At 36.8% G+C, this 72,089-nt stretch overlaps 2 protein-coding genes and 2 long non-coding RNA genes across 5 annotated transcripts; 2 read left to right on the top strand and 2 right to left on the bottom strand.

Annotated features, from left to right (window-relative positions):
* The first annotated feature begins 17,107 nt into the window (after positions 1-17,107).
* LOC104109433 (uncharacterized) lies at positions 17,108-20,555 on the top strand. Of its 2 annotated transcripts, none has more exons than XR_004510319.2 (2): positions 17,108-17,706; positions 19,126-20,555. It is a non-coding gene; the product is annotated as an uncharacterized lncRNA (long non-coding RNA). The 2 variants fall into 2 exon arrangements; XR_004510318.2 differs by lacking the exon at positions 17,108-17,706 and adding an exon at positions 17,714-18,191.
* Positions 20,556-21,935: 1,380 nt separating this feature from the next.
* LOC138896695 (uncharacterized) lies at positions 21,936-30,599 on the bottom strand. The gene is made up of 2 exons (XR_011410089.1): positions 30,515-30,599; positions 21,936-22,444 (listed from the first exon to the last, which is right to left on the bottom strand). It is a non-coding gene; the product is annotated as an uncharacterized lncRNA (long non-coding RNA).
* A 638-nt stretch (positions 30,600-31,237) lies between these two features.
* Positions 31,238-33,317, top strand: LOC138896918 (probable WRKY transcription factor 50). The gene is made up of 3 exons (XM_070182560.1): positions 31,238-31,475; positions 31,650-31,788; positions 32,755-33,317. Exons 1-3 carry the CDS (start codon positions 31,238-31,240, stop codon positions 32,882-32,884), a joined length of 507 nt encoding a protein of 168 aa, XP_070038661.1. The 3' UTR covers positions 32,885-33,317.
* An 800-nt stretch (positions 33,318-34,117) lies between these two features.
* LOC104109257 (protein PLASTID MOVEMENT IMPAIRED 1-RELATED 2-like) lies at positions 34,118-38,887 on the bottom strand. The gene is made up of 3 exons (XM_070182559.1): positions 38,704-38,887; positions 35,643-37,890; positions 34,118-35,532 (listed from the first exon to the last, which is right to left on the bottom strand). Exons 2-3 carry the CDS (start codon positions 37,880-37,882, stop codon positions 34,419-34,421), a joined length of 3,354 nt encoding a protein of 1,117 aa, XP_070038660.1. The 5' UTR covers positions 37,883-37,890; positions 38,704-38,887; the 3' UTR covers positions 34,118-34,418.
* Between the last annotated feature and the right edge of the window lie 33,202 nt (positions 38,888-72,089).

The following is a 72,089-nucleotide window of genomic DNA, read 5'->3' as shown; positions in this document are numbered from 1 at the left end:
GATACATCTTTGCGGCACCCGGATGAATGGAGTGCCGCGAACTGTGAGCCTCCTGGAGAATTAACTCATGCAAACCATCTACACTGGGCACACATAGCCTGCCATGCATTATCAATGGACCATCACCTCCAATAGTGACCTCCTTAGCATCATTGTGCTGAACAGTGTCTATAAGGACAAGCAAGTGGGGGTCATCATACTGACGCTCCCTGATACGATCATAAAGAGAAGATTGAGATACCACATAAGCCAACACTCAACTCGGTTCGGAAATATCCAATCTAACAAACTGGTTGGCTAAGGCCTGAACATCCAGCGCCAATGGCCTATCTGCTGCTGGTAGATATGCTGAGCTCCCCAAACTCTCTGCATGGCGACTCAAAGCATCGGCCACCACATTGGCCTTTCCAGGATGGTATAAAATGGTGATATCATAATCCTTAAGCAACTTCAACCACCTCCGTTGATGCAAGTTAAGATCCTTCTATTTGAACAGATGCTGCAAACTTCAGTGATCGGTGTAGATCTCACAAGGGACACCGTACAAATAGTACCGCCAAATTTTCAAGGCATGAACAATAACTGCTAACTCAAGGTCATGGACATGATAGTTCTTTTCGTGCACCTTCAGCTATATGGACGCATAGGCAATCACCCTGCCGTCCTGCATCAACACCGCGTCGAGACCAATCCGCATCGCATCACAATATATAGTATAAGACCACGAACATGAAGGCAATACCAATATTGGGCTGTAGTCAAAGCTATCTTGAGCTTCTGAAAGCTCTCTTCACACTCCTCTGTCCACCTAACGGAGTACCCTTCTCGGTCAGCCTGGTCATAAGTGCTGCAATAGATGAGAAACCCCATACAAATCGATGGTAATACCCCACCAAACCCAGAAAACATCAGATCTCTGTAGCTGAGGACGGTCTGGGCCAACTCTGCACTGCTTCCACCTTCTTCGGATCCACCCTGATCCCATCACTCGATACTACACGACCCAATAATGTCACTGAGTCTATCCAAAACTCACACTTCACAAATTTTGCATATAGCTTTTTTCTCTCAATGTATGGAGCACAGTCCTCAGGTGTTGCTCATGGTCCTCTCGAGTCTGGGAGTAAACCAGAATGTCATCAATGAATACAATGATGAAAGAGTCAAGATAGGGCCGAAACACACTGTGCATCAAGTGCATAAATATTGTTGGGGCGTTGGTCAGCTCAAATGACATCATAAGGAACTCGTAGTGACCATACCGAGTCCTGAAAACAGTCTTCGGGATATTTGACTCCCAAATCTTCAACTGATGATGGCATGAACGTAAGTTAATCTTGGAAAACACTCTCGCACCCTGTAACTAATCAAACAAGTCATCAATACGAGGCAATGGATACCTGTTCTTTAAGGTAACTTTGTTCAACTGGCGATAATCAATACACATACGCATAGAACCATCCTTCTTCTTCACAAACAATACCAGAGCACCCCAAGGCGACACACTGGGTTGAATGAAGCCCTTATCAAGCAACTCCTGTAACTGCTCCTTCAACTCAGGAGAAACCATACGATATGGAGGAATAGAGATGTGCTGAGTGCACCCGGCAACAAATCAATGCCAAAGTCAATATCTCTATCTGGCGGCATGCCCGGAAGATCACCTGGAAATACATCCGAAAAGTCCCTCAAAACTGGAACTGACTCAACTGTAGGGGTATGAATACTGACATCTCTCACGTAAGCTAGATACGCATCACACCCCTTCTCAACTATTCATTGAGCTTTAAGAAAGGAAATAACTCTACTGGGAGACATTGTCTTAGCGTAACAATCAAGAATAGTATAATGGGGTGACAACCAGTCCATGCCCAGAATAATATCAAAGTTTACCATGCTGAACAAATAATAAATCGGCTCTGGTCTCAAAACCACTAAGAACAACCAAACACGACCGATACACATGATCCGCAACAATAGAATCTCCCATAAGTGTAGACACATAAACAGGAGAACTCAAGGAATCATGAGATACGCCCAAATACGGGGTAAAATAAGAGGACACATAGGAATAAATGGAGCCTATATCAAATAAGACTGACGCATCTCTATGACAGACCGGGACAATACCTGTAATGACAGAGTCAGAAGCAACTGCCTATGTACGAGATGGAAGAGCATAATATCTGGCCTGGCCTCCCCCTATGGGTGACCTCCACATCCACCTCGAGTTGGCTGAGCAGGTGGGGATGTAGTTGGTGCTGTAATCATAGCCTGAGGATCCGATGGAGCACGCGGTGGCCACGAAGTCTGTAGAGGTGCATTTGTCACGACCCAAATACCTAACCAGTCGTGATGGCGCCTATCGTGGAACTAGTCAAGCCGACATTCTCAATATGTTTTCAAAATATAACAAAAGTGAGCTAAAGCAATCAAACTAACTGAAGGTTTACATAATAATGGGGTAAAACCCAAAATACAAGTGCGGAATGATAGCCCGACATCGGGGTGTCACTAAGTCATGAGCATCTAACAACCAATCTAGAAACAGAGTCTACTACAGTCTGTGCCAAATGCCAATACAAGAGAGAAAAGGTAATAAGAAAGGAGAAACAAGGACTGCGGATGCCGGCAACTACCTCATAAGTCTCCGATAATCAGCTCGCCCACGAACTCAGTGACCGCCAGAACTGACACACATGGATCTGCACATGAAGTGCAGGGTGTAGCATGAGTACAACCAACTCAGTAAGTAACAGAATTAAATAAGGAACTGAGAAGTAGTGATGAGCTATAAAAAATACAAATTATTTCAGTAAAGAGTGAACATGCTTTCAAATCTGGTGGTATAAGTCAAATTAGTTCGAGATCAAGTAAAACAGATATGAATCTTCCAGAAATTTCACAACAACAACAGATAACAACTAAGTGCAACAGTAAATAAAAGCAAGTACAACCTCTCAAGGCAGCAATCACTCAACTCATCTCATCAGCTCATACTCTCGGCTCTCAGCCCTCAATACACACTCTCAATAGGTACCTGCGCTCACTGTGGGTGTGCAGACTCCGGAGGGGATCCTTTCAGCCCAAGCGCTATATCGCTGCGGCCGACAGCCCGACCCAATCATATAAGTAACCATAAGGCTCATTGTGGTGTGCAACCCGATCCACAGTTCATAAATAACTATAAGGCTCATTGTGGCGTGCAACCCGATCCATATACCCTCACATAGCTCATAGCTCGGCACTCAGGCCCTATCTCCGTCACTAACCTCTCCAGCCCCTCGAGCTCACAGAATATTATAATAATCATCCCAAACATAGAATACAACAAGTATCAATAAGAAATGAGAGAGAACAGAGATATAACACACAAGTAAGACTGTGACTGAGTGCAAGACAACAATTAGTAGTCAATTCCACAAGTATATGACCGTTGCGGGTCCCAACAGTGATATCATATGGCCTAATCATGGTTTCTAACATGAAAGGCAGTCAATTGCTCAAAGACAAGGGAAAAAAGGTAATAACAATGGCTATTCGACTTTACAGTCTTGCGGGATGGACCAAGTCACAATCCCTCACGGTGCACACTCACACGCCCGTCACTTAGCATGTGCGTCACCTCCAAACACTCATATCATATCAATTCTCGGGGTTTCATACCCTTAAACTAGATTTAAGACGGTTACTTACCTCAAACCGCGCAAACTCATACTCTGCAATGCCCTTGCCACTCAAATAAATCTCCAAACGCCTTAAATCTAGCCGCAAGCAGTACGATATAATTAATATAAGCTAAAAGAATCAAATCCACAAAAAACACACGACATTATAAGCCAAAATTCGAAATAGGCTCAAACCGGCCCCCGGGACCACGTCTCGAAATCCAACAAAAGTCAAAATATATGAACATCCATCCACTCATGAGTTCAACCATACAAAAATTACTCGAATCCAACCTCAAATCACCTTCCAAAACTCGAAATTGTAGCCTATGAAGTTTCTACCATTTTTCCCCAAATTTACAACTCAAATCCCTAATTAGATGATGAAAATAGCAATAGATTCATGAAATATAGTCCAATACGAGTTAGAATCACTTACCCCAACAATCTTCTTGAAGAAACCTCGCAAAATTGCCTCACACTGAGCTCTCAAAATCGCAAAATCTAAATGGGAATCAAACCCTCGAAATCCCATTTTTCTGCCTAGTTCTTCCGCATCTGCGGGCCCTCTGTCGCACCTCCAACGCCGAACCTGCTGAATTTCCCTCGCAGGTGCAGAAACGACTTAAGGGCTAGGTTCGCATCTGCTAGAAAGTGGTCGCACCTGCGTGTGCGAACCTTCAAACAAAAGTCCGCTTCTGCGTTCCTCCCTTCCATCTCATTTCCCGCATCTGCGGAGCTTCAGGCACATATGTGGGCTCGCAGATGCGGAAACCTCCTCGCACCTGCGACCCCTAGCCATCTCCTCAACTCCCGCTTATGCGCTCCTTCCTATGCACGTGCGAGTACGCACCTGCGGCCTCCCCACCGCATGCGCGAAACTACTAGATATCAGAAGGCTTCAACAATTTCATAAGTCCAAAACTCAATCCGTCAAGCATACGACACACACCCGAGGCTCCGGGACCTCAACCAAATATTCCAACAAGTCATATAACCCCATGCAAACTTAGTTGGACCTTCAAATCACTCAAAACAACATCAAAACACCAATTACACCAGATTCAAACCTAAAAAATTTCTAAACTTTCAAATTCCACAAACGAGGCCGAAACCTACCAAACCACATCTGTTTGACTACAAATTTTGTACACAAGTCATATTCAGAATTACGGACCTACTCCGACTTCCAGAATCGGAATCTAACCCCAATATCAAAAAGTCAACCCTCGGTCAAACTTCCCAAAAATTCGACTTCCGCCATTTCAACCCTAAATTAGCCACAGACCTCAAATTCACAGTCCGGACACGCTTCTATGTCCAAAATCACCCAACGGAGCTAACGGAACCGACAGAATTCCATTCCGAAGTCGTCTTCACATCGTTCCGACTACGGTCAAAATCCTAAAACTTAAGCTTTCGTTTTAGGGATTAAGTGTCCCAAAATACTCCGAAACCAAAAACCAGACCTCCCAGAGAGTCACATAAGCAGAAACAGCTACGGGTAAAATAGTAAATAGGGGATCAGGGATAATACACTCAAAATGACCGGTCGGGTCATTACAGCACCTTCCTAGGTCTAGGGCAATCCCTCACCATATGGCAAGTGTCTCCACACTCAAAACAAGCTCTCAGATAGCGTGGTTGCTGTGACTTTCTCGGTCCAGGTCTGCTGGACTGACCGCTAAAAGCACCTCGTGCAGGAGGTACACTAGATACTGACGGTGCATAATAAGGCTCTCGAGGCCTAGAAGTAGCCGGAGTACCACTAGTGGCTGGAAGCACCCCGTGCACTCGTCACATCACGTACACGGCGCTCACATATCACAACAATACCAAATCCTAAGGGGATTTCCTCCACACAAGGTTAGGCAAGCAACTTACCTCGAACCAAGCTCAAATCAATCCGTAAGAATGCCCTTTCTTCGATTATCCGACTTCGAATGCCCTAAATCTAGACAAACACAATTACATATCATAAATACAATTATAATAGACTAATCTAATTAATGAAATCAAGACTTTAACAAGAAATTCGAAAATCACCCTAAAAAGCCTCTCCGAGCCCACGTCTCGAAATGAGGTAAAAGTTACAAAATACCATTCACTAACAAGTCCAACCATATAAGAATTTCTCGAATCCGACCTCAAATCGCCACTCAAAAACGTAGTCTAGGAAGTTTCTACCATTTTTCCCCAAATTTCCAACTCAAATCCCTAATTAGATGATGAAAATAGTAATAGATTCATGAAATATAGTCCAAACCGAGTTAGAATCATTTACCCCAACAATTTCCTTGAAGAACCCTCGAAAAATTGCCTCATCCCGAGCTCTCAAAGTCCCAAAATTGAAAATGAGATAAAACCCTCGAACTTGGCCTTTTCTGCTCAGCGATTTCACATATGTGGGTCTCCAGTCGCACCTGCGATGACGCACCTGCGGAATTTCCTTCGCAGGTGTGGAAATGACTTAAGAGGTATGGGTCTGCATCTGCGATTAAAAGGTCGCACCTGCGGAACACTGTCCGCTTCTGCGGTCTTCTTCCATCACGCCTACGGTTCGTTAGGTGCATCTGCGGGCATCGCAGATGCGGAATTCTCCTCGTACCAGCGACCCCTGACCAAACATCCCAATCCGCTTCTGCGCTTGCCTCTACGCACATGCGATCCAGCACCTGCGGTCTCCCCACCGCAGGTGCGAAACACCAGAAACCAGAAAACTTCAACAATTTGCATAAGTCCAATTTCAATTCGTTAAGCATATGAAACACACTCGAGGCCCCCGAGACCTTAACCAAAAATACCAACAAGTCCTAAAACACCATACAAACTTAGTCGAGCCCTCAAATCACATCAAACAATGCTAAAAATACGAATCACCCTCCAATTCAAATTTAATGGACTTTAAAACTTCAAACTTCTACAACCGATACCGAAACCTATCAAACCACGTCTGATTGACCTCAAATTTTTCATACAAGTCATAATTGACATTACAGACCTACTCTAACTTCCGAAATCAAAATCCGACCCCGATATCAAAAAGTCCACTTCCGGTCAAAATCTCCAAAAATTTAACTTTTGTCATTTCAAGCCTAAATCAACTACCGACCTTAAAACACAAACCGGACGCACTCCTAAGTCCAAAATCACCTAACGGAACTAACAGAACCGACGAAACTCCATTCGGGAGTCGTGTTCACACAGTTCTAACTGCGGTCAAAATCTTAGAACTTAAGCTTCCGTCTTAGGGACTAAGTGTCCCAAAATACTCTGAGAACAACAACAGAACCTCCCGGCAAGTCACATAAGTAGAAAAAGATACGGGAAAAATAGTAAATAGGGGATCGGGGCTATAATTCCCAAAACGACCAGTCAGGTCGTTACAGTTTGACAATGTATTCTTAGTGTTTTCCGAGAGTGTTGTATATTTTAAGTGTATAAAAATATATATATTGTTTAACATTGTATTAAAAAGTGTCTATACACTCTATACTAATGTATAATATGTATAGTACGTGCACAATCTATACATCACCTTTTTCCTCTTCTTGTTATATCATGGGTATTTTTGCTTATGCAATATTATATTTTTCTAGATTGGATCACTAATTTTTATTTTTTTATTTTTATTAAAGATAAAAAAGGGATTGTAATTTGTATATAATAGGAAGAAGTTTGGTGGTTGTGGAGAAGACAATTGAGTTTCTCTTTTGTAATTTGGTGAAGTTTTTTGGCAATTTTTTTTAGTTTTTCTCTTTTGAAAAATATTTATTTTTTTTGAATTCACCAGCTTTTTAGATTTTTGACCGAATTGTTCTATTTGTGTAATTGTAAAAAACTTATTTGACTGAAATAGTTTTATACTTCACATTGCTTTGGATTGAAGATATATTTTTTATCAATGTAAATGAGATTTATAAGATAAAAAATTACTTGAAATACTTGATATGGGTTTAGAATGCGACTAGTGGGATTTTTATTTCACTGGATAGCTATTATAATTAGTTTTTGGCTTCAAATTGCATAACAAATTTGTGGGCTAGAAATTGTCAAAAATTTCAACCGAGCGGCTAAAAGTGAAATTGCCTCAATTTAGTTTGACAGTAGAAACCCAAAAACTTTGGCATTGTTTAGCCAAATTTAAAATAACCTACTTCCTATTGGTTCTCTTTATAACCCCCTCCCCCATTCTCTATAACCTACTTATCTTTTCTTTTCTCTCTCCTTTTATTTCTTCTTCTATCTCCCCTCTTCTTTCTCATGGTTTAGCGAAAATTATTATAAATTATACCAAAAAAAATCAATGGGATGAAAAGGTAAGGTTATTGACGATATAAATGTTTCTAGCATTTCCGGCACCGGTAATTTAGAGAGGAAAGCTGGAAGAGACAAGTTAGAGGAGGCCTAATTTCTACGGGACCTAACTATAGTTGTATGAACTTGACCAAGTATTTATGAGGGTTTTATTTTGAAGAGTCAAGATGAAGACACACGGGCTTAATCAAAAGGATACAACTGTGAACTTCTGAAAAGATGTATTGGGGATAATTTTGTAATAGAAATATGTAGATAATTTCTTTTCTATTTATTTATTTAGTGTTTGTTATAAGTTAGTTATAACAAATTGGGTCTGCCTCGCCAATGGCATCTTTGACTCTTGTATATAAGGATAGCTATACATTTTATAGAATACACAAAAAATCAATACAAGAAAAATTTCTCTGCAATGAATTTCTTAAATCTCTTTATGGTATCGAGAGCTTAGATCCATTTTTCATTTTGAAGTTTCCTGATATTTCTTCCTTGCTTCTTCTTCTTCTTCTTCTTCTTCTTCTTTTCTTTTCTTTTTCTACAGCTTTCTATATCTTCATATAATCCTCTCACTCTTTAGATCACTATGATTTTAACTAAGGGACAGCCTGCTAAAAGCATTGTTGAGCAGATTGATACATCATACTCTTATTTTCTTGCTTCTTCAGACTCCCCTGGTATGAACCTTATTACCACCAGTTTTGATGGCACAAGTTTTGGCAACGGAAAAAATAGGGTTTTAATTTCTTTGTCTGCCAATAACAAGCTTGGATTTATTAATGGTACATGCACCATGCATAAAAGGATTCAAATATGTTAGTGCATTGACAGAAGTGTAATGATATGGTGCTTGCATGGCTATTGAAATCTCTAAGCAAAGAGATAGCAGAAAGTGTTATACACTCACAAACATCAACAGAATTGTGAAATGATCTAGATGAAAGGTATGGACAAGTAGATGGTACAAAGCTTTCTAGCTGCAAAGGGAACTAAACAATATCGGCCTGGGCTCTTATGATGTGGCTGGATATTTCAATAAACTAAAAAAGATTTGGGATCAAATGAATGAGCTCAACACTTTTATGACTTGTAGTTGTGAATGCAAATGTGGCGCAGAGTCTCACAATTGTAAGGTCAATGAAGACCAAAAACTGGTCCAATTTCTCATGGGTTTAAATGATAGTTACAAAAGCACAAGAGAAAATATTTTGATGATGAAGCCACTACCTACTGCAGCACAAGCTTGTTCTATTGTATTGCATGAAGAATCACAAAGGCAGGTACACTCTAGCAATCAGATTTCTACCGATGCATCTGCTTTCCTTATAAATGGCCAGAAGTGGACAACTTAGAGGAAGATATTTGAACCTAAAGGGGGGGGGAGGGATCAAAATCATGCTGCAGAAGGAAATAAGAATGACTTATACTACAGATACAACAAGAAATCAGGACATGTGAAAGAGGACAACTACAAGCTAGTAGGATATCCACAATATTTTAAGTAAGCCAACAACAACAAACAGAGGAAGGGAAGTAATGCAACAAATCAATATGTCAATTCAACAATTTCAGAAGAGTCTCTTACTGTAGGAAATACAATTACTAACCTTGCTAGCAGCCAAAGTTTCACCAATGAGCAGTGTGAAAAGTTAGTTCAGTTGTTCCAGTCCATGTAGGATGTTTCTGGTGCCTCTAATTCTGAAGCTACTGCCAGTGCAAATCTGGCTGGTACAACAATTCCTTGTAACCTCTTTACTTCCTTTTTTCTCATTGTCAAACCAGAGATAATGGTAATATTTTTGCTTTCTTTTTTTCTAAACTAACCAACAGATTTTGGATAATTGACTCTGGTGCAACGCAACATATGATATTTGATAAAACTCTCCTGCACAATCTCAAAGCTCTTAGTACTCCAGTTTTAGTAATTTTTCCCAATTCATTCAAAGTTAAAGTTACCTTTACATACAACATTATTTGAGTCTAGTTCTTGAGTTGCATGATGTTCTTCTTGTTCCTACATTCAAGTATAATTTATTGTCAGTCTATAAGTTTTGTAATCAACTTGACTGCTTATAAAAAAATTTTCAAACTTGGTTGTGCAATTCAAGTCCCCTTAATGAACAAGGATCAAGCTTTTGGTGATGCAAATGCAGGGTTATATGTGCTGAGGAATAACACTTCAGAAATTGATCTTCCTTACCTCAAGCAGACTGTTCTAGCTCCTTTGAAAACAAGTCCAAAGTCTAGTTCTACTTCTATTGTTGAGTCTAGTTGTCCTTAGTCTTTATTTTTTTTTCCTCAGAGTCTGTTTCTTCAAGGCCTTTGTGCCAGAGTCAGTTGAGTCCTGTTTGTCATCAAGTTTCAAATATTAAAGAAAATATTTCAGTTCATAGTATCACATCTCTGCAAAAATTATGGCATTACAGATTGGGACACTTACCTTTTAATGCAATGAAACATATAAGACAGTTCCAAATTATTTATCAAACAAAGACTATTTTCCCTATGATGTTTGTCCTATGGCAAGACAATCAAATCTTCCATTTTCCATCAACTCAATTACTACTAAAAATTATTTTGATTTGATACATATTGATACATGGGGACCCTATAAGGTTCCACTTATAAAGATGAGAGGTATTTTCTTACTATAGTTGATGATTTTCTCTAGAATCACCTGGACTTTTCTACTTAGTTCCAAGTCTGATGCATTTTCCACCTTGAAAAGCTTTAAGGCACTAGTTGAGAGGCAATTTTCTGCCAAGGTTAAAATAGTAAAGTCTAATAATGCTTATGAGTTGGGGACTGGAGAGATGTCTAAAGATTTCTTTCTTTCACAAGGAATAATTCAGTAAACAACTTGTGTGGGGACTCCAAAGCAAAATGGAGTAGTAGAGCGTAAGCATAGACATTTATTGGAAACATGTAGAGCACATTTGTTTCAATCTCATGCACATAAGAAGTTTTGACGGAACAACCTTTTGGTAGCTACTCATTTGATAAACAGATTTCCGTCAAGAGTGCTTAAGAAATACCTTACCATGTTTTCTTTGGCAAAACACTTGATTATACCTACCTTAAACCTTTTGGAAACTTATATTTCATCTCTACTTTATCAGGAAATAGAGATAAGCTGGCACCTAGAGCAGTGCTGGGGTATTTCTGGGATATCCTTTTGGGAAGAAAGAGTACAAGATTTTAAACTTGAAACCTAATCAAATCTTTGTCTCTAGGGATGTTAAGTTTATTGAGAATATTTTTCCTTTTTCCTACTCTACACCATTAAGCAACTTGTTCCCTGCTTCTTTTACTGAGTCTACTGCCCATATACTTGATCCCATATTGCTTCCCCCTTTCTCTCCTCATCCTACCAAGTTTTTCCGGATGAATATTCCCGATACTCCCCCCAGCAAGACTGTGTCACCTATTTCTTCAACTCCTATGCCTTATTCTCTTACGAGCTCTTCTACTTCTTCTTCTTCTTCTTCTTCTTCTTCTTCTTCTTCTATCAACTACAACAATAATCTAGCAACTGAAGTATTTTCCTCAACACCTGGCGAGGTATTGCGTAGGTCATAACGAGAACATAATCCTCCTAAATTTTTATCTGATTACACTTGCTCTTCTTCCTTTTCTTTTGTTGCTTTAAGTTGTCATAATCAAACCCTTGTTACCTCAATTTTCCAAATACATGAACCAAAAGCTTACCAGCAAGCAGTTTTGCACCCCGAATGGAAGGATGCAATGGAAAAGGAATTTGAGTCATTGGACACCAACTGGGACTTGGGACATAGTTGAATTACCGCTAGGAAATACCCTGAAAATGGGTGTACAAGGTTAAATTAAAGTCAGATAAGACATTGGAATGATTAAAGGCAAGGCTAGTAATACGGGGTAATACTCAAAGAGAGAGATTAGACTATAACGAGACCTTTTCCAGTGGTTAAAATGACCACGATTAGATGCATTCTATCTATTGCAGTTAAAATGGATTGACATTTGTATCATTTGGATGTCATAATGCTTTTCTCCATGGCGACTTGGACGAGGAGGTATATATGCACTTTCCCCTGGTTTTTCCCAGCCTTTTTCATCACATGTTTGTCACCTCCGCAAATCATTGTATGGTCTCAAGCAGGCTTTACGACAGTGGTATACTCGCCTATTTGCTGCTTTGGGTGCTAGAGGTTTTCTATCCTCACTCAACGACTATTCTCTTTTCTTAAAGTGACTGGAATTTGATCACTATTCTTGCTGTTTATGTTGACGACATCTTGATCACTAGAAACAATAAGAAGAAAATTGATGAGATTAAGAAATTTTTGGAATGTGAATTCAAAATTAAGGATCTTGAGGAGGATCATTATTTTTTGGGTTTAGAACTTATCCGTGAAGATGGAGGATTACTCGTAACACAAAGAAAGTTTGCTTTAGATTTATTTACAGAATTTGATTGTTTGGAATCTCGGCCTGCTTCTACACCTTTGGAGCCTTCTTTGAAGCTTAGCTCTGCTTGTGGAAATCCTCTTCCTAATCCAATTACATACAAGAGACTTATCGGAAAATTAAACTTTTTGACCACTACAAGGCCAGACCTTTCTTTTGTCGTTCAATCACCCAGTCAATACATGCATGCCCCATGCTCTGGACACTATCGGGCTGCTATACATACACTCGATCTCTCTGTAAAGATCCTGGTATAGGATTGCTTATTTCACCTGAGAAACCATACCACCTTCTGGCTTTTTTGCGATTCTGACTGGGCTTCTTACTCCGACACCCGTCGTTCCGTGAGTGGATTCTTTATCAGCTTGGGTGGATCTCCCATCTCTTGGAAATCCAAGACACATCATGTTGTTGCCCTTTCATCGGCTGAGGCTGAATACAGATCTATGCGTCGGCTCGTCGGAGAAATTGCTTGTGTCATTAGATTGCTTCAAGATCTTAATGCTCCGCCATTGTTACCCGTTCCTCTTCACTGTGATAATCAATGCGGCAATTCACATAGCAAAAAATCCAGTCTTTCATGAATGAACGGAGCACATCGAGCTTGATTGCCACTTCATTCGTGAAAAATTACTGGATGCATTGATTTTTCTCTCATTTATACCTTCTTCCGCTCAACTTGATGATTTGTTCATGAAAGCTTTAGGTGGACCTCTTCATCATCCAACGTTGGGTAAGTTGGGAGTCTGTTATTTGGCCTCACACTTAGGGGAGGGGGAGGGGGAGGGGGAGGGATATTGACGATACAAATATTTCTAGCATTTCCAGCACCGGTAATTTACAGAGAAAAGTTGGAAGAGACAAGTTAGAGGAGACCTACATTCTACGAGACCTAACTATGGTTGTCTGCACTTGACCAAGTATTTATGAGGATTTTATTTTGAAGAGTCAAGATGAAGACATGCGGGCTTAATCAAAAGGATACAACTGTGAACTTCTGGAAAGATGTATTGGGGATAATTTTGTAATAGAACTATGCAGATAATTTTTTTTACATTTATTTATTTAGTGTTTGTTATAAGTTAGTTATAACAAAGTGGGTCTACCTCGTCAGTGGCATCTTTGGCTCTTGTATATAAGGATAACTATACACTATATAGAATACGCAAAATCAATACAAAGAAAATTTCTCTACAATAAATTTCTTAAATCTTTTTAAAGGTTGATCTCACATCAGAGAAAATCAGAAGTAAAACTAAGAGGAAAAATAGAGTTCAATACTCTTTTTCTTCTCTCTTTTTTGTTGTTGGATAGAACGAGTGAGTGCGATTGAAATTGGTTGAAAACACCTAGACGATGCTATATACAAAATTTGAGCAAGATTAGAATTGATTTAAACTGGTTTTAGGTATAAAAAAAAAAATCAGACCTAAAAATTCAACTGCGATATGTATATATCATACTGTATATTATGTATATCAGTGTATATTATATATAAGTTTTTATGGACGTGCATGTGTACACTTTTTACATCATGTATATAACAAAAATATTTGATGGACACCTGTATATATCATATCGTATATTGTGTATATAACACAGATACACATGATATACATGAGATATCACCGATGTACATGGAGATATACACGGGATACAATGGGGGATACACATGAGGAGTCGTCTTAAAACTTGAGTTTTCAATCTGAAATATATTATACAAAGAAGGAAAATAAAATTTTGATATATTTTTTGATATACATATTGTTAAACTCTATGATATACAAATAATATAAACCGTGTTGTATATATTTGGATATACAGATAAAAGAAAACTAGAAAAATAATTTAGAAAAAAATCGGAGATTTTCCGGATACTATTGAATGAAATGAAACCGAATTATCACGTCGAATATTTATTGCATGTGGTGAATTCGACCCTTCTAACACCGAAACTTCAAAATCAGAGTCATCATCTCATGAAGAGATGGCGATTTGACATGGAGCTTTAGATTTTGATTTCTCAGAGGTTGAATTTTTACCCATCTTTCAAGTTGAAAAGAATGGTAATATGCTTTGGGAAATTCTACAAAAGATTATAGATATAGAGAATTAACCAAGAAATAGGTCAAAAGCAAACCTAATATAGTAATTATCGGAGAAGAAGAGAGAGATTTGGGGGACTAAAAAATGTGGAGTGAAATTTAGGGAAGAAAGAGAACAATAACTTTAAGAGGGAGAGAGGGGAGAGTGCTGTAGGTTTCTTATGATTTTGCATAAAAATAATCTTGCCTATAAAATACCAATTAAATATAAGAAAACCTTAATGTTGGGCTATAGGGTGCGAATGTCTAAAACTAGAGATTTTTTATACCAATTTTCTTTATAGGTAGTTATACCATGCTATTTTCTCTAAATGCTCTATTCATTTGTTTGGGTCACAGAAACTGAATAGCCCAGTGGAGTTAGGCTCATATGGCCCAAACAATAGCCCAATATAGAGTTCTAGGACATTTGATCGAAGTTTTTGCATATTTGTCCTTATATTTCATAGTCCTTTCAAAAGTTGACTTATTTTTGTTAGGGAATCTTACGTAAATGTCCCAAATAAGTTTCAATTTATCAATCTCTAGCCATTAATCATAGTTTATCAAAACTAGCAAAACACATATAAAAATTGAAAAAATCCAAATAACTAAGGTTCTTTCTCTCCAAGAATCACACGCAAAGATTTCCTTCAATATTTTTAAGCATGATCAACAATATTAGATGCAAGATATAAAGTGATAAAATACAATATATATATATATATATATATATATATATATATATATATATATATATATATATATAAGATTCAAAAAATCTAAGCAAAATGACTTTTTTTATTGGTATGGTAGAAATTCATTGAAAACATACAAATGAGTCAATATATAAATTTAGAGAAAGATTGGAGGTGATTTGGTCTGATTTGGTATCAAAATTCGTAGTTAAAATCAAGTAAAAAAAATCTTCTACGACACATGTATCAAATATGTAACACGCATATATCACCCATACATGTATATCCATGTCGTAGTTAAAATCAAGTAAAAAAATTCTTCTACGACACATGTATCAAATATGTGACACACATATATCACCCACACGTGTATACATAGATATACATGTGATACACATTTGATGCAAATATGATACATATGTGATATATAAATAATATACAATGTGATACACATATCATTTTTTCTTTTCATGTTTCATCTTCTACTTCAAATTTTCTATTCAAACTACCTCAAAACTCCGCCAAATCATCTCGAAACTGAGATTCAAAGTCCTTAAGACGTATCAAATCTATTCGAAAGAAAGCAAACAAATCGACTTTTTTGGCTACAAATAGCTAATTGGTTAATATTGTTACATTTGACTAATATTAGTAATATTTAATAAATTGACCAATTTTTGTAATAAGCTCCTTATAATTAGCCATAACTGATTGTTTTCCTTTTTGTTATATAGTTGTATATTCAGAATTTCACTAAGGATATCCAAAAGTAAATATAATGTATATAAAAAGTAATATTTGACACAAACATAGTATAATATTTCGATAAAAAATGCTTATTTGAGCACGCTTCGCCGGCCTTGCCCTCAATAATTGACTCATTTGCGATAATATAGTGCATCGGCTCAAGGGCAAAGCTAATAAAGCAATGGCTTTAGGCCCTCAAAATTTTAAGGCCCCATTTTCAAAATTAATAATAGTAGTAAAATTATAATTAAAATTTTATTCTGATATCAAGTTATCAATTTCTAGTATTTTTTTCTTTAAATTTGAATTTTTTTTTTCTATTTTTAACTTATAGTAGTAATACTGCCTTTGTTATTTTATCAGAATACCTACTATGGCAACTATAAACTGCCTTTGTTTTTAAATAAAGCCTTTTAATAAAATTTAGCTTTAGGCCTCCAATATTCTTGAGCCTTCTCTGGCACTGCCATCATTCGGTAAAATAGTCATACTGTTTATACCAAGCTCCAAATAACAAACTATTTTGATGTTTTTAAAACTGAACTTCAAGAACTATAACTTTCATCCGTCTTTGTAATACCATATAGTACATGTCTGAGGAGCTTGCATCCAGCTACAGGCTTATAAACACATTGTTTGGTCTCCTAGTTTTTTTTACATAGTACTCCTTCTACCTCAATTTATTTTTTTGTGCTTAGCTTGTAAATTAACATATAAACGAAATATATATGAATTACCAAAAAAACTCTTAGTGCCGAACTAATGTTATTGTAACCAAATAAGTTGAGGAACGAAGTTCTTCCATTCAAAAACGAGATTAATATTACTATGGCTACAACTGCCAACTTGCAATTATGCCGGGACGTAAGAAAACTCTTCATTATGGATGAATAGGAAGGAATAACGACGCTGCTTGGGTAGGGAAAGAACGGTGGTTCAGGTTGGTAAATGAAAAATGAGAATCTATATCTATATTTATATATTAAAGCAAGAAAAATTTCCTTCTAAGTTAGCCAAATGTCAAGTGGCTAACCTATAAACAAGACACTTGACAAGTTATTTCATTTAAAATAGATGTTGTTATACACAGATTTTTCGGCTTTCTAATACTCAATCATCTCACTTTTATCGCTTCTTTTTTAGAAAATTTCCATTACTTAATATGCTTTCAACTAACGATAACAACTCAGTATAATTCTACTAGTGGGGTCAGAGGAGTGTAGTGTGTACACATACCTTACTCCTACCCTGGAAAGAGGCTGTTTCCAATAGACCCTCGATTCCCTCCCTCCAATAACTCCTACCCTGGGAAGAGGCTGTTTCCGATAGACCCTCGATTCCCTCCCTCCAATAACTACCCACCTTGCTCTTGGGTGACTCAAACTCACAACCTCTTGGTTGGAAGTGGAAGGTCCTCTTGTCAACTAAATAAATTAAAAAATACTAAAATTTACATAAACACCACATTTTAGAATAAGTACCGTGTTTCATATTAACTATACCTTCTTATCTCTATCTCTTCCTAAAAACATTCCCAATTCTCCCAATTCCCAACCGTGTTATATCACTTGGTATGAGAAGAAACTCAACAACAAGAAACAGTGTATGTTTACAAAATCATAAATGGGCTAACACCTCCTCAGATCGGAATGTTTATTATCTAAAATTGATGGATTTTTACTTGGAAAAGATTCACAATTTCCCAGCAGCTATTACATTTTATCATCTCCAACCAAAATCCAATTCGAGGTATGTTTGTGCAGATGACTTTCCTCCTTAATTTTAGATATAAATCTTAAATTAGTTACTTGGAATTTAAATTTCTATTTGCACTTACATTTTATGGGCTGAATCACACATTTTTCGGTTCTTTTTTATGGAAATATCTTTTACTTAAAGTTAATTCCCCTAAATTAATTGCGTGGATTCAAATTTCTATTTGCTCTTATATTTTATGGGTTGAATCACACATTTTCCGGCTCTTTTTATGGAAATTTCTTTTCCATAAAGTTAATGCCCCTAAACACACTATTTTGTTTTTTATTTATAGCAAGTTAAAAGATTATGCGAATATATATTATATACTTTAATATATATATATATATACTTCAGTGCAAACAATCCTTTGATTAAATTTTTTCTAAGGCAAAATATGAGGGCAAACTTTGACTGTATCAGACCGCGACAAACGAAACAACACGGTCTCCTTTGAATTAATTATTCAAGATGAAAAGGTGCATTCTTTTTAAGTTGCATTTATTTTTCCCCGTAATTCGACTACAATCTCCATCTTCTGATCTGTACTATGGAAATCATTAGGTTATGCGTGTATTTAATCAACTGCAATTTCAGTTTTTATGGTCTAGATGGAGATATATTACTTATTCTAAAATGAAAAGATGCATTTTTTTAATTTGTTTATCTATCAACAAAGTAAAGAAGTGTTCGCTAAAGCTTAAACGAAATACTTTTTTTTTTAAGTAGAAAAGAATTTCTATATACTTGAAATCATTTGTAGTTTGTTCTAAAGATTTTTTTTTTTCCATTTGCGAGAACATTTTTTGAGATCTTAAACTATAAAATATCTAATATTATTGTCATATGAACAGTAATTAACATAAAATCTGCATTATGTGTTATTTTGGAAAGGCAGGCATTCACATATTATGTGTTGCCCATTGGTACATGTATAAAGGCTTGATAAAAAAAAGTTGAGATGTCACATGTATAAAGGCTTACAAGATGCTGTCTTGCATGGAGAAATTAATCCTTCTTCTCAAGGAAAAAGGATAATTCTACCATCCAGCTTCACAGGGGGTGCACGATACATGATTCAAAACTATCAAGATGCTATGACAATATGCAAATGGCCCCTGATCTTTTCATCACCTTTACTTGCAATCCAAAGTGGCCTGAGATTCGTAGATTTATAGAGAGTAGGGGCTTAAATCATGAGGATCGTCCAGACATTTTATCTAGGGTATTCAAAATCAAATTGGACCGCTTGATAAAGGATTTACGAGACAATCAGATTTTTAGAAAAGTAAAAGCAAGTATACAATTCAACTTCTAAAAAATAATAATTACTTTTTATGTTACACAAGATAATAGGCTTTAAAATAAATATTCCAGCTTTTTATGAGGTGTAATAAATTCTTTTTGGTGCAGTGATTTATAAAGTTGAGTTCCAAAAACGAGGGCTGCCTCATGCTCACATAAGTAATTGTGATGATCCAATATCGACAATTGTTGAAAGTACATATCCAGATTTCTTTAGCCATTCCAATGACATAGATTACCTCCAGCAAAGAGCAATTCTTGCTCTGACTCTTGATATGGTGGAATCAATCAATGAATATATAGTTTCACTCAATTATAGTCCTGAGAAGATATATTTGAGTTCTGATACAGTTTGTATGTCTGATCATTCTTTTTCAGCTTAGTGTTCTTGTGATGTTGTTGAGAAACATTGACCAGTCAGGTTTGTGTAATAGCATGAGGTTAATCATCACAAGACTTGGAAATCGGATTATTGAAGCCAAGGTTTTATTTGGCAATATAGCTGGACAAAAAGTGTTTATCCCGAGAATGACATTGATTCCATCAGATGCAAGAATACCTTTTAAGTTCCAGCGAAGACAATTTTCAATTGTTGTATCTTTTGCCATGACAATTAATAAAAGTCAAGGCCAGTCTCATGTGGGGTTATTTTTGAAGAAGCCGGTATTTACTCATGGACAACTGTATGTTTCTCTTTCACGCGTGACAAGTAAAAAAGGGTTGAAGATTTTAGTTCATGATGATGATGGCCAAATAACGAATGAAGCTAGAAATGTGGTGTATAAAGAAGTTTTCGGTAATTTAGTTTGAGATGATAGATAAACATGGTGGAATCATCAGTTATTTACAATTTGCACCCAACAGAACAAAGAGAACAAGCTATAACTACTTATGCATTGAACAATTGAATTGTGCCAAAACCATGTTCAGCAACTCAGTAGAGGATATCAAGGTATCTTCATAACTGCAATTTCATTCAGATTACATTTCCTTCTATTGGGGGGTTGAGAAGTACTGGCTCTATATACAGAAAGTTAATTCAATAGTTTCTCCGGGGGAGAACGACCGTGAAGTACCAATCTGTGTTAACTTCTGTTAATGCTAATTATAACCAAAATACTTAATTGGTGTTTAATTGCAAGGTTTATTTCCATGAAATACTTGATGAGGTCATTGATAGCTTGGTAAGTATGTCAGTGCCTTTAAATGAGGAAGGAATGTTCTTTACCAGCAATACTAACTATTAGTCCAATTGTGCAGATTTAAGAGGGAATAACACTAAAAGTTGCTGGTGGTTTAATGCTTGAACATCCGCTGACGTTGCCTTTATGATCTACAATATGATTAAAACCATCGTAACCTTCACGCTCAGCCATTCCTGTTATTGAATGGATCTTTGTTCAAAAGTTACTTGGATATAGTATGTAAAGTAGTTTAATGGAAATACCGATATTTGTTTATTAGTTTTTATGACGCAGAGGACACTGATGTTTGGATTGATTGATACTACTATTAATTATATAAGTCTTAAATTGTGACTGCTGCTGCACTAGTTATCCGGTAACTGTGCTGGTGGAAAGTAGCTTGTACCTGATGCAATATTCGAGGTGCGCACAAGCTGGCCCGACAACATCGTCATAAAAAATAAAATAAAAAAAGGAAGAGAAAGAACAAAATAAAGAATCTAAGAACATGCCTGTTTGTTGATATGTTTCACCTGCAAAGTAGTCCACAAACTTAATGTCATGAGCAAAATAGAGTCGCACACCACTTTGTCCCAGTGAAGCTAATAATGAATTGGACACACAGCTACAGCCATAGAAGAAAGTTTACGGTTAATTTAAGGTAGACCTTATTATCTACACTGAAAAAATTTATCTTATTATATACCTTTTGGATATACTCTCAATCCTGATGCTTACTCAGAGAGGTAAGAAGTTTGATATCATGCATGAATGTAGTTGGAGGAGTCTTCCTTTAGAAGATTTGAGCTTGATTAACTCGAGCTTAGTAGTTATTGGATGTAAGGTTCTATGTATAACTGACATTTCCATGTTATATGGATTTTAATATCTCATACATTCTGCTTCTCATCTATAATATTATTTTAATAATTTATTTTTCTTTTCTGATTATCTGATAAGAACAATATTATCATACTAATATTCAGAAGTACCATCCGCGCATCACGCGGGTTTTAATACTAGTATATAATAAGAGAGGAAGAGGTTAATTATGGAAACTCAATTAGGATGAGAGAAAACAAAGGGGGATTGTATTCCTTGGTTTATAGAAAGACATAATAGATCTCATCATAGATATATTTGTCTAAATTATGATTTCTCTCTCGTTAGTCCTTTCAATTAATTAATACTCGACTAGTTGAAACAATAAGAATATATCTGAAAAGAAATAGTTTTGAAAAATTTAAGTAATTTCAAACAAATTCAGTTTTCTATAATAACTAATATTTGCGATCGGAGGTAGTACGTTTTAGAATGTTGATTAAAAACGTTCCTTCATTTTAAAGCAAAAAAATAAAAAAATAAAAAAAAATGAAAAGAGTTGCCTTGTAGGGTATGGCTGAAGGTAGAAATTTTAATTTGAAATAATGAAATGTAGAAGCAGATGGTAACTTTTTCATGTAGTCCTTTTGCTAATACGTTAAACAAATGTGTGATGAAATGAATGATTTTGTTAAATGAAAATAACTACTAGTACTGTAATAACCAAAAGGGACCATCCAAATCTGTCAAGAAATAAGTTTTTCAATTTTTTTTGTGTGGTGGTAATCATGATTTAGCAAAACCTTTTCCCTCATTCTATCTTCTTCTTTCTTTCATGTTTTTCAAAATATTTTAGCCTCTAAAGGGAATGTTAAGTTGTGAACTACTTAACCATATCAAACAATGATTAAATTTATTAGCAAATCAAACTTTTATTAATACCCTAAATACATGTACGGGAAAAAAAATTGAGATGGCACAAACTTATTGGGAAATGCAATTAATGCGATTTTACACACAAAATTCCACGTAGAAATTAAGTATAGTTTGTTCACAAGCAATCAAAGATCTCTCTAAGGTCTAAAAAGCCTCTTTCAAGGGGACATGATGGAAAGAAAGGACTTCCAAAATACAAATCCCCTGTCCAAGATTTTGATATAAATTGTATTGACTCCTTGACCAACATTACCCTTTCTCTAATCAAAATATATATAGTGAAACCAGGAGAAAAGACTTGGTAAAAGTCTCCAAATTACAAAGTGAACATGGATGTCCATTTTCATGGACTACTTCAATGTTCAATCCGATACCTAACCCATTAAACACTTAAATTCCTTCCTTACTCATCCATCTTGCAGGTTGGAAGGGGGCAACGTATATGTCCATCCTTGAACGTGTGACTCGGAATATGAAGATCAAACCTATAAAGTAGTAAACTCACAAATAAGCCGAAATCAGCTGATATCCCTTGAATACATGTGGTAGCTTGGCGTCAGAGCAAGAAGTATATTAAAAAGACGATCTTGAATGATCTATTATCTTTTGGTTTGAATTGTATATATATCGTAGTTGCTTTCTGCTAAAATATATATTTATAATAAGTAATACTTAAGTCGTGAGTGTAATACTACTCTACACCAGCTTGAACTCAGGAAGTATCAATTGATACTCAACTACCAGCAGGGGCGGATCTATGTAGGGAATTGGGGGGTGGTACGCCACCCGGTCGCTCGAGTAAAATCGTATATATGTACTGGTATTTTTCTCAAAATATTAACATATATAACACGGCACTCCAAGTCACAAAATGACTACAGGTGCCACGGTTAAAGCACTAGAACTTCACATAAAATGTCCAGGATCAAGACTCTGTTGCGGTCCTTGTTATTTGTTTTGTTACTTGTCTTTTTTCCCTCCCCTTTCTTTTCCTTGTGCTCCTTTTAAATTGTTTTAATTTTTTCACCTTTGTTATTCACTTTATTTGTACAATCTTTTTTTATTATTTATTTAAATTGTATATTTTCTTCCTTTTTCTTTTTCTAGATCTTCAAATTTATTTGAATGTGATTTCCTCTTTTTATCCATCTAATGTAGTTTTATTACTTTTAGAAATTAGAGTCATGCATCAAAGACTTAATATTAATCGAGCTATATGTAGATTGAAGTGGTATATTTCCTAGTTTAAAATTTTATTTTACTATATATATTTTAATCATATTAATCAAATTTGAATCCAGAGAACTAGACCGAATTGGACAGAACCTATTCGATTTTGTGATAACATATTTATTTATGCATAAAACAATCTTTTAATTTGAATTAAATTAATTCAAATTGGACCGAATCAAACCGAATTAATAAAAAATGTATCGAACTGACTAAATATGCATCCAAGTTCAATCTCTTCACTATGGTCGGTTTGCATTAAAAGCAATGGCACCAGGGGCGTACACAGAAATTTTTGTAAGCATTGTCGAAATTTATAGAAGAATCGGAATAGTAACTTTAGTTATCATACTTCTAGATAAGAAATAGCTTTAGTCTATTGGTTTTGTTGAGTCTTAAGTTAGAAAAAGTATTGAATTAAATTCTACTTCATCACATTTTTTAACTACATAGATTCTCTCAAATATTTGCAAAACAAGATGTGCTAGTTAAGGTTTGAAATTCTGACCTCTTAGAGCAAAATCAAGCACATAATCAATGCGCCAAGAGATAATTTATGTCAATTGATTTTATTTTTTCCTACTTATCCGCTTCCACCCAGTATTAATACATTAGTAAAAAATAAATTGACGAATCGATATCGCGTGACACTACTTCGATAAATGTGCATCCGTCCCAGAGTGGCATACGTAGCCATCATATCTTGGATCCGCCTCTAACTACAAGACTTCGTAATCTTGTACTAGAATTTTTTTTATTTTTAGTATTATTATTTTGAAGGATTAAGTGGTCATGAAATGTCACATACAAAATGACTGTCAAGAATGTTATTCGCAAGCAAACTAAACCTAACTTTGGAATGTAATACCATCATTACTGACTAGACTACGTACATCTCAACACTTTTTCCTTTCCATTTTTATAATTTCTTAACTTATAATATAGCCGTCAGGATACACATTATCCATCTACCCCAATCCTGATATCATATTTGTAGTCTCTCAATCTTCATATATTTGCTACCCAAGTCAACCACTGTATCCAACAAAGGTCTCCAAAGCATGTTAAGATACTCCCTGGAACTTGCCTACATCTTAAGTGGGCTCCAGGACATAATGTGATAGACTCGCCATGTCATCATGCCACATAGGCGCCATTTGGCATATATTAATACCATGTGTAAGCTTACATAGGAGGAAGACTTGCATTTGTGAGAAGATTCTAGAGAAGTATGAATATTTCCTTTGGAAGACCCTAGATTTTTATGGATTTGCTAGGAAAGTCCTTGGAATCTTCTAGGCTTGTAGAGAATTCTAGAGAATGCCCTTATGTTGTAAATATTAAGGACTTGTGTAATAATTAATAATTACATACTAGACCCTAGGAGACTAGTATATAAAGGGGCCATTCATTTGTATTTCACCAAGCAAACAATTCAAGTTCTCTCTAATATAAAGCTTCCTTTAACAATTCTCTTGTGTTCTTTCTACCATTCTCTTAGCGATCTTGAGTGTAGTAAGGCTGACTTGGCATAGCAAGAGCGTGAGCAAATTGTCAAGGGCCGCACGTGTACTTAGTTAACGACTAAGGACGTGACAACGTGGTATCAGAGCAAAGGTTGCAACTAAGAAAATGGCGAACGACGGAGAAATTAACGCTACCAACACCCAAGCCAACATCATCCAGGATATTGCTGGCAAGAGCAGCCTTAACAAAAAGAGAAATACCACCAACAAGGGCCAGGAGGTTCCACCCGAGGTTGTGTCAAACGAAGGACTTACATCCCAAGAACCATCTGCCACTGAGGCGAGCGAGGATGAAGTGGAGGTCCTGCCCGAGGACGTCTCACTCGGTAAAGAGTGGGTGATGAAGATGAACGCGGGGATGGACGCCGTGGAGATCTTTGGCCAACGCTTGGGGAAGGTGGAAGGCACCCTTAGCATTCTTGAGGGGCACACTCTTGAAGAGATTGAGAGCATCCGAAATGACTTGGAGGGACGTACACAGATTGAGATGGAACTAAGGCAAACTATCACTGCCTTAGAGTGCAGACTCATGGAGCCTTTGAGTACTATCGATGCTATGAAGGCAAAGATAGAGTCACTCGAGGAGCATGTTAGTGCTGGCGTGACCGAGGCAGCCAACAATGTTATGGTGACGAGGGAGGCCAAGATCGAGGCTCCCAAACCCCCGATGTTCAAAGGTGTTCGTGATGCACAAGAAGTGAAAAACTTCCTTTGGCACTTGGAGAACTACTTCAAGCACGGCAAAGTGAAAGACGACGAGGCCATGATCAACACTCCAGTGTTGTACCTCTCAGAGACTTCCACGCTATGGGACGTGGATAAAGGTCTATGTACTATTAGCACGTGGGATCCGTTCAAAGTCGAGTTCAAGCGACAGTTCTTTCCAAACAATGTCTTGTACGAGGCAAGGTGCAAGCTTAGGGAGTTAAAGCAAACAAGGAGCATACGTGTCTATGTCAAGGAGTTCACTACCCTTATGCTTCAAATCCCCAACCTGACCAATGATGACTTGTTGTTCCACTTCATGGACGGGTTGCAAAATTGGGCTAAGCAGGAGTTACAATGCCAGCAAGTCGTAAATATAGACCAAGCCATAGTGGAGGCCGAATCATTGATGGATTTCGGGCATGACAAGCAAGACAAAGGGAAAGTCAAAGAATCAAAGTTTAACAATGTCAAAGGTGGGGGAGACTGTGGCAAAAGGCAAGGAGATACAACAACAATACTACAAGACTCAAGATTCCAAAAAGTTGAGTGGCCGTCAGGGCTACGCCGAGAAGAAGGCGCAGACCGAGAAGGAGGGATGTTACATATGCGGAGGGCCGCACAGCTTCAAGAATTGTCCCGACCTAAAAAGCCTTAGCGCCATGGTCCATGAACGGAAGGAGCAGCCGCAAGGAGAGAGTTCGGGAATCGCACAGTTAGGTATGATCGGATTATGTGGTGTTGTCACAAAGCAATCTATCCAACTTACCGAGAATGGCAACCAGTACGTGGATCTCAACATCAATAACAAGCCTGCTCGTGCAATGGTGGATACTGGAGCAACTCATAATTTCGTGACTGAGGCTGCCGCAAAGAGACTAGAATTGAAGCTTTCTCCAACCAACGCCCGCGTTAAGACCATGAATGCCGAGGTACAGAATGCTCGTGGGTAGCTAATGGAGTTGGTGTCAAATTGGGAACTTGGAAAGGTATGACAAACTTTACCGTAACCACCATGGATATCTTTGACATCATATTGGGGCAAGAGTTCTTTAGACATTGTCATACTTTGATCGACCCCTACCTCCAACATCTCTTGGTTATGGAGCGGGAAGGATCTTGCATGGTACCTACAGTGTCTATGCCACACGGACAGAGCCAAGCACAACTCTCAGCTATGCAGGTTGTCAAGGGGATCAAGAAGTTGGGCAACCATCGCAAGTCTGGAGGAAGACAAGAGTTTTCAAGAGACACTACCACCTTGCATAGAGAAGTTGCTTGAGGAAAACAAAGATATCATGCCCGAGGAGTTGCCTAAGCACTTACCGCCTAGGCGAGAGGTGGATCACAAGATTGAGTTGGAGCCAGAGGCTAGGCCACCCGCATTTGCCCCATATCGTATGGCACCGCCCGAGCTAGAGGAGCTCAGGAAACAATTGAAAGAGCTGCTAGATGCTGGTCACACCCGCCCATCAAAGGCACCTTTCGGCGCACCAGTATTGTTCAAGAAGAAGAAGGATGGATCGTTGTGCTTGTGCATAGACTACCGAGCACTTAATAAGGTCACATTGAAGAATAAGTACACGACCCCGCTCATTGTTGACTTGTTCGATAGACTTGGGCAAGCCAAGTACTTTACCAAGGTGGATCTTCGCAAGGGCTATTACCAGGTTCGCATTGCAGAAGGGGATGAGCCGAAGACATCATGTGTGACGAGATATGAAGCCTTTGAGTGGTTGGTGATGCCCTTCAGCTTAACCAATGCACCGGCCACATTTTGCACCCTTATGAATAAGATTTTTCATCCCTACCTTAATCAGTTCGTGGTAGTCTACCTAGACGACATAGTCATCTACAACAACACCTTGGAAGAACACATGAAGCACTTAAGGAAGGTTTTCCAAGTCTTGCGGGAGAACGATCTATACATCAAGAGGGAGAAATACGAGTTTGCACAATCAAAGGTGCACTTCTTAGGCCATGTTATTAGCAATGGCGAGCTACGCATGGACGAGGCTAAGGTACGTGCTATCCAGGAGTGGGAGGCACTTATAAAGGCAACTGAGTTGAGATCCTTCCTTGGCCTTGTTAACTACTATTGTCGGTTCATCTGTGGCTACTCAGCAAAGGCCGCATAATTGACTGAGTTTCTAAAGAAGAACAAGCCATGGGCTTGGACGGAGCATTGTCAAAGGGCGTTTGAAGACCTCAAGGAAGCTGTAACAGAGGAGCCAGTCTTGGCATTACCTGACTTTGCCAAGACATTTGAGGTGCATACTGATGCCTCAGATTTTTCCATTGGGGGTGTCTTGATGCAGGATAAGCATCCCATAGCATTTGAGAGCCGCAAGTTAAATGAGACAGAGCAGCGTTACACAGTGCAAGAGAAGGAGATGACCGCCATTGTGCATTGCCTTCGTACATAGCGAGATTATTTGCTCGTGTCGAGGTTCGTGGTCAAGACCGACAATGTAGCTACTAGCTACTTTCAGACGCAGAAGAAGCTCACACCAAAACAGGCTAGATGGCAGGATTTCTTGGCCGAATTTGATTTTGCACTGGAGTATAAGCCGGACAAAGGTAACGTTGTAGCCGATGCCTTGAGCCAGAAGGCCGAGCTTGTTGTAATCACTTCAACAAGATAGGACATTCATGAGGCTATAAAATAAGGCATGTAGCATGATCTAGCAGCCAAACAACTTATCGAGTTAGCCAACCAGGGCAATACGAGACGTTTTTGGGTCGAAGACGGTCTACTGCTTACCACATGTCGGCATGTCTACGTGCCTAAGTTCGGAGACATTAGACGGCGGATCATAAGGGAGAGTCATGACACAATGTGGGCTGGTCATCTAGGCCAACGTCGCACTAGGGCCTTGGTTGAGTCAGTCTACTATTGGCCACGCATGCGAGATGACATAGAGTGTTATGTGCAGACTTGTCTTGTCTGTCAACAGGACAAGGTTGAGCAACAAAAACCCGGAGGACTTTTGGAGCCACTACCAGTTGCGAGCGTCTATGGGAGAGCGTGACTATGGACTTTATCACTTGCCTACCGAAGTCTAATGGTTATGGTACTATTATAGTGGTCGTGGATAGATTTTCCAAATATGCCACCTTCATGCCCGCCTCACCAGGTTGCACTGCCAAGGAAGCCGCCAAGCTATTCTTTAAGAATATGGTGAAGTATTGGGGCTTACCAAGGCATATTATCAGTGATCGAGACCCCCGTTTTACTGGGAAATTTTAGAGAGAATTATTCAACATACTTGGCACGGAACTGCACTTTTCCACTAGTTTCCACCCACAGACAGATGGACAAATGGAACGGATCAATGCCTTACTAGAATACTACTTGCGGCATTATGTAAGCGCGCATCAGAAAGATTAGGCAAGGCTCATAGACATCGCCCAATTCTCTTATAACTTGCTCTATAGCGAGTCCACGGGGTGGACACCATTTGAGCTAGCCACATGCCAACAGCCACAAACTCCACATTCATTACCATCCGTGTTCGAAGGAAAGAGTTTGGGGGCTTATCATATGGCCAAAGGATGGGAGGAGCAGCTTGACACTGCTAAGTCCTACTTAGATAAGGCAACTAAGAAGATGAAGAAGTTTGCAGATCGTAAACGGCGTCCCACGGACTATAGAGTTGGGGACATGGTCATGGTGAAGTTTAACCCAAGACAGTTTAACGCACTACGGGGCATGCATCAGAATCTGATTTGCAAGTATGAGGGGCTATTTAAGATAGTCGCCAAGGTAGGCAAGATCTCATACAAGCTTGACATGCCATCGTATCTTAAGATCTACCCAGTCTTCCATGCCAGCATGCTTAAGCCATATCATGAGGATAAGGATGATCCGAGTAGGGGCCAATCAAGTCGAGCGCCTATGACTATCACCTCATCGCATGATAGGGAGATTGAGGCTATCATGGATTACCAGGCCAGGCGAAAACAAGGGCAAAAATTCACCGCTATGTCCCTCGTCCATTGGAATGGGCAATCACCGAAGGAGGCCACATGGGAACGATATAAAGATTTATGGCAATTCAAAGATAAAATCCGAGAGTTTATGCAGCAAAATTGCGCCGCGGTCGTTGCAACATTAGGTGGGGGAGAGTGTGATGACTCGCCATGTCATCATGCCACATAGGCGCTATTTGGCATATATTAATGCCACGTGGAAGCTTACATAAGAGGAAGGCTTGCATTTGTGAGAAGATTCTAGAGAAGTATGGACATTTCCTTTGGAAGACCCTAGATCCCTATGGATTTGCTAGGAAAATCATTGGAATCTTCTAGGCTTGTAGAGAATTCTAGAGAAAGCCCTTATCTTGTAAATATTAATGACTTGTGTAACAATTAATATTTACATACTAGCCCCTAGAAGACTAGTATATAAAGGGGGCTGTTCATTTGTATTTCACCAAGCAAACAATTCAAGTTCTCTCTAATACAAAGCTTCCTTTAACAATTCTCTTGTGTTCTTTCTACCATTCTCTTAGCGATCTTGAGTGTAATAAGGCTGACTTGGCATAGCAAGAACGTGAGCAAATTGTCAAGGATCGTACGTGTACTTAGTTAACGACTAAGGACGTGACAATAAGCTCTATATTTAGTGGGCGTTTGGACATACGAATTGTAAAATTCCGAAAAAAAATTAAAAAAAAATTCAAGTGAAAATAATACTTGAAAGCTAGAGTTGTGTTTGAACATGAATACAATTTTGAACTGTTTTAAAATTTTTATGAATGATTTGAAGTGAATTTTGAAAAACAACCTTTTGGAGTTTTTTAAATTTTCGAAAAATTTCGAAATTCATCTTCAAGTGAAAACTGAAAATTTCATTGCCAAACGTTGATTTAAAAAAAAAGTGAAAAAATTTGTATGGGCAAACAGCCCCTTAGCTTGTCAGAGGGTAAAAGAATAGTATGAAAACTTGCACCATAAAGTGCATGAGAATTAAGTTTTATAACCGTATACAGAGACATTACACTAAAAGGGCAGCCTGATGCACTAAGCTCCCGCAATGCGCGGGGTCCGGGGAAGGGCTGGACCACAAAGGTCTATTATACGCAGTCTTACCTTGCATTTTTGCAAGAAGCTGTCTCCACAACTTGAATCCGTGACCTCTTGATCAAATGACAACAACTTTATCAGTTACGCCAACACTCCCCTTCATATAGAAACATTACACTATTAGTGGAATATAATTTAACTAGCTATAATAGACCATTATTCAATTTTTCAGGTTATCTATCAAGTTCGTTACGAATGATTACATGTTGTTATAGGTAAATTTAAGTAATAATGTAAAAGATCAATATACGGTAGGTGCATAAAAAATTAAGCACAAGTGCAAATTATCTTGCATTAATCCTCAAATGCATCTGCAAAAAGTGAAAGTGCAATCAAATAAGAAAAAGTCGAGACACCAATCATTGTCAGATATTGACTTGTAGTATTCCCCTCATCGTTGTGAAGGGGTTGGTCTAAGCACGAGACTGATATATGTGAAGTTTACACACAAGAAGCAACTTGAAAAGTCTATGCATAAGTCTTCCATGTCCCACTCTCGATCTCTACTGGTCCACTCTTTGTTTAGCATCATAACCATAGTTTTTTGAGTCACTAAGTGAGCAAATAAAGGGCCCCCGGCCAACAATGACATGCATTCAGCCACCAATCCTAAGCATCGTCCATGAACCTTCTTTCGACCTCGTAGGAAGCTTACTAGGAAAGATACATATATAAAGGGGAACTTTGCCTTCAACATAAAGGTACACCATGTGAATTCAGTCGATTACCATGGCTGCAAATAATCCTAGTGCAAACATGTCTGATGGGAGTTTTAGATCACTGGACTCACCTGATAGTGATTTTTCCAACCAGCTAATTAACTTTGAGCTTTCTGACATTTTTGAGCTCGATAATTGGCCCGTTCATGATGATCCAACGTTCGTTGTTTCTGGCCCTTCCCAGTACTCAGGAAATGAAGTGGTTGTCACTGAGAGAAGCAGGAGTTACCATGAAGGATCTAGCAACAGTAAGCATTTCATCAAGAAACAGTTTTTAGCATTTTGTTATGTAATTTAGTTATATGGCATTAACATGAGACATCTAATAACATTACACACATGCACAAATTAGGTAAGAGTAGCACATACCATGAAATTTGATTAACTTTATTGATGAAACATTTGGTTTGGTAAACAAATAGACATTGGGAGCAGCAGGGAGAGGAAGGAAGTAAAGGACAAGGTTGCTTTCAAAACACTGTCACAGATTGAAATACTAGATGATGGCTATAAGTGGAGAAAGTATGGAAAGAAGATGGTGAAAGATAGTCCAAACCCAAGGTAAGATAATATCTTCATATTTTCTGTTTCAGGCAAGGGTGACAGAAAGAAGAGTTTTAGTTAGAACTTCCCTTCTACCTTTCCTTTTCTTTCGGTTTTCATTTTTTATCTACGTTCCCATGACACATATCACTCCTCATGCCTTGAAACCTGAAGAACTCAGTACACGCTATGCCATAAAGCTCTCAGAAGATTTTAGCCTTATAGCTCATGATAGCTTATTATTTAGTTTGCTGGCTTAAGCTATCTGAATCAAATAAGCATATATCTGCAGTAACTGTTTGCTTAAATAAGATATAGTGAAAAACTGGTTGCATCTATGTTCAACCGAGCATGATATGACTTATTTAAGTTGTATTTCTATAAGCCGCCTAATTTATTAGTTATCCTAACATTATAACAACTACTTCTCCTCAAATTCCAAGCAAGTTGGGGTCGGTTATTATGAATCTTCACTGTTCATGTCGCGCCATGTCGGTTATTATGAATCTTCACTGTCCATGTCGCGCCATGTCGGTTATTATGAATCTTCACTGACCGGTTACTTGATACTCTTTTCACTCTCAGTCAAGCAACCTAAATTCTAGGAAATTTACCAGAAACATAACTCACCAAAGAACAGTCCACATCTGCCAAACCATGGGACCACATTATCAAGGCCCCATTTCTAGTTAAATATTAAAGGCAAAAGAGAAGTGCTAGTGTCACTTAAAAACGAATGTCACATCAAAAGAAGATGAGGTTCCAATAAGACACCAAGACTAGGGTGTAAGACCTGAAAAGAGAAGTTGAGAAATTGAAAGTAGTAATTCTATTATGGCAAAAAGAAACTTCCACCTACTTAAATCAAGTAACTACGCTTTCACAGAGACTAACAAAAAAGTTATGCCTGTTGCTTTATACGAATAGCAGCTCATGGAAATTGGTATGATAACTTACTCACATAATCATGTTCTGTATCAACAGGAATTACTATAGGTGCTCCATTGAAAGTTGTCCAGTGAAGAAGAGAGTTGAACGAGACAAAGAGGACTGTCGGTATGTGATAACCACCTATGAGGGTGTCCACAACCATCAAGGTCCTTCCCAGTTCTGATTCCTGTAACAGAGCATGAATTTTGAAGTTACTATGACTGTTGCAAAGTAGCTAAATCAGGGTTTTACTAGTAAATTCGATCACCTATACTGTTTCCGGTGTTTAGACCTGACCGTTTGGCAAGTTCGTAACCTATCACAGTGGGCTCAGATGGAGACGTCTCTCAGTTGGCATGTAATCTAATCTTGCTTCCTACAGGATTTATATATGTTATAGCATTACCAACTGACATGGTAATCTTCAGTGTTGAAACATATTGTGAATCAGTGAAGTGATCAATCGAAAAAATAGGCCATCCAATATAAAAATAAAAATAAATCAGCCTTTTTTCAGCCAATGTGAAGAAAGGAAAACTGAAGTGTCAGATGTATCTTGTTTCACCTGAAAAATTGCGATGAACCACAAAATGGTTGAATAAACTCTGTTTTGACCAGGAGGCAAATGCAGTAGGAAAGTCGTTCCGTGGTTTTAGATAAAAGACAGATGAAGCCAACAGATACTAAAACTAACAGAAGTTTCCAGAGAACACAGATAAAAAACTCTCAACCACTTGATAAGATTAAGTACAGAGGAACAATCCCATGTTTATCAATAAGTTCGTACAAAACTCCAAAGAAAGCATTGCTAGTCTGACTCATTTCTCGACCTACTCAACTAAAGGTGGCTCTACAAGTTGCATAATATTGATGATTTGTCTACCATGAAAATATATTGCATAGCAAGTTATTGACTACAAACAGCGGTGTCATTTGTCAACTCAGAAACTCGATCAAGAAACAATGGGAAGAGGAAAAGCATCATGAAAATGAAATGCAAGCAAAACTAGAAGAACTATATGCCTTGATATATGGCCATCCTCCTTTAATCCACAGGAATAAGGAAAAGGGAAGATTAAAGGGGCAGTGGAAAGTGCTTCTGACATAAAACTTGGATTATAAGCAAGCAGTGACAACGGAAAACTCGGCAGTGCAGAGGAAAACTGAAACTTTGCAGTATAATTTCTTGAACAAATTACTGTTTGAACATTCCTACTAACAATCAAATATTGAAGCCAATTCCCGACGCATTTGTGATCTTCAACCCCTTCCCCAAGCAGTCATAACATCAGAAAAAGATAGAGCATCAAACTAGTCTCTAAATAATATTAATGTTTTATTGGAACATAAAGATTGCAGGAAATACTTCAAGGATGATGCATTGCAATGCAAGTCCAATGTCAGCCAAGACAAGAGAAGCTTGGAAAGTATCAGTCACAGGCTATACTGTAAAAAGTTTACAAGGGAAAGAAGGTAGAAATAACCAGCTTCAAGAAAGTTGGTCTACAACATAGGAAGCACAGCATGAGAGCTCCAAAAACTTTGTTATAGTTATAAACGAACATCTCGAAATGCTGACAACCATTACAACAAGGAAATGGCTTGGAGATAATGCTATGCTGGCGAAACTTTTTTCAGCTACTTTACATAAAGATGATCTAGAGATATCTCCACTTCATATACAAAATGGAAAAATATACATGTGTAGAAAGAGGGTGTTATAACTTGATTCCCAAATGACTGGGCTTTGGACAACCTTCAGTTGGAAAAATAATATCAGGATTTCGTATATGAACATTTGATGTTGCCAACTCTTTCCATTTGGAATCTCTAATATGAAAATCCGATGAGATGCTCCACAAAGCATCTGCAGGCCGCATAGTTCTCCTTATCTGCGGCGATGATCTTATTATGGCATTTGACATGGAAAATGGACGTTTGCTTGTCCTCCCCATGCCACTTGATAGCAACCACCGTGTCCCAGCTTGTTGCTGTCTTTTTGTGCCCCAGATTTGTTCATCATTAGGCTCAAAATTAAACCCTGCGACATGAATTTCAGTTATCCTAAACTGAGAAACAGCCTGCCTATGGATTCCTCTCTCACTTTCTCCAGCAATAATTTCTTCCTGAATGAATTGCTCCTTTGGATCATTTTCACAGCTTGAATTTCCTTCTGATGCTCTGCTGCAGGAATATTGTTCAACAGGAGCATAAGATCTCTCTAATTGAATCAGAATAAGCATGGAGATGCCGACCATCTCATAGTCACGCAAAGGATCTCTGAGTTGAACCCTCAGAGCTAAAGTCAAGTTGTTACACAGTTGACCACATTCTCTACCCAACAATTCCGATCTTTCTTCACCTGTTGCAAGTCCTGAATTATCTAAATCAAGGGACTTAGCATGATGGGCTGCTAATATTTTGATGGTTCTTTCTTTGATCTCAGGATTATTACTGAAATATCCAGCATCCAGCCTCAACCATTCATCTGGTGAAACAAACAGCTCCACTAAATCACCCTCGCCATCATCACTTTCTTTGCCACTCCAATGCTCTAATGCGCTAGCTATATTAGAACCAAAAACTTCACTAAGTTGAGGCCTAATGCTTGAAGGTGCTTCATTATCTGACAAGTTTGACTGAATTCTTAACCCTTCTACTGTAAGAGGTTCTATCTTATCCATTGCCAAAGGAGCTAGATCCTCCATAGACACAAAACCTAAATCTACATCATCAATTATTGAGATTGAATTCAGATGACCAGAACTCCGATGTAAAAACAGATCTTCGCTGTCCTTCTTCATACCAAATAAGCCATGCCAAAAAGTGAACCTGCCAAAAGAATCACAAGAACATAACTTAAACCATCGTCTTGGATGACATACAAATAATGAAAATAATAGAAAACTAATAACTTATATCATGATCTTAAAATTACAAACCTCTCATCTGGTTCAATTCTGGATCTGGCTTCCCAGGCCATTTCTTGTATATTCCTCCCCGTGATATCTTCTAAAGGCATCAGTGTATCCGCCTGAACAGACATTTTGGAAATTCCCCCAGATGCCCAGCAGCTGAGTATTTCCATAGCACCACAACCCATTGCAGCAGGGAGCACAACTGGACTGGAAAACTGCATGGTCAACCTTGCACCATTTCTTGCATTCCTAAAATGTTGAGGACTCATTGAACATAAGAAGCCCCCATTATGCGTGCACATTTTGGAACCTAAGCCCTCCCCAAGAGGAGGTAATTCTAATGGTCTTTCAGGGGAAAGATAGATTGGACTTCCAAACCCACCAGAGCTGGTGCGTGGTGAATTCTGGAATGCTTTCTCATTCAAACCCCAATCTCGCATCAAAGCTTCAGTTTCCAAGTTTTCTATCATTTTTGCATTCCTTTTACTCCTCAATGACTGCGTACCCCGCCAGTGCTCCGTCTCAAAATCCTTAATAACCGATGACAAATCAAAGTCATCAGAATATGCAACTCTTCCATGAACACTTGAAGCAATGCCACTGAATTCCACTTGATCATCTGTTGCATCAAAACCAAAAATTGGGTTTCCAGAAGAAAGGGTCTCCTTCTCAAACTTTCTCAAAAGGCATTCTCTTGGTGAATCCGGACAACTATCAAAACTCAAGTCAATTGACGTCTGCTCAATGTTCAACATATCTAGAAAATCATTTGCCACAGACTCTGTAACATCATCTAGGCTAAGTGATTTCACCCGCCTACTGGATTTATAGCTGGACTTCAGATTCATGTAGTTTTCTTGGTCAATGGAATCAAAGATTTCTACTGGTGAATCCAACTCTACGGACTCAGCAGTCAACAGGTCTAGGAAAATCGATTCAAGCTCTTCAAACGTTCCATCCTCGCACACATCAGTCTCCTCATAGTTGCTGCTCTTCATCGTATGTTCTCCTCCGTCAACGTCATTGCTTTCATGCTTTTGATTGTATTCACTTTTCTCATTACTTGTAACCTCCAAAATGTAAGCAACATCAGTAGTTTCTATTGAAGTATCATCACAACTGTCATAAGAACGTACTTCTGGTTTCAACTGCTCTTTCCTAGAAGATTCCATACCCAGTTCACTGACAGTAAACTCAATATGTTGATCATCCCTGGTACTTTCAGCATAAGACTGAGACAAAGCACCAGAGCTTGGTTTTAAGGGTTCTAAATGTTCATATAAGAAATCTAATTCATCCAATTTCTCCAATTTTCCTTCCTCAAGTTTTTTACACAGAACGGTAATAGATCGAGAAAGTTCTGAATTTTGGTCTGATAAAACTTCATCAAAACTTCTCGCATCCAGTGACCTAGATGAAAAATGAGTCATACCAGCAGGCTTGCGGGGAACACTTCCAACCCTCCGAAGCATTCTATTACCACTAGTCCCATCACATTCTGAGAAATGATCTATTGCAGCAGGTTTGATGGCTTGTACGAATTGACTAGGTTCAATCGAATTACTCCCTAATACAGAAAATCCAAAACTAACATTCAGTAATGCACCTTTAGCCTTTCCTGAAAGCTTGAAGCTCGTGGTCCACTTCCCTGAATTCCTTCTTCCCTCCTCTAACTCCTCCAAGGTTAGTGGAAGCAACCTCGTAAGATCAACCCAATGTTTGCCAATATCAAGGCCTGGAGCCCCAATCACAGAAACGTGAAGCATGAAATGTTTAGGCTCATACTTTGCTGAATGCTGGTGTCCTGTCCTACTTCCATATACAGAACAGGAATGCGTCAAAGTCTCTTCAAACTCAGATGTTCCCTGACAAACCTGAGCAGGGCGAGTTCTCATCACTTCACCCTTACGTTTCCAGTTTACACACAAAGCAAGGTCCTTGAAATTGACAGGCAAGCCTTCAATGGAATGAACATGAAGAAAGAAACAACAATTGAACCGTCGATGGCGGATATGAGTTAGAGCCTTTAATGGATTCCAACTCCACATTGATGATTTCTTCTGTTTATGCAGCATGTCATCAGATACAACATTGGAACTGGATCTAGAGATAAGGGTATTGCCAAAAGAATCATGCCCATGATCTGCTTGAAAAGTTAAAGCCATCTGAGAGGTTTTATGTACATAAAGGGCTTTACTAATTTCTTCAATGTCACGCAGCAATCGCCCACCATTCTGTTCCCCGCTACTGCTCTTCCAAGACATCTTTTTCACTGCCAAAACGTAAATATCCAACCAAGAATCCAAATGAGAAGCCAAAAACAAAAAGACCTTTGTGGGCCAGAAAATTTTATTTATATTTTTACGACTCTTGAACAGCTTGCATGCACCTCGACTATTCCACCTCGTACTTGCTACCTCCCACCAGCACAAGTATCATAAAAGTTTATATTTTGTAAGGGAAACTCAAAAATAAAATAAAAAATATACCTAAATATCAACTATGCCACAATTCCAAACTAATTGTAGGCTATTTTCAGAGGATTTATCACAGTTTGACATCAACTATAAGCCGATCATTTATTGGGTTCGAGACTGACTATGCTTTGCACATCGAAGAGTTAAATCCAAAATAATTATAAAAGAATAAAATATAAAAAAATATAAGTATTCAAGACCATCATCAATCTTAATGTTTCTATTTTAGCTTATATAAGATTAACATAAGCTTAGGTATAATGAAGAACTAAACTTGTTTTAAACTTTTAACTTCATTTCTTCAATTTTGAGTTCAGTAAACCAATACTGTCCCTCAATTCTCCCAATACATTACAGAAGCTTCAACTACAAATCATTATGTTTCTCTTCAAGTTTAACATAGGTAATTAGGTCAAAAACAAAGAACTAAACTTATTCTAAGTTTATTTTATTTTCTTCAATTAATTCCCACAAATTTTCAACAAAATCAAATACCCAATTCAATACAGAAGTTCCAACTTCAGTTACAGTAAACAAATCCAACTTACACCTCAAATTAAAAAGCGTTGAATCTAAAAATAAAGAAAGAACTTGGGAAGAAGGCTTACAGAAGTGAGATCCAACATAGAAGAGCAAGGAAGATGAGTTGACCGTTGATTTTAGCTAAAGTTTTATGGGTTGCCCGATTGATGATGTTATCCTCTGCTACTACTGGCTAGCTTATACCTTTGTTTTCTTTTTGGGGAAATGGTGGGTATATTCTTATTGAATATCGTGTTTCTTTTGGGTTTTTCTTCTGCACTTTCTCTGACAGCTCCCTTCTTTTCCACGTGGCCTACAACTCCAGCTTGGAAATTGTGGGTGTTTTCGTAATGGAGGAAAACATCTTTTTTCAATATTCTCATATTTAGTTTTTTAAATTAGGAAAATTACTTCTCTGGGAGTAGTGAAAACAAGGTCGCCTTGTTAAATCCTATTTTTTCACGATTCGTATTAAATCTAATAATTACTTTCTCCGGTCCAAAAATAAATGATTTTTTTGTCTTTTTTATGGTCCAAAATAAGTGATGTTTTCAGATTTCAAGAATAAGTAAATTATTTTTTTCTTACATTGCCCTTGAAATAAATAATATTTGAGTATGTGTTAAGAGTGTTTATTTCCAATGCAATTGAATTCTTCCATATGATCAGATTCACGTTTCCACTTCTCTAGTTCTGTTACTCTTCAACTATGGAGTGCTTGTTAGTATAAAAATGGAGAGGCAATACGAGAGGGATGATCAAGGCTCCATGAATTTTAAATTTGAAGACTCAATCAAAACAGTTCAAGAGTACTCTCTGAACCGTAAAGTTGAAATACATGACAAATTGAGATTCTTGCTGAAAATTTGAAATCACATGTTATGCCGTTGCTTCATTTGCTTCATTGAATGTTTAGTGAGAGTTGATAATAATCACGTCCCAAATCCCTATGGCATTATGTCAAATATAAAATAAAATTAAAAAATGTGAAGAGATAGTAAAGGATAATATGGTAAATTTTATTGTCAATTAATGTTAAAATGTATTTTTTTTAATCTGTGTGAAAACAGTCAAAAAATTACTTATTTTGAACCGGGGAGTAGTATTTATTAAATATTTGATGGAGATCAAAAGTACTCATTTTGTGTTAACTTAAAGGACCAGAATCATGGGCAGAGCTCGGATTTTGAGTTTATAGGTTCTTGATCCTTGAAAAAAAACAACTTATTAGGTTCTGAATAGAATAAATTTTTAATATAAATACAACGTTTGAACCAAAATGGAAGGATAGCTCTGTTCCTCAATAATATATTTAAGGGATCGTTTTTAACCAATCTGTAATATAAGAATCCATATTTACAATTTTCTCGAAATAATGAAAAGCTAACAGAGAATCTCCAAAATTATTCTGACTATTTGAAAACGCCACAATGGAGTAGGTAATGGATTACTTTGTGTGTTTTTTTCCTTTATTAAGGTAAAAGACCTAACAAAAGGGACAATAGCCAAACTTAACCTAGTCCTACACTTAAGAGATCGTTTAGTTTATTTTCTCTATCACGATTCACGAGAATATCTACATAGTCACTTGCCTGTTATTACTCCATTAATGACCCATTTAGCAAAAACGGAAAAAGTTTTTTTTTCAATGCTATATTGGTTAGGGTGGGTTCGGTTCGGTTTTGTAGAATTTTGGTTCGGTTAATTCAGTTTTCGGTTTGTGATTTTAATAACTAAAATCGAATCATAATAACTTCGGTTCGGTAGAATTTCGGTTCGGTTAATTCAAGTACTTCTACTGTCTTCAAAAAGACAATCTCTCTACGTTCTTCAAATTCATATAATTCCCTTTATAATAATCCCTTGACTGAGCTTAAGACAAAACAGAAACAACAGCAGTGGCAGTGGCAGTAGCAGCACTATAGGAGAAGCATTGGGTATTCATTTGCTCCAAAACCAACTCATTATCTCTGATAACAAAGAGAATGAGACACCAAATAAACCTGAAAAATCCAATCTTTGTGATAAAGAAAATACTTTACCATTTAATTGGACAAATAAGGTTGTGAATAAAGAGTCTGCTTTGAAAGACTCGGTTCTGAAGGCATCTTCACTTCAGTTATGTATAAAAAAAATAAACCAGAGTCCAAGATTGGGTTGAAAATTTTTAATTGGACAAATAAGGTTGTGAATAAAGAGTCTGCTTTGAAAGACTCGGTTCTGAAGGCATCTTCACTTCAGTTATGTATACAAAAAAATGAACCAGAGTTCAAGATTAGGTTGAAAATTTGGGAACATGCGGATACAGAGAATCGAACAGAGTCCAAGATTGGGTTGAAAATTCGGTTCTTCGATTTTTCGGTTTAACCGAAAATCGAATTATTAAAACCGACCACTGAATCGAACACCGAACTTTTTAAAATAATAAACCGCAAACCGACCGAATAAATCGAAAAATCGAAACCGAATAAACCGAAATTTTCGGTTCGGTTCGGTCGGTATTATGCCCACCTCTACTATTGATTACTACTATATATATATATATATATATATATATATATATATATATATATATATATTATGTATTTTATATATATATTCTAATGTCTAACTATTAATAAGTCTAACTAATAACATGTTTGGCCAACGTTCTCAAGAGGCCAAAAGTACTTTTTTTTCTCAAAAATACTTTTTTTTTCCTAACTTGAGGTGTTTGGCCAAGCTTTTTTTGGATAAAAATGCTTTTGGGAAGAAGCACAAAAAAGTAATTTCTTCGCAGAAGTTGAAGCAGTTTTGACTTTTCTTCTTACCAAAAATACCCTTAATAAAATATAGTATATGCCAAAATAACCATTAAACTTAATACTTAGGATATTAATGTATATATATTTCTTATTATTTTTAGGATAGCTTTCTAATATATAGTGACTTTAGGGGTGAATATTTTTATATTTGTTGAATGATTTTTAATATATTTAACTTATATTAAAAGAATTAAGTACTTTTAAGTTTTATTTTCATATTTTACTTAAACAAAATAAAAAGATTTAATTAATGCATGTAATAATAAAATTTTAAGATTATTTATTTACTTATAATATTAATTATTAAGTAAATCTATTTGTGTCTTTATTCGTAATTTGATACTTAAAAGCACTTTCTAAAAAGCTTGGCCAAACATAAATTATTGCTTAAAAGTGCTTCTCAGAATGATTAGCCAAACATAAACTGTTTATCTCTAAAAGTACTTTTTTTCAAAATAATTTTTTAAAATAAGCTGATATCTCCGGCTTGGCCAAAAAGGCTATAAGCTAGTAGGAGGTCAACATGCATGCTTGGCACCTCAAGGGCGTTATGGTAATTTCGTGTGAAATGGAGCAATGTGATTGAATAAAAAGGCATCTTACTGTAGCTGCCATATAAATATTTGAGTTGATTAGACCGAATTGCCCAGTGCTTATCTCAGCATACATCATCATATTATTCAAAAAGCTTTTCTAAAACGTGGGCCCTAGCTGTCTCATTTCAAGAATACGATAGCCAAATTGTTGGAGAATTTTGGGTCGTACGGTATATTTGTGTCACCTTTTAACATGTACCCTATTTTTTTAAAATTATTAATTTGGTAGCCATCTCATAAAAAATCCATAATAATATGACAATTACACCTCTGACACAAGATATAAAACAATCTCCCCCTCTCCTCTCAGCAACTTTATAAAATAATCATAAACTTATCTAGATTCATCTTCAAAATCACACTTGCATGAAGTTGTTTCACCTTGAAGCTAAAACTTCATGCTAATGTAGCATGAAGTTGTTTCATATTGAAACTAAAATTGCATGCTAATATAGCATGAAATCGTTTCACATTGAAGCTAAAACTCCATGTTAATGCATGCTGAAGTTATTTATCCCGCAGTCTACAGTTTTGCCATGAATTTTATCCGAAACTTCAGTCTAAATATGCTAAAGTTATTTAGTTCATTTGCTAAAACTTCAGACTAAACATGCTTAGGTTATTTAAGTTGTTTAATTCATTTGCTAAAATTTCAGACTAAACATGCTTAAGTTTTTTAGTTCATTTGCTAAAAATTTAGACTAAACATGCTTAAGTTTTTGTCTTGTAGTATGTAATTTTCAAATGAGTTTTTGCTAATGCATGTTGAAGTTATTTAGTTCATTTGCTAAAACTTCAGACTAAACATGTTGAAGTTTTTTAGTTCATTTGCTAAAATTTCAGACTAAACATGCTTAAATTTTTATATTGCAGTATGTAATTTACTAAAGAGTTTTTGCTAATGCATACTGAAGTTATTTAGTTCATTTCTTAAAACTTTATACCAAAATATGCTGAAATTTTGTAACGCAGTCTACAGTTTTGTCCTGAGTTTTATCCGAAACTTCAGTCTAAACAAACTGAAGTTTTTTAGTTTATTTGCTAAAATTTCAGCCTAAACATGCGTAAGTTTTTGTCCTGCAGTTTGTCAATAGTCTTTTATTAAAGAAGGGCAAAATCATCTTTTTTAAAACGCTTTTAACAAAAAAAATTGGGTACGGATGCAAACGAAAAAATAAAATGGATATAAGTTAAAAAATGACTGCCCTGCAATTTTTACCCAATTGTACAACTCTTTGAAAATTATGGGGCCCATTTAATAACTACTACTAAGCTAATGTTACTTTAATATTTACTTGGTGTATTCTTATTCATACAGTGAATCATTTGACTGGAAATACTATTTGATTTAATTTAAGTATAGTAGATGTAAATTAAAGGTTGGAAACTACATACAAATTACATGATTACATAAAATTTTTATCTTAAGATCTTACATTAATAAATTTAAGGGAAAAGGCCCAAAAATGACCTTGTGGTATTCGAAATGGATCAATTATAACCCCCGTTTAAACTTGAGTCCAAAAATGACCCTACCGTTATAGAATGGGTCTAATAATGCCCTGTGTTATTCGAAATAGATCAATTATAACCCTCGTTTAAATTTGAGCCCACGAATGACCCTGCCGTTAAAGAATGGGTCTAATACTGCTATTTTTCTCAGTTAGTAATGATTAGGGGTGTAAATGGATATTTAAAAATCGACTAAACCGACAGAACCGTACTGTGCCGAACCGATTTTTAAGTTTCTTTTAATAAAACGTAGGTTTTTATATAAATCTATAGTTGTACCGATAATTAAGGTAGGTTTTATATTTTATAAAATAAATCAAAAAAATATTGAATCGTATCGAATAAATTTACATGTGAATATATGTTTCACATGTAAATATATCAGACCAATTATTAAACCTAGTATAAATATATGTTTCACATGTACATTTACTCGGTACGGTTCGATATTTATATATTATGTTTAAAAATGATAATGGGTCTAATATTTATAAAGAATGGGTCGAATAAGTTTAAAATTTGAGCCCACTAATGACCCTACCGTTAAAGAATGAGTATAATATTTATATTTATAAATAATAATGTATTAATATAGATAATGTACAAATTTTAATATATTATTATTTTTAAACTTAATATATAAATATATGTTTCACATGTAAATTTATTCGGTACGGTTCGATATTTTTTCGGTTTATTTTTATAAAATAAAATACCTACCCTAATTATTGGTACGATTATATATTTATATAAAAACCTACGGTTTTATTAAAAGAAACCTAAAAATTGGTTCGGCACGGTACAATTCTGTCGGTTTTTAAATATTCATTTACACCCCTAATCATTAATAACCGAGGAAAATAGTAGTATTAGACCCATTCTTTAACGGCAGGGTCATTCGTGGGCTCAAATTTAAACGAGGGTTATAATTGATCCATTTCGAATAACACGAGGGCATTATTAGACCCATTCTATAACGGTAGGGTCATTTTTGGACTCAAGTTTAAACGGGGGTTATAATTGATCCATTTCGAATACCACAAGGTCATTTTTGGGCCTTTTCCCTAAATTTAAAAAGCTTTTCGTCATCTGTTATGCAATTTGGATGTTTTGACGTGATTAGCTTTTTAAATAGTCTTTATCTTAATTAGTTGCATTACTTTTTTTTTAGATTTTTATTAATTATTTTTACTCTAAAACTTATCATTAGGAACTTTATCATGCAAAGAATTGTGAATTTATATGTTTAAAATCAATTTTTATCTCTATTTCATTTTTTATATCTTTCAATGAAAGATCTTAAGATTATTAGAAGATTCTTTTTAGTATCGACTGTAAATAAATTGTATCATGCTTGAAATATTTACTATATCTTTGTAATATTTCATATTTAGCAAAAATAAATTGAAATTAAATACATGGGGGAAAATGAACATAAACCAATACAGTAATGAAATGTGCTTCAACAAATGATTGAACTACATAGGAGCAAAAAACAGTTTCACGTCTTCTACAAAGTTGAAAGATCAAAATGTCGACCTACCCCAAGGTTAAAAATTAAATGCCACTCCTACCAAGAGCTTTCACCAATTTAGCATTCACTTTACAGTTAGTACAGAGCAGTGGTGGCAAAATGGATAAAAAAAATAATTCATTCATTTAATTCACTAAAAATGAGTTGAATAATGAACTTTTTAAAAATTGGTCAAATATGGATAAGATCTATATTATCCACTTAAAAATAGATAATCAATGGGTTTAACTTTTATATTTGCAAAGACCAAATTGGGGGTTACGTTATTCAAGTTTGAAAAATTAGAAATTCTTCCAAGGATGTTCATATTCAAGAAGCCATAAATAATATAAATATCCATATTATTCGTCAGCTAACCAATTTTCTATCCATATTAGGTTAAATATTTTATCCGTTTATTCATTAACCATTTTGACCCGTTCATATCCGACCCGACACACTCGTTTACCACCCCTACAATAGTAGTACCCAATAAGGTGAGGTCCAAAATTCATAAAAGTAAGTTTTCACATAGAGAAAGATTTTCTTAGCTTAATATTGAAATCTACATGGAGCTGAATCAGAAAGACAAGATTGAAAAGCTAAATGAAATATCACAGCTACTAGATTATAGAAAAGCATAAAATACGGTACATAGATAAGCAAGTGGCATTGATTTTATTAAAAAATTATTACGACCCAATTTTTCCTATAGGTCGTGATGGCGCCCAACGTCGCCGCTAGGCAAGCCAACGATGAACTAACTACGTGATTACTCTTTTAAACAGGTTTTCAAGTAATTAAATTCTATTTATTAAGAGATTTAAGAAGTAGAAAGTTTAATAAATAAAACGAAAGCAAGTGAGTGCAATCATAGATATACAAATACTCCAAAATCATAAAGTCTATTAGAGTGTGTGCCAAGACCTGGTGTCACAAGTATATGAGCACTAGTAGAATATACAAAACTCTGACTATTGTCTGAAATAAAATAGACAGAAAATGAGTACAAAAGAACGGCTCTAGATGCTGCAGAACGGCTGAGGAAGCAGCTCACCACTAGGCCTCAGGGTATCGGGGATGCGGGCTGGTGTGACCGCCAGATGTACCTGCCTCAGATCCTGCACGGTTAGTGCAGAAGTGTAGCGTGAGTACATAAACAACATGTACCCAGTAAGTATCAAGTCTAACCTCGAAGAAGTAGTGACGAGGGGTCGACATCGACACTTACTGGGTCGACATCGACACTTACTATGGGTTAACAGTAAAAAAATACATAAGTTATAAATAAGCACGGGTTATGTAAATAATAATAATAATAACTCAATAATAAGCATGAAGTAAATATTTCTCTCACACATGGTAAGTCCCAAATTACTTTCTGCCTTATATAATTTTAGCCTCTCAAGCCGTAAAAAGATATCAAATATATAATTAAACTCCAGGTGTTATCACGCACGATTATGCCGAGATCGTACGGCCCGATCCAGAATAATGTGTACACTGCCGAGGGTCGAGCGACACGAACCATAGATGTATTTATCTACTGCCGAGGCGTTCGGCCCGCTCCACAAGAAGAGATGATACTTTATAAATAACCGGTTTAAGAGCTAATACAAGGCTAATGTACAGTGAAACACAATTTTTATTAACGGTCAAGTAACCCGCCAAAACTCAAGTAAGTGAAATTCGGTCTTTTACAATTGTTGTATCAAGTTCCAATATAATTTAGGCACCTTAATTAACAAGTAGGGTGCAAACATTATAAGTATTTCATAATTCGGGTCCTAAACTATCCGAATATAAGCATAATTAGTAGCTACACACGGACTCTCGTCACATCGTGCGTACGTAAACCCCATAATTATAAGCAAATAACAATTCAAATCACCTACGGGGTAAATTTTCTCTTACAAAGTTAGGCAAGAGATTTACCTTGTCTTAAAGCTCGCTTTCCGGCCTCAAATTCACCCTGAAGCCTCAACTCGGTGCTGAACAATCCGAAACTACTCAAATGTTATTTAAATTAATCAATATACGCTCAAAAGTTAATGATTTAGCTATTAGAGTAATTTTCCAACCCAAATTGGAAGATTCTTAAAATTCACCCTCGGGAACACGTGCCCGGATTCCTGAAATTTTCGAAGAAAGTTGTTACCCATAACCTCACGAACTCAAATATATAATTTTCACTCAATCTCATAATCATTTTCGTGGTTAAATCTCATTTTTTATCAAACCCTAAGTTTTTCATCTAAATTCATGATTTTTACAAATTTATATATTAAAATCTACCCATAATCTATGTATTTAACTCACATTGGATAGAAATTATTTACCTCCAAATTGCTAGGTGAAAACCTCTCTCAAAAAACTCCAAAATCGCCCCAAAAGTGAGAAATAAGTTAGAAATGGCTTAAGTCCCGTATTAAATGAAGCCTTCTGCCTCTAGGACTTCCGCATTTGCGGTCACAGGGTCGCATCTGCGGCACCGCTTCTGCAGAACAAGGTCCGCTTCCGCATAAATGCCTAGGCTGGCTAGTTTTGCTTCTGCGGACGGAATCCCGCTTCTGCGGATGGTGAAGCGCATGTGCCACCCCCCACCCCCGCACCTGTAGGCTACTCATTGCAGAAGCGAGGCCGCTTCTGTGGACCACTGGCCAATTGCCCAAACTCGCATCTGTGGCCATAGCTCGCATCTGCGGCCAAAAGCTCGCAGGTGCGGGCACACCAGAACTGGTGCACCAGCAGCCTTTTTGAGCTCTAAATCGATCTACGCATTGTCCGGATTGCACATGAGGCCCCCGAGGCCTCGTCCAAACATACCAACAAGTTTGTAAACACGAGACGGACTTGCTCGAACCCTCGGAATCCGGAAAATAATACCAAAACTAAGAATCGCATCCCAAACCAAATCGAACAACTTATGAACTTCAAGTTCTTCCAACTTATTCCGAACGCATCGAATCATACCTAAACTACTCGGAATGATACCAAATTTTGCGTGCAAGCCTTAAATCACCATACGACACTATTCCCAGACTCAGAATCCCAAACGGACATCGATAACACCAAAACCTACACCAAACCAAATTTAAAGAACTTTAAAACCTTCAATGCGCCAACTTCCAATATTAAGCGCCGAAACGCTCCCGGATCATCCAAAACCCGATTCGAACACACGTCCAAATACAAAATTATCATACGAACCTATTGGAACTGTCAAATCCCGGTTCCGAGGTCGTTTACTAAAAATGTTGACTCAAGTCGAACTTAGCCCCTTTTAGCCAACATCAAGGAACCAAGTTTTCCGATTTCAACCCGAACTCTTTCAAACCCCGAACTAACCATCCCCGCGAGTCATAAAACAGCAAAAGCACATATGGTGAGACTTATTTAAGGGAACGGGGATCCAGAAGGTAAAACGACCTGTCGGATCGTTACAAAAATATAATAAATAGAGTAACAAAATATTTTATAAAAATTATCTTATTAATAATTTTAAGTGATTTTAAAATAACTATTGATCGTCTGAAGCAAAAAAACAATTCCGACTTCGACGTCTACAAGTTGGAATTGATACATATCAATGGAAAATTTTAATAACCTTCTTTTGGAAGCCATCACTGGTCAAAAATATGTTTCAATGGGTTATACGGCAAACGATTCTCTCTATCTGCTCTTCTTTTTCTTATGTTGAATTTTCTGTATTTGTAAATAACAATTACTGTTAAGTCTTTAACTTTCGTTAGTATAAAGGACTAAAATCACACGGTTAGATTAATTAAAGGTTTAATGTGCTTAGTCACATAACACAGGGACCAAAACTAAAATATTACAATAATGTAGGGACTAAAAAATGCTGTTTCCCCAGATCCATATTTTTTTTTTTAATTTTTAAAACCCCTCCCAAATCCATATTAGTATAAGTTATCCGATGTTATATCAACTATAAGACAATAATGATTTAAAATGAGGTACAAACCGGCGTTAATTATACGAATAATGGAAATGACAGCCTAACAAAAGAACAAATAATACCGTAATGTAATAGGATTATTTTGTTCGGTTAATTAATTTCCGCCATGATATGGAAGAGGCAGAACCGAGTAGCTTTGAGAGTAAGCTACACGTACGGTTACTCAGCTTAAAATTTAAGTTAGCGTACATAATATGCAAATAACTACTCTTCTTCTCTATTTATACATACACCGATCACGTTTCCTCATTCCCATACATTTGTCTTTTCGTAAAGACTTATAACTAATTGACTATCTTATTGTGTTTACGTGTGAGCACCTAATTTTTTAATATATTTAAATTTTTATCACCTTCTACTATTTAATATTTTTAGAAATTTTAATATATATTTTTTAGCTTTGTTATATATATATATATATATATATATATATATATATATATATATATATATATATATATATATATATATATATATATATATAGGTTAAAAATTAATAATAATTTAAAAGTTCAATTATTACTATTAGTATTATTTTTATTTTTATCTTTATTTTTAAATAAAATGAATTAAAAACCAAAAATAAATAAAAATTAATTTTTTTTAAAAACTAATTTCGGATGGGAATTAAAAATAGTAAAAGTAGAAATATAAAATTAAAAAGTAAAGTAAAAGTAGGTAGAAATTGTTTAATAAAAATAAGTAGAAGAAAGTGAAAATTAAAAAAATAAAAGTAAAAGAATGTGGAAATTTTAGAAAATAAAAAGTAAAAGAAAGTTGGAATTAAAAAATAAAAGTAAGGGTAGCTGAATTTTTTTATTTTAAAAAAAGTAAAATAAGTGGAAAATAAAAAAAAAGTAAAATAAGTGGGAAATAAAAAAAAGAAAAGTATAAAAGTGGGAATTTAAATATAATAAAAAACAAATAATTAAGAAATTAAAAAATAAAAGTAAATAAAAGTGGGGAATTATTATTTTTAAAAAATAAGAAATTGGGAACTGAAAATTCTTTTTAATTAAAAATAAAAAATAAATAAAAAATAAAAAATCTGAAAATTCCGAAATTTTTTTCTATTAATAGAAGAGAAATGTTAGAAAAAAAAGGGAGAGAAGGATAAAAAAATAGGGAGGAGGGAATTGAGAGAAATATTTTTGCTTATTCTACGTTAAGGAAATTTCTATTTGTGTCATTCTTACTTCGGCTTTCTTTCGAAAAATCTAGCAATCCATCACCAAACTCTAACCTCGAAACCAACTGGAAACCAAGCTAAAAAGCACGACAAAAATGAGCCGAAAATCCAGCAAAACAGTCCCCTTTTGTACAGAAAATAATAGCTCCAAAGTTGAGTCATCGAGTTCGAGCTCCGTTTGTCGATTTTGGTCGAGGCTCCATTTGCATCCTTGTCCATTATCCGAGCTTCAAAACAGTCTTGTAAAGGTTTATTTCTCCCATTATTGTTTTGTTAAGATATTATGCTTGAATATATAATTTGATCTTATTTAGGTTCATGAAGATTGAAATATTTTTTTTTTCTGTATTAATTGTTAGGTCTCATTAGTTTTGTTAAATTTTGTTACTTTCTTGTTTGATTGACATGAATATTGATGAAAACATGATTTTTGGGTACGTAGTGAATATTTGAACTTTGGGGATAAGATCCGTGTCTGCTAGTTGAAATTGAAAAATGAGGTTTGGACTTTAAAAAAAAGATGATTGAGCCCGGTGGTTGGGCTTTGCTTAATGAAACATGTACTACTGCAAATGACTAATGGATAGTGGAGTAGCTTGATGAACTAGTAACTGGGCATACTTACTAATTAGCTTTAAAAAGCCAATTGTGCTATGATCAATTTTAAGTTATCTAGGCCAGAATAATTAAGAGCAAAAACTGATCCTTTTCACAATTGATTTCATAATTCACGGCCACACTAATCTCAAATCTTAGGAGAATAAATAATATTCGAACATCGTAGCTTGCTTTAGGCGCGATTAATAATAAATCATCGTGACTGTGAGTACGGTTCCTGTGGCATGGTCACGATACATAATCCCCAATTCGAGTGTGCGTTTCACGTGACTCGGCCACAACTTCAAACAATAATAAATAAAATGAAATACGTTGTAGATTTCGGGTGCGTTTCACGTGACGCGATTTGCGATGTGTATAAACAACGAGTGTACGACAACGTAACTAGTCTCATATTAATTCCATAAAAGTTTAAAATGCAGTAATGTAATAAAAGCGGTAAAAGGAATTAAAATGCACATATAGGTTTAAAACATGTATTAAATCAGATGACTAGGCTAATTATTAATAGTTGAGCGACCGTGCTAAAACCACGGAACTCGGGAGTGCCTCACACCTTCTCTCGGGTTAACAGAATTCCTTACCCGGTCTTCTGTGTTCGCAGACCATAAATAAGAGTCAATTTTCCTCGATTTGGGATTCTAAAATAAATCGGTGACTTGGGACACCATAAATTATTTCAAGTGGCGACTCTGAATAAATAAATAATCCCATTTCGAATAATGTCACTTAAATTGGAAAAACTCCCTATCCCCTACCCCCTCGGAGAAAAAGGAGGTGTGACAGCTCTGGCGACTTTGCTGGGGAATAAGAACTCAGAATCTCTGGTTCAGGGTTCAGAATTCGAGCTTAGAATAGCTGTTATACTTGGCTTTTATTTATTATCTGATTTTTACGTGTTTGAGCCTAATGTGCTAAATGTCGCTTTTTACCGCTTTGATATTGCTTGAACTGTATATGAACTGTTACGAAACCCTCCTCTCTGAGTCTTCTAAATCTTTTGGGAAGCGTGTGCTTCACGTGACTTCTTTTCTGTTAGAGTCATACCCCTAATTTTAGAATGAGGATCGGACAAGTTACAAAGCCGGTGAAGCTTCTGTATTGCCGGTACGCTCCCCCCCCCCGGCTTGAGTTGTCTGCTCGGGTAAGCCAGGTCTAGAACAACACACCTAGGATTTAAACCTAGAATAACATAGCCTCATGTTGATCCCTAGTAGGAACTTTTGTTTGCATCACGTGCATTTGACTTTGGGGACTCAACACAAGGGTTGGGTCCGTCCAGGACAGGTGTACCCAATATAAAAGACCATCCTGATTCATTTTTACGTGCTACTTGTGCATATGTTTGTTTCGGCTTGCATGTTGACCGGTTTCTAGAATAGGGAAAGAAAATCAAAAAAAAAAATAAGAGTAAAAGGTAGGTATTTGAAAAATTCCGAAACTCTGCCGAAAGTTTCAAAAATAAAAAGAGAAAATAAGCCAATATTTTCAAAAGTCATGCTTCTTCCCCTGTTCCGTCAAAACTGACAAAACTACGCGGGTCTGATCCTCACTAGATGCGAGATACGTAGGCAAACCTCATCGGTTTCGACCCCAATTTTCAAAAATTCAAAAATATTTTTCTTTAATTCCTTCTTTATAAGTTTTTCTTTGACACATAAAATCCAAAATTTTGCCTTCTTTTATAGAATTTTTTCTCTTGGAAATTGAAAAAAAAGAAGTCAAAATCCAAAAATATTTTTCTTTAATTCATTCTTCGGAAGTTTTATTTTTTTTTTAGAAAATTCCAAGTAAAAAATTATTTAAAACAAAAAAAAAATTATTTCTTTATAGAAGTCTTTCATTTGAAAAAAGAAACAAATCAAATCAAAATCCAAAAATATTTTTTACCTTTTCTTTAGAAGTCTTTCTCCCAAAATATTAAAAACAAAATCCAAAATAATATTTTCTTTCTTTTCAAACATTCTCAAAAAAAAAAAATCAAAATTAAAAAAATTTCTTTCTTCTTTATAAGTCTTTCGAAAATTAAAACCAAAAAATAAATAAATTCAAAATCCAGAAAAATAAGAGTTAGTTTATTTACTTTATTCCTAATATTCCCGAACTACGCGAGATCTGATTCATGCGGCATCATGATACGTAGACAATCTCCATCGGATTCGATCATAGCCATAAACAAATTGAGTGAAAAAATAAACCAAAAAAAAAATATTGAGTGAAAAAGAAAGAAAAGAGTGACAGAAAAAAAGAAAAAGAAAAAAAGAAATCAAGATATGAAAAAAAAATCAAAAAAAGAAATCAAAAAAAGAAAAGTCTCCCGAGATGGAATCAGTTCACCCCTGCTGGTGAATCATTATCGAGCTTATTTTAAAAGCCAGTCAGGCTAGGTCTACTGCAGTCATTAGCTCCGAACAGGCCAAACCTCGAGTCCCCCTTGCACCGAGCTGATGCTAGATGTAAATACCTCTCCGGAGTAGTAGGACATGATACTGAAGATTGTTGGACTCTCAAAAGAGCAGTGGAAGAAAAAGACCCTAATATGATAAACAATCATCTGCCTACTCACACCAATGTGCCATTAGTCAGAATGATTTGTGAAGATGAAGAATTTGATCCGGCACGGAAGGCCATTGCATCCATTGTCGAGACAGAAAAAAAAGCTAAAAAACGTTCGCCAAGCCAGAAAGTTCTCCATCCGACGGGAGTCTCGGTAGCCAGTCTTGTTATCCTTTTTGCATCCGGATTATCTCAGGGTGTGATCCGGATGTTTTACTTTATTTTCTTACTTTTCGATGTAAACCTTTCTATCTTCAAAATTCAAAAAAAAAAAAGCAAAAAAAAAAAGAATTAAAAAAAATCAAATGAAATTAATATTTCATTGTCTAGGAATGTCTTTTTTTTTTTTAATCTTGTCACTTTTCTTATTCTCTTTCAGTTTTTATTCATGCAGATTTTTAATAACATGACATGCTTGCGGACTTCATGACTAGATCCTAAAACTCTGTCAGACTTCGAAATAATAAATCCAGAAGCAGAATGCAATGAAAATGAGGTTAAGAAAATAAAATAAAAAATCGAAACAGTATGAGAATAAGCCTATGCCAAGCCGGATTGAAACCTGCAGAAGTTAAAATTCCCTCTCTCCGGGTCATTGTTGAAGTCGAGATTGAGGATAATGATTGGGTCACGAACCGATTGGAACAATTGACACTAATTGATAAAAAAAATGATTGGCCACAATTTGCCATAGACAGTTGTACCAACAAAGAATAGCCCATGTCTATAACAAGAAAGTGCGGCCCATGAAATTTAAAATAGAACATCTCATTGTGAGACGTATCCTCCCACCTCATGAAGAAGCTAAAGGAAAATTGGCTCCAAATTGGAAAGGTCCATACATTGTAACTAGAGTACTGCAAAAGAGAGTGTTGTACCTGGGAAGCAACAAAGAAAATGTCCCTGAAACAACTGTCAACGTGGATATAGTCAAAAGGTATTATGTTTGACCTTCTATGTGGCATTAATATTCTCTGATTGGGATGATGAAGGCTTTCATTCTCGCTATCCAAACATCATTAACCCTTTTGCTAACCATTTTGAGTCGGTTACCTTTCTTTGATTACCCTCTTTGGAACCTGAAGATGTTATTAAAAAAAAAGAAACAAGAAATAAAAAAGAGAAGAAAAACAAAACAAAGATGAAAAAAAAAGAAAAAAAAGAGAAAAAAAAGAAAAAGAAGAAGAAAAAGAAAACAAAAGAAAAATCCAAACAAGTTCATGTTCCTTGAACTACGTTCGACTTGATTCCGAAAGGATACGTAGGCAGCCTCTCTCTGGGGTTCTGTCACACCAAAACAAAAACCCAAATTTCCCCAAAAGTGAAACTGGGGCAGATGTTATAATAGTTTGGTGATGGTTTTGTCTGAAAGGTTCCAAAGTTGTAATTCAATCCAAATCCTTTTTACCCTAATCCTTTTCAAGTCCTTCCAATCAATAGGCAAAGAGATTCAAAATGGGAGGATACAGTTACTCGGATCTGATACAACAAAATGAGAAAAATAAAATGAGAGAGTCTTATTGGTGAAAACCTCACGGGCACCATAAGGCGATGGTAAGCAGAGAAATTCGAAAATGAGAGAGTCTTGCTAGTGAAAACTCACAAAGAGCACTATAAGGCGATGGTGAGAAGAGAAATGAGAGAGGCCAGCTGGTGAAAACCCGCAAAGGGCGCCACTGACCGAAAAGAGGATCCTCACAGTTACTGGCATCGACACAGTCCTGAGCAAAGTTTCTCAGTCTCAAAGAAAGAGTTGTGATGAATTTTTGAGAGTTGGACAGTTTACAAAGATCAGGCATCTAGTCCAAGAGGCATGTCATGTTCATTGAAGTCTGTATACACGCCAGATAAGTCCTTCTTTCTTTCCCCCGAAAGGGATACCTCTTGTCTAAATTCATTTGTCCATTCCATTGTTTGCTTTTCTTTGAATCCCTTTCGGTTTAACTCTGTTCCGAAACTAAGACAAAGAAGGGAAGGTAGGACTGATTTAGAGGGTTCTCACTTGATACAAGCCAATATGCAAAAGAAAAGACACCCAATCTCGGCAGGGGCATCAAGTTGACTCCAACTGCCATGTTGGCCGATATTTCGAAATCAAAAACTGTTGAAAAAGGAAATTCAAAATCAAATGCCCACAAGGGCAAAATAAAAGTTGAAAAGGTTAAGTCCCACGTGACTAACCATCATGGCAAAGTCCGGAAAAGCCAGAGGTGCTTCGAGGTTAGAAATGCAACCGATATTCAGGAAACAACCAGTTGCAACTGAAAGGACCGAGACCAAGTGACTGAAACAATCAAGGCCACAAAACCAACCACCATTTCAAACTGACAAATTCTTTGTTTGAAAAACAAAAAGGGAAACAGGTGCAATCCAAAAGCAATCTTGTAAGAAGCAGGTGCAATCAAAACGAAATTATGCAAAGGCTAGAAACAGTTTTGCAGCAACTACTCCAAAAGGGAAGTCTTCTCCAAACTCTTTCCCACATTTTACTCATTATCTTAAAAAAAATATTGAAATTAAAAAGAAATAAAAAAAAACAAATCATGGTAGTATAGGGTCTCCAATCCCTAGTTGCATTTTCTAACATAGAGTTTCCACTCCCTAGTTGATATTATTTTGGACATAGGGTCTCCACTCCCTAGTCTTTTTTTTTCTAACATAGGGTCTACACTCCCTAGTTGATTTTATTTTAAGACATAGGGTCACCACTCCCTAGTCGCTTTTGCAACATAGGGTCTCCACTCCCTAGTTGATGATTATTTTAGACATAGGGTCTCCACTCCCTAGTCTGTGTTTCCAACATAGGGTCTCCACTCCCTAGTTGATGTTTAGACATAGGGACTTCACTCCCTAGTTTGTTTTTCCAACATAGGATCTCCACTCCCTAGTTGATGATTTTAGACATAGGGTCTCTACTCCCTAGTCTGCTTTTCCAACATAGGGTCTTCACTACCTAGTTGATGATTATTTTAGACATAGGGTCTCCACAACCTAGTCTGCTTTTCCAACATAGGGTCTCCACTCCCGAGTTTATTTTATTTTAGACATAGGGTCTCCACTCCCTAGTTGATGTTTCCAACATAAGGTCTCCACTCCCTAGTTGATGATTATTTTAGACATAGGGTCTCCACTCCCTAGTCTTCTTTTCCAACTAGGGTCTCTACTCTCTAGTTGATGATTATTTTAGACATAGGGTCTCTACTCCCTAGTCTGCTTTTCCAAAATGGGGTTTCCACTCCCTAGTTGATGTTTTTAGACATAGGGTCTCCACTCTCTAGTATGCTTTTCCAACATAGGGGCTCTACTCCCTAGTTGATATTTTTAGACATAGGGTCTCCACTCCCTAGTCTGCATTTCCAACATAGGGTCTCCACTCCCTAGTTGATGATTGTTTTAAACATAGGGTCTCCACTCCCTAGTTGATTTTATTTTAGACATAGGGTCTCCATTCCCTTGTCTCTTTTCCAACATAGGGTCTCCATTCCCTAGTTGATGATTATTTTAGACATAAGGTCTCCACTCCCTAGTCTGCTTTTTCAACATAGAGTCTCCACTCCCTAGTTGATGTTTTTAGATTTAGGGTCTCCACTCCCTAGTCTAGTTTTCCAACATAGGGTCTCCACTCCGTAGTTGATTTTATTTTAGACATAGGGTCTCCACTCCCTAGTCTATTTTCCAACATAGGGTCTCCACTCCCTAGTTGATGATTATTTTAGACATAGGGTCTCCACTCCCTAGTCTGCTTTTTTCCAACATAGGGTCTCCACTCCCTAGTTGATGATTATTTTAGACATAGGGTCTCCACTGCCTAGTCTGCTTTTCCAACATAGGGTCTCCACTCCCGAGTTGATTTTATTTTAGACATAGGGTCTCCACTCCCTAGTCTCTTTTCCAACATAGGGTCTCCATTCCCTAGTTGATGATTATTTTAGACATAGGGTCTCCACTCCCTAGTCTTCTTTTCCAACATAGGGTCTCCAGTCCCTAGTTGATTTTATTTTAGACATAGGGTCTCTACTCCCTAGTCTGCTTTTCCAACATAGGGTCTCCACTCCCTAATTGATGATTATTTTAGACATAGGGTCTCCACTCCCTAGTCTGCTTTTCCAACATAGGGTCTCCACTCCCTAGTTGATTTTATTTTAGATATAGGGTCTCCACTCCCTAGTTGATTTTATTTTAGACACAGGGTCTCAACTCCCTTGTCTCTTTTCCAACATAGGGTCTCCATTCCCTAGTTGATGATTATTTTAGACATAGGGTATCCACTCTCTAGTCTGCTTTTTCAACTATGGTCTCCACTCCTTAGTTGATGATTATTTTTGACATAGGGTCTCCACTCCCTAGTCTGCGTTTCCAACATAGGGTCTCCACTCCCTAGTTGATGTTTTTAGACATAGGGACTTCACTCCCTAGTTTGTTTTTCCAACATAGGATCTCCACTCCCTAGTTGATGATTTTAGACATAGGGTCTCCACTCCCTAGTCTGCTTTTCCAACATAGGGTCTCCATTCCCTAGTTGATGATTATTTTAGACATAGGGTTTCCACTCCCTGGTTTGCTTTTCCAACATAGGGTCTCCACTCCCTAGTTGATTTTATTTTAGACATAGGGTCTCCACTCCCTAGTCGTTTTTTCCAATATAGGGTCTCTACTCCCTAGTTGATTTGATCTTAAATGCAGGGTACACCATTCCCCGATATCTTTGCCAATATAGGGTATCACATTCCCTGGCCACATTTTCCCAACATAAGGTACATCAATCCTTAGTTGAGACATCCTTTTGACAATAAAAGAACACCATCCCAAAAAAAAAAATATGACTTTTTCAGGATACACCACTCCCGACCTTTTATTGCTTTCAATAAAGAAGTAGTTTAGAATTTTGTTACAATAACTCACGAAATTTTTCTAGTGCAAACTGGGGCAAAATATTTTGTTTGTTTGTTTGTTTTGGTGTCTGAGTAGGTTTTACCTCGAGGCACAGGGTTCGAGATGACCAAAAGAAGAAGTCTCAATTCAGAATAAAAGAAAATAAAAAATAAATGAATCCAAAATGCAAAAGCAATTGAAAACACATGGAATGCTAAAGACATGACTGAAGCCACGAGCATTGGAGTCCCGTTTTGATTATAAGTAGATATAGAACAATGAACTAGAACCTACAGCTAGCGAGCATCAAGGTTTAGATCAGAGTCTGCATGAAGAACCAGTCAAGACTCAAGATTAAGTTTTTGAAGACTCATGGATAGGAATCTTGTAACTCATAACTGATAGGCTTGTTTAGATTTTTTTATTTTTTATTTTGATATAATGGCAGGACCGCGGACCGGAGCCTCGACGGAACCTCACTCGACTCCTCAACTCATCACTCCACCATTCTCCTTGAACAACACGCGACCTGATTTCCCTATAACCCGGGATATGTAGGCTGTCCAAAACCAGGCCTCGGTTGCACCATATCTTTTATTTCATTTCCTTTTGAATAATGGTTTGGTCAAAAATTAGTCATGTGGCTCACCTAGTCTTTGCCTGAAAACTCTTCATATTTCCAAGCAAAGAGGGGCAGTTGTGAGCACCTAATTTTTGACTATATTTGAATTTTTATCACCTTCTACTATGTAAATATTTTCAGAAATTTTAATATATATTTTTAGCTTTGTTACACTTTTATATATATATATATATATATATATATATATATATATATATATATATATATATATAGGTTAAAAATTAATAATAATTTAAAAGTTCAATTATTACTATTAGTATTATTTTTATTTTTATCTTTATTTTTAAATAAAATGAATTAAAAACCGAAAATAAATAAAAATTATTTTTTTAAAAACCAATTTCGGATGGGAATTAAAAAATAATAAAAGTAGAAATATAAAATTAAAAAGTAAAGTAAAAGTAGGTAGAAATTGTTTAATAAAAAAAAGTAAAAGAAAGTGGAAAATTAAAAAAATAAAAGTAAAAGAAAGTGGAAAATTAAAAAAATAAAAGTAAAAGATTGTTGAAATTTTAAAAAATAAAAAGCAAAAGAAAGTTGAAATTAAAAAATAAAAGTAAGGGTAGCTGAAATTGTTTTAAAAAAAAAAGTAAAATAAGTGGGAAATAAAAAAAGAAAAGTATAAAAGTTGGAATTTAAATATAATAAAAGTAAAAAAAAGTAAGAAATTAAAAAATAAAAGTAAATAAAAGTGGGGAATTATTATTTTTAAAAAATAAGAAAATGGGAAGTGAAAATTCTTTTTAATTAAAAATAAAAAATAAATAAAAAATAAAATATAAAAATCTGAAAATTCCGATTTTTTTCTATAAATAGAAGAGAAATGTGAGGAAAAAAGGGAGAGAAGGATAAAAAAAATAGGGAGGAGGGAATTGAGAGAAATATTTTTGCTTATTCTACGTTAAGGGAATTTCTATTTGTGTCATTCTTTCTTCGGCTTTCTTTCGAAAAATCTAGCAATCCATCACCAAACTCTAACCCCGAAATCAACTGAAAACCAAGCTGAAAAGCACGACAAAAACGAGCCAAAAACCCAGCAAAACAGTCCCCTTTTGTACAGAAAATAATAGCTCCAAAGTTGAGTCGTCGAGTTCGAGCTCCGTTTGTCGATTTTGGTCGAGACTCCATTTGCATCCTTGTCCATTATCCGAGCTTCAAAATAGTCTTGTAAAGGTTCATTTCTCCCATTATTGTTTTGTTAAGATATTATGCTTGAATATATAATTTGATCTTATTTAGGTTCATGAAGATTGAAATATTTTTTTTTTCTGTATTAATTGTTAGGTCTCATTAGTTTTGTTAAATTTTATTACTTTCTTGTTTGATTGACATGAAGATTGATGAAAATATGATTTTTGGGTACGTAGTGAATATTTGAACCTTGGGGATAAAATCCATGTCTGCTAGTTGAAATTGAAAAATGAGGCTTGGACTTTAAAAAAAGATGATCGAGCCTGGTGGTTGGGCTTTGCTTAATGAAACATGTACTACTGCAAATGACTAATGGATAGTGGAGTAGCTTGATGAACTAGTAACTGGGCATACTCACTAATTAGCTTTAAAAAGCCAATTGTGCTATGATCAATTTTAAGTTATCTAGGTCAGAATAATTAAGAGCAAAAGCTGATCCTTTTCACAATTGATTTCATAATTCATGGCCTCACTAATCTCAAATCTTAGGAAAATAAATAATATTCGAACATCGTAGCTTGCTTTAGGTGCGATTAATAATAAATCATCGTGACTGTGAGTACGGTTCCCGTGGCATGGTCACGATACGTAATCCCCAATTCGAGTGTGCGTTTCACGTGACTCGACCACAACTTCAAACAATAATAAATAAAATGAAACACGTTATAGATTTCGGGTGCGTTTCACGTGACGCGATTTGCGATATGTATAAACAACGAGTGTACGACAACGTAACTCGTCTCATATTAATTCCATAAAAGTTTAAAATGCAGTAATGTAATAAAAGCGGTAAAAGGAATTAAAATGCACATATAGGTTTAAAACATGTATTAAATCAGATAACTAGGTCAATTATTAATAGTTGAGCGACCGTGCTAAAACCACGGAACTCGGGAGTGCCTCACACCTTCTCTCGGGTTAACAGAATTCCTTACCCGGTCTTCTGTGTTCGCAGACCATAAATAAGAGTCAATTTTTCTCGATTTGGGATTCTAAAATAAGTCGGTGACTTGGGACACCATAAATTATTCCAAGTGGCGACTCTGAATAAATAAATAATCTCATTTCGAATAATGTCACTTAAATTGAAAAAACTCCCTATCCTCGGGGAAAAAGGAGGTGTGACATTATGTAGCTCAGATCATTTAAGTGATAGACTACAATGTTGAGCAGTTGCATGTGTTTTCTACCAGGATTGTCATCGTTGTTGCTTCTTACTTAGCTGCTGCAGGAACATGGTGGAAAACTGAATTCATGGGCTGTCCTGTTTCAAACTCTTTTTTTCCAGAAACTTTATTCCATGGGAGGGTTTTATAGTTAGGTGCTGTTAGCACCTCGAGCTTCTTGTGTAGAATGTGCTCTGATTTGTATAGTGGCAGGTTAAAGGAGAAACTTGAGGTTGTAACAAAACTTCTCTTTTCCGGTGTAAAGGATAAATTCCCAAGTATTTTGAATTGTCATTATCTACTTTAAGAGTAGCTTATAAAAGTGCAGCCCGATGCACTAAGTTTTTGCTATGCGTGGGGTCCGGGGAAGGGCCGGACTATATGAGTCTATTGTACGCAATCTTACCTTATATTTCTGCAAGAGACTGTTTCCCAAGCTCGAACCCGTGACGTCTTGGTCACATGGCAACAACTTTACTAGTTATACGAAGGCTGCCCTTCTTAAGATTAACTTATAATGGTATTAAATTAGTTTGCTTTTCCTTTCCGCCTCTACTTCTCAAGATTCTGGTGTTGTTTTTTCTCTTTCGAGATGAGATATCTCCAGGACAATTTTTATTAGTACTATAAGAGCAAAGAAGGCCAAAAACCAACTTTGTACTTTACAATGGACAATTTGGGACATAAATTGTCTGGCATTATGTCTGATTTACATGCAACTTTGAGGTTTGCTCGGCTAAATTTTCTGCTGGTTAAGGTGATTTCGAGCATTGATGCTGTATCAACGATCAATAAAACATTATCTGTTACAAAATCATGTGCTATAGATACACAAATAGATTCATATTTTGGTGTCACTACTTGAGGGTGTTCATCTTGTTTCTTGTTGCAGGTGCTGAGGTTGTTGTTCTTTGTATAACTAAATCTGGGGAAGTTCTAAATTATCAGGCATTCACAAACTCAAGGGGCATTTACAATGCAAAGTGGCAGAGACAATGCCAGAGAGTGATCGTTGGGATGCATGCCTTGCGAGATCCATTAGGAGCTTCCATGAACACTGCAAACATATATTAGATGGAAAATCGGGTGTGAAGTTCAGCTATAATCATCCTTCTGGGCATTCCCACACAGTTAGACCGGTTCGTGTATCGTCCAGCCAATGACCCAAAATTCTGCATCTAGTAAAACTATACACATCCTAAGGGATGTTCTTGATGATGTTGTCGTATAACTTGGTTGCGGTGATTTAATTGGAAACCTAATTGCAATCTGGCAATATCTGTTGTAAACTGTGTCTTGTGTATACTCAGCAATTTGGGAACCTCCTAACAAATGCTAGTTCCTAATTTTGGAGCTTCCATTTGCTCGACTACATTCGTACAATGGCCATAGCTTTTCAAAAAGACAATTGGTGTAAATTCGTTAGTCAAAGTTCTTCTGTTCTGAGTAGTAAAAAAAAGAAAAGAAAAGAAAAGAAAAGTGTAATGTAATGGGAGGCTTTTTCCTTGAGAAGGTAATTCACCCTTCACTTTTTACTTTCTTAAAAGGGAAAAGAAAAGATGAACAAAAGAAATACTATAGTCATTATCTGCTCTACTATTACTTTCTTCCTTTATGCTTTCCTTTGTATTGCTACTAAGAAACTATCGCAAAATATCCTCCCAACAAACGTAGGTTGTGAAGTTATAGGATTATACCAAAACGTGAGGCAATACAGTTTATATTTTTGGCGATTTCTTGTGAACCTACAAGGATTTGAAGTTTGAAGGCCATTTAAATATTTCACGGGATGTTAAAAAGTAGTTAGATTAAGGAATCTATTGAAATAGAAGTCATAAAAGAGAAACATCGATCTTTGTAGTTCTTTTTCTTTTCAAGTTGACTATCATCTTCATAGATAAAAGTATAGGAAAATTATTTCTCAGAAATAAAAATATAATTGCTGACCTCCCTTTACAATGAAGGACAGCTTGCCCTTCATTCATCTAAAAAGGAAAAAAAGGACTTGGATTCTTGGAGTATGATAATGAAAATATTTAAGTTTTAGGGTGAAAGAAATAAAATTGATATTTTCTGAAATCTACAATAAATTCATTAGCGAAATAAAAAGAAAATTGCTTTAAAGATAGCTCTTTTCCAAAGGAAAAAATAAAAAAGAGGGGTGGGAAGCTCAACCGAGTTGCACAATATTAGAGCCAGGTTTCGATACGGCCCTTGTATTGATGTGCTCCGATATAATATTTAAATTTCATGGTTGAGACTCGCTTATCTCTTGTAAAATAACTATGCGTGGAGAACAACGCTCAACACATTTTTTATTGTTAATTTTTTTGCTTTCTTTCTTTGGCCGTATTTTTGGCTGATACGTTTTTCTCGCCATCCTTCTTTCTTTGGCTCTATTTTCGGTAGACAAGTTTTTCTCGTCCTTTCTTTCAGTAATGAACTGACCGATCGTTTCGAAAAATTGCACTTCGCTCGGTAGTTTGAGGGCATGAGTAACTCCGTATGATGTATTATGACTTATGTGAATCGTCAGTTTTGTTTTTCAGGTTATCCGGAATCGATTTGGAAGAATGAATTTCATGATTTAAGCTTTGAGTTGGAAGAGTTGACCAAGTTTGACTTTTGTGAATTTTAGCCCGAGACGGAGTTTTGATGGTTCCGTTAGGTCCGGATTATGATTTTGGACTTGGGCGTATGACCGGATTTGCATTTGGATATTTCTAGAAGGATTCAGCGCTAATTGGCGAAAGTTAGAAATTTGAAGAATTGGAAAGTTCATAAGTTTGACCGGGAGTTGACTTTGTGGATATCGGATTCGGATTGTAGTTCCGGGAATTGGAACAGTTTCGTTATGTTATTTGGGACTTGAGTGCAAAATTTGAGTTCATTCCGAGTTGATTTGATATGTTTCGGCGCGAGATTTGGAAGTTGAAATGAGTTCATTAAGTTCGATTTGAGGTGCGATTCGTCATTTCGATGTTGTTATGTTGCCTCGAGTAGGTCCGTGTTACGTTATGGGACTTGTTGGCATATTTGGACGGGGTCCTAAGTGGCCCGAGTGAGTTTCGGACGAGGTTCAGATCATTTTCATTTCATGTTGCATTGCTGAAGGTATGCTGGTTTTGGTGCTCCGCATCTGCGGAAGAATGGACGCAGATGCGAGTCCGCAGATACATACTATTGGTCGCAGAAGCGAGGTGAGAGCTGGGTGAGGAAGACCGCAGAAACAAATTTTTGTAGCGCACCTGCGTGCGCGCAGATGGGAGATATTAGCCACAGAAGCAGGTGTGTGGCGCAGAAGCGTACGAGGTTGTCGCACCTGCATGTGCGCAGAAGCAAAGAAATTTCGCAAGTGCAATGGGCTGGTCTTCAGTGAATTCTCGCTGGTGCGAGGCATTTACCGCAAAAGCGGAAGTCGCAGGTACGACTATTGGTTCGCATTTACGAACAGTGCTAGGCAGAAACTATATTATCGAGGGTTTGGTCATTTCATTCATATTTGGAGTTATAAATCTCGGATTGAGACGATTCTGGAAGCGATTTTTACCACATGAATTGGGGTAAGTGTTTTACACTCGGTTTGATTATATTTCGTGATTTTATCTTCATTTTTGGTAATTGGATTATGAGTTTTAAAGAGAAAATTGGGGATGTTAGCCTAAAAGTTTTGAATGTCGATTCGGAGTCTGGTTTGAGTGAAACTAGTATGGTTGGACTCTAATTGAATGGGTTATCGGATTTTATAAGTTTTGTCGAGTTTTGAGGTGCGGGCCCTGGTTGGACTTTTGGGCTTTTGATTAAAGATTCGATCATTATCAATTGGAATTGCTTCCTTAGACTTTATTTGACGTATTTGAGTTGCTTTTGGCTAGTTTCGAGCCGTTCGGAGGTCGGTACACGCGGGATAGCATTTTTGGAGCATTATTTGGCTTGCTAGATGTTGGATTTGGCTTGTTCGAGGTAAGTAATACTTCTAAACTTGATGCTGAGGGTATGAACCCCTGAATATAAGTGATATGTGTTTGGTGTGGAGGTGACGCACATGCTAGGTGACGGGCGTGTGGGCGTGCACCGTGTGAATCGTGACTCGATTATTTCTGTTGTACTGTGTAGTTACCTAATATTATTTGTATCTATAAAATCTCTACGTTCTAGAGTAATTGAGTTGTGATCCATGTTAGAAACCATGTCTAGGCTATATGTTTATCCTATTGGGACCTGCTGAGGTCATTTCGGCTATTGAGTCATTTGCTTACATTGTAATTTCATACTCAGTCATACGCATTCATTTGCATATCATATCTCAGTCTCTGTTACCATTTATTAATACATCACATCATCATTTTATGCTGGTTTTTATGACATCGTGAGCCCGAGAGACTGGAGATATTGATGACTGAGTGAGGCCGAGGGTCTGATAAGGATATTGATAGGATCGGGCTGCACGCCGCAATATGTTTTATTGATTTATGCCATAATTGGCTTGTTATAGCGCTTGAGCTGAAGGAGCCCCTACGAAGTCTGTACACACCCCTAGTGAGCGCATGTACCTACTGAGTGCGAGTGCCGAGTGATTGGGAGGACTGAGTGATTGTGAGGACTGAGTGATTGGGAGGGCTGAGTGAATTGATATTCTGAGAGTATGCATATGGTTTTATCACTGAGTTGCATCGCATTCGACATGCACACTTGACATACAAGCATAAAGATATATTTTTCTTATGTTGCGCGGTATCACGTCATTAATGACTTCTCATACATATTGACATGTAGGAATATGGATGTATTTTCCTCGTGCCATTTGAAAATGAAACATTTACCTGTTGAAAGTTTTGGGAAAAAATATAGTTTTATAAACGTACTCATATTTTGATAATTTCGGTAAAAGATTTAGGTTTTCACTGATATACTTGAAAAGCATGCCTATTTTCCATAATTGTGAACCAGCTGAATTATTTCTTGTACCGTCTTTATCATATTGCTATGAATTGTTGATGGTTATTGGAGTTGGACCCTGAACCTTGTCCCAGCTCGTCACTACTTTCAACTTAAGGTTAGGTTTGTTACTTATTGAGTACATGAGGTCGGTTGTACTCATACTACAATTCTGCACCTTGCGTGCAGATGTTGGATGCTGATGTTGCTGTGATTGACGGGAGCTGGATTTGAAGACGTACTTGCGTTCCAGTGGTAGTTGCCTCTTGTTCATGGAAGCCTTAGATTTATAAAAATCTGTTCATGTACATTTCGAACAGATGATGTAATTATTTATTTCATGCCATCTTTGAAAATTCTAATCTTAGAAGCTCGTGATTTGTACTACCAGTCATTGGGAATTCTTATATAAAAGCAGTTTTATTATCATTTCTTTTTTTAATAAATCTCATTTAAATTAGATAGTTGTTAATTGGCTTACTTGGCGGGTTGGGTTAGGTTCCATCACAACTAGATAAATTTTGGGTCGTGACACTTTCTTTGTCTCTATTTTCGACATATACATTTGTCTTCTCATCCATTCTTTCTTTGACTCAATTTTCGGTGGACACATTTTTCTCCTCATCATTTTTCGATAATGTTCCATAAAATTATTTTTAACCTTTGTAAGCGCCGGGATGAACTTTTACCTCCACTCATCTTCTGGGGAATCATTCGACGAGTTATATCAACAAAACAGAAGAAAAGAAGAGATTTCGAGTTTTTTGTTGATCATTTGATTCTGCACTTCTACATAAAACATAAATTAGCAAATAAAAATAACAATCACATATCAAAGTAATAATCCAATTTCTTATTTGATTGTAGCTATTTTTCTAAGTAGATACGCATGCTTCTTCTGTAGGATTTAAAACATGGTATCAAAGCATGTTTTTATTTATTTATTTATCTCTTCAACACGTCACTTTACGTGTATGCTTTATTTTTTTTTATTGGTTATGCACGTGATTTATTTTTTATAATGGGTGGCAGTGAGACTCGAAATAGAACATCTTCCTACTTTGATACCATGTTGAAGTCATACTTTATTTACTTAATTGTTTCTTCACTACGCAATCTCACGTGCAACTTTCATTCATTTTTCATTGGCCAAATATGTAAAACTTTTATTTTCTTACAATGGTGGCGGTGAGACTCGAACCCATGCCCTCTGCCTTCTCTGATACCATGTTGAAAATAAGAGAATAAAATATTGTATTGATATTCACTTTTGTAAACAATAATATTACAATCGATATATAGCACAGTAAAACTAATAAAACTAGAAAATAAAATATTTTACAACGTGTGACTTAATTGCAGTCCTTGGTTTATATTCTATGTCGAACTCACTCAATTCAACGGCCCATTTGGCCAATCTGCCCGAGAGATCGGGTTTATGGAGGATGTTCCGCAAAGGGAAATTAGTCACCACATCTATCGGGTGGCATTGGAAGTAGGGCCTCAGCTTCATCAAAGTCAATGACACCAACTTTGGCCTCTTTCAAGGTTTTTCTCCTCATGTCGTACATGGCGTAAGTTTTTTCAACAACGAGGGAAGCCTCTCGGCGCTTGAGTTCTTCTTTGAGTTGGGTTACCTCAGCAGAAAGTGTAACTACCCGACCGGTGGTTTTGAGCTCTAGCGCGTCGTTCGGCGGTTTGAGGCCATGATCGGCTTCACTTCAGGTATTATGACTTGTACGTGTGGTCGGAATTGAGTTTCGGAAAAGTTCAGAGTTAATTTGGAAAAAAAATTCTAATTTCGGAAGCTTTAAGTTAGAGGAATTGACTAAGGTGTGATTTTTGAGTAAACGACCTAGGATTCAGGATTTGAAGGTTCCAACAGGTTCGTATGATGATTTTGGACTTGGGCGTATGTTCGGATCGAGTTTTGGATGACTCGATAGCATTTCGGTGCCTATTGTGAAAAGTTAGCATTTTTGGTAGAATTTTATAAATTTAGGGTTGAAGTGAATTTCAATGTTATCGATGTTCGTTTGGAATTCCGAATCTAGGAATAGCTCCGCAAGGTGATTCTAGTATTGGGAGCGCGTCCGGATATGGGTTTGGAGGTCCGTAGGTCATTTTGGGGGTCAATTGGCGAAAGTTAGAAATTTTAAGGTTTTTGAGAAGTTTGACCGGGAGTGGACCTTTTGATATCGGGATCGGATTCCGATTTCGGAAGTTGGAGTAGGTCCGTAATGTCAATTATGACTTGTATGCAAAATTTGAGGTCAATCGGACGTGGTTTGATAGATTTCGACATCGATTGTAGAAGTTGAAATTTCGAAATTTATTAAGTTTGAATTGGAGGGTGATTCGTATTTTTAGCATTGTTTGATGTGATTTAAAAGCTCTACTAAGTTCGTATGATTTTTTAGGACTTGTCAGTATATTTGGTTGGGGTCTCGGGGGCCTCGGGTGAGTTTCGGATGCTTAACAGATCGATTTTTGAACTAAGGGAATGCTGGAATTTTCTGGTTGCTGGTAGAATCGCACTTGCAGAAAAAGGGCCGCAGGTGCGACGCTGCAAATGCGGCAGGGAAAGCCCAGAAGCGGAGATTGGCTAAAAGGTCTGGGGCTGCAGAAGCAGGCACAAACGCGTAGGTGCACGAGCGTAGGAGCGGCTATTGGACTGCAAAAGCAAAAATCATGGCTAGGCAGTGAGGGTTCTTTACGAACGGCGTTTTGGCCCATTTTCTTCCATTCTCTCTCGGTTGGGCGATTTTTCGAGAGCTTCAAGTGGGGTTTTTTTTTCACCATCTATGCCAAGGTAAGTTATTCCCATCCATTTCAAGATAAATACATGGATTTTAAATGGATTCAAGCATGAAAATTTGTAGAAATTTGAGATTTTGAAGGAAAACCTAGAAACTTATATTTTTGATTTTTGACCACGAATTTGGGCATGGAATTGAGAGTAAGTTATATATTTGAGTTCGTGATGCCATGTATAATGTTTATTTTCAAACAATTTCGGAATCTGGGCACGTGGGCCCGGGGGTAATTTTATCGACTTTTCGAACGAAGTTGGAAATTGTTGTAAATAGGATTATAATGAGTATTAGAGTATATATTTATGGATTTGCACATTTATTGACTAGTTTTGGAGCGATGGGCATCGGTTTGAGTTGTTAGAAAGGCTTTGGAACCGGTTATGGAATTTCGGAGCGAGGCAAGTCTCCTTTCTAACCTTGTAAGAGGGAATTAACCCCATAGGCGAATTGAATTAAAATATGCTTCTATTTGTGGGGGCTACGTACGCACGAGGTGACGAGAGTCTGTACGTAGCTACTAATTATGCTATTATCCGGGTAGTCTAGGACCCATACCATGCTATACTTACAATGTTGTACCCTACTTGTTAATTTAATTGCCTAAATCATATTGGAACTTGATAAAGGAATTGTAAAAGCTTAAGCTTCATGTTTTTTTTTATTGTTAATGAGAATTGGTATTTTCTTGAATAATTTCCCCTTAATAAATCTTGAATTGGTTGTTGTAAATGTATTTTCTCTTTTATGGAGCGTGTCGAACGCCTCGGTAGCAGATAGATGCATCTATGGTTTGTGTTGTTCGACCCTCGGCAGTGCACAATTTAAATATTATGTTGGATCGGGCCATACGACCTTAGCATAATTTGCGCATGGTAAATCTTTGGAACAAATTATAATTGATATTGCTTCTTTGGCTTGATATATAAATTGTTGAATGACAAGAATAAGTTGGAAAAAATTTCCTATTAATAAAAGAATTGTCCACTCACTTCTTTTTATTGAGTTTACAGCTGTTTCATACAATCCATGCTGGAGTATAATATCGGTATTTATTGTTAGCCCATAGTAAGTGTCGGAGTCGACCCCTCGTCACTACTTCTTCGAGGTTAGACGGGATACTTACTGGATACGCGTCGATTTACGTACTCATACTACACTTACTGTACATTTTTGTGCAGGTACATATATGTGTAGTGGCCTTGTGGGCGCAGAGGCGCGGTTATTGCGGGGATTTAGGTGAGCTGCGTTCTATACTACGATCCGCAGCCAACAGAGTTTTCTTCAGAGTTATTTATATCTTTCCTATCTAATTTGTATTCCAGACAGATGCTCTATTTTATTTTACTCCCTAGTTAATGCTCATGCACTTGTAACACCGAGTTTTGGGGGTGGTTATGGGTTGTTCAATATTTTAGTTGCGAAAATATTATCATTTACTCCGTAAGTCTTATCTTTTACTATTTAATTGAAGGAAATTACGATTTGAAAATACTAAAATGAATAATTAAGTTAATTAATTATTGTTGGCTTGCCTGACAGCGGTGTTAGGCGCCATCACGACCTTTAAAGGATTTTGGGTCTTGACAACATGGTATCAGAGCACTAGATTCGCATAGGTCTCACGAGTCATGAGCAAGTCTAGTAGAGTCTTGCGGATCGGTACAGAGAAGTTTGTACTTATCTTCTAGAGGCTATAGGGCAGTCACGAGCACTTCCTTTTCTTGATCCCTCATCGTGAGATTTGATTCCTTTGAGGCTTATGCCTTTATTTCTTTCCTATTCAATCTTATGCGACGTGAAGCGCTTGTTATCAATAGGGAATCGAGGAATTTTAATGGCACTACAGATGTAGTGCAGGATGTTTCTCCCTACATATTCGATTGGGCTAATGTCAGAAGGATGTTCTTTTGTTCCAGCTCAGTATTGGTATTTTCTATGGTTTCGAGACTGTGCACGGGTTGCTACGATATCTATGAGTTATTATAGCACAACATTGACGTAATGGTAGGATACTTGTCTATGTGTCGGGCCAGTGAATGATTCGAAAGGAGGTTTTACTCAGTGCATGATTCAGAGATTCAGTATTTTAGTTCTGGCGGAGGAAAGGCAATCGGGCTACGAATGCTTAGGTTTGGGTCGATGGGGTAACGAGACTTGGTATTTTCGAGCATGGTTGAATTCTCATCTATGATGTGGCTTCGTTGTAGTTGTTGAGTGCATTAAGGATCATCAGTGTTATGGTCTATCAAATTGCCTTCGGGGCAGGGTATTGTGGAATGGTGCTTGAGAAACGGTTGTCAGAGATAGCGGAGTGTAGAAATTTTGGAATCGAATGGGTATTTCTAATGTTGATGGCTCGAGATGGATGATCTTCTAGGAGGCTTAGAGTTTGTGGTAATTTATTAGTTCAAAAGCAATAAGGATGAATTCGGATGTGAGGCAACAATTGGGTAGTGAAGGACGAGGAAGAACATGTGGGAGGTGTTTTGCGATGGTTGAAATACGAGAAGGTCAAGTATGAAAAGCAGAAGTCGAGAAGTCGCTTAAAGGAGAGGGTTTGACCAAAGTGGGAGAGTGACAGAGTAGCATATGGGTTATGTGGTAGGATAATTGCATGCCTTGAGGAAAGTTTAGAGTGATTTGGGGTTCATGGTGGGCAGTGACTAGATCTACGGACTAATTTGGAATATTGGCTACTATACTGAGGAAGATTGGATATGACAGGAAGGAGTTGCTCGATATGAAGAGAGATGCAACATGACTTCGGATTGGAATGTATCGTCGCACCTGTAGTTGATGTCAATGGGGGAGTGAACGGACTTGCACAACTGGTGGAGGGGCACGGGCTCAGAATGGTTTATTGGTTTCGTAATAATTGTACTCGGTACAACATCGTTAAAAGAGGTCAGCGTGGAATTTCCATAGGTGGGATATCTCCTGTGAGAAGGTTAGTGGTCGTGTGGTGTTGATGAAGCTTCTACGAAGAATTTTAGTAGCTATCTGGTAAAAGGTCGAATATGTAAATGCGGCTAGTGATTTAGAGTGTTCATGAAATGGTTAACAGGAAGATTTCAAGGAA

The sequence above is a fragment of the Nicotiana tomentosiformis genome, chromosome 8 (genome assembly GCF_000390325.3).
Source record: "Nicotiana tomentosiformis chromosome 8, ASM39032v3, whole genome shotgun sequence".
Classification (NCBI taxonomy): Eukaryota; Viridiplantae; Streptophyta; class Magnoliopsida; order Solanales; family Solanaceae; genus Nicotiana; species Nicotiana tomentosiformis.
The sequence above is the reverse complement of the archived record's forward strand: the minus strand, read 5'-3'. Positions and strand labels throughout refer to the sequence as shown.

Excerpts from the sequence above, each read along its gene's own strand:
- LOC138896918 (XM_070182560.1), top strand. The coding sequence starts at position 31,238 with ATGGCTGCAAATAATCCTAGTGCAAACATGTCTGATGGGAGTTTTAGA. Across the intron at positions 31,476-31,649 it reads CCATGAAGGATCTAGCAACA|ACATTGGGAGCAGCAGGGAG; the intron begins GTAAGCATTTCA and ends GTAAACAAATAG. Across the intron at positions 31,789-32,754 it reads AAAGATAGTCCAAACCCAAG|GAATTACTATAGGTGCTCCA; the intron begins GTAAGATAATAT and ends CTGTATCAACAG.
- LOC104109257 (XM_070182559.1), bottom strand. The coding sequence starts at position 37,882 with ATGTCTTGGAAGAGCAGTAGCGGGGAACAGAATGGTGGGCGATTGCTG. Across the intron at positions 35,533-35,642 it reads AGAATTGAACCAGATGAGAG|GTTCACTTTTTGGCATGGCT; the intron begins GTTTGTAATTTT and ends TTCTTTTGGCAG.